Source organism: Notechis scutatus, chromosome 5 (genome assembly GCF_049901735.1).
Source record: "Notechis scutatus isolate UNSWTSFEM ecotype Mainland chromosome 5, rNotScu1.2, whole genome shotgun sequence".
NCBI classification, from domain to species: domain Eukaryota; kingdom Metazoa; phylum Chordata; class Lepidosauria; order Squamata; family Elapidae; genus Notechis; species Notechis scutatus.
In genome coordinates, this window is record NC_142013.1 from 115,973,830 (window position 1) to 116,044,683 (window position 70,854).

The 70,854-nt window shown below is 48.6% G+C and overlaps 1 protein-coding gene across 1 annotated transcript; it reads left to right on the top strand.

Annotated features, from left to right (window-relative positions):
• Positions 1-24,133: 24,133 nt before the first annotated feature.
• ERCC6 (ERCC excision repair 6, chromatin remodeling factor) lies at positions 24,134-57,118 on the top strand. The gene is given in 22 exon segments (XM_026687211.2): positions 24,134-24,352; positions 25,850-26,289; positions 26,870-26,993; positions 29,781-29,925; positions 30,835-31,462; positions 37,745-37,873; positions 39,719-39,877; positions 42,295-42,430; positions 46,169-46,339; positions 47,198-47,374; positions 47,732-47,848; positions 48,940-49,035; positions 50,449-50,667; positions 50,903-51,013; positions 51,444-51,563; positions 51,857-51,951; positions 52,363-52,508; positions 52,597-53,157; positions 53,160-53,201; positions 54,641-54,818; positions 55,818-55,923; positions 56,488-57,118. Coding segments are annotated over 21 exon segments (4,314 nt in total). The 5' UTR covers positions 24,134-24,352; positions 25,850-25,852; the 3' UTR covers positions 56,905-57,118.
• The last annotated feature ends 13,736 nt before the right edge of the window (positions 57,119-70,854 follow it).

Here is a 70,854-nt window from a genome sequence, read left to right on the forward strand (position 1 = left end):
CTTTTCAATCTCAGATCCAAGTTCATGAAGAAGGGAGTCGTCTCTTGAGGCCAGCTGGAGGCCCGGTGTTTTCATGGAGACGTTCAAGATGTTTGCTTCGTGGGAAAGGCAGGAGAATCTGGCCACCAGCCTCTCGGAAAACATTTGCTGGATTTCCCAGTTCCGTCTGTTTCTCTGGGGTTTCCTGGGTGTCTCTTATCCAAGGATTCACCGGTCTGGCCTCCTTGTCTTTCTAGATCAGCTTCTCAACTGTGGCAGCTTGATATCCATTCTTTGGTTCTAGATCATTCAAAGGTGGCTAGATGCTGCCACCTGCAGGGCCGATTTGAAATTACGCTACCTTATTTCAGAACTTTCTCTTTTGATCTGATCTACATTATCTGTATCCCCTTCTCCATTCATCCATCACCCCTCCATCCTCCCCAATCTACAAATGGAAAAATATTTGTTTGCTTGCTTTTTAATCTTTTCTGTCCCAACCAACCAGCTGTTTAACTTTCCCCTAGAGTGGTTCTGCACAGATGGGCTTATCTGGCTCTGCAAAATCTCTGGCCGTCCTCTGAGGAGGCTGGATTCTGTCAGGACCTGCAGGGCCCCTCCCCCACTCCTGACCCTCCGTGCCACAGACGTGGCCATGAAAAGGGCAGGGGAGGATTCCTGCCAGCTCCGTGGCTCCCTCCGCCCCCAGGGGACCACTGGGCTACCCAGATGCCTCCCTTGGCAAGCGTGCCCATGTGAGGTCCCACTGAGGTGGCAGTGTTTGTAAAGCAGGGGTGGGTGGCCGAAAGAGGCTGCTCTGCCCAGACAAAATGTCTCTGCCAGAGCTTGCAGTCAGGAAGCCCTTGCGAGTCTGTAAATAGCCAGGGGTCAGTCCAGAGGTCTCACAAACAGCCCACATATAAACAGAAGCCAGGAGTAAGTCAGAGAGCCCGGCCCCATATGGGATAATCCCAGATTCCCAGAACTAATCTGGGAATCCCAGATTCCCAGAACAGAGATAGCAGAATGACAGGAATGAAAACCAGGATGATGGATCTCAGCATCCTCTGAAATCTTGCCCTCCCCCCCCTTTCTGGGGTTCTGATTGGAGCAGAGAAGGGCGAGGAAGCCAGATCCCTCCCCGGGTCTGGGAAGAGGGAGGCAGAGCCCACCGGCCATCTCAACCACGCTCTGCTTCTCCTCCCCTGCCAGGAACCCTTGGAGGGACGGCATTCCCAAGAGAGCGGCTGCTGCGCCCCTCCTCCTCTTCCTCACTCCCACTTCCTCAAGGGTGGCTGGGGGGCCTGGTTTCTCAGGACCCGGGCAGCCCCCCCCTTCCCCAGTCTTCCCCTCTGGAAGGGCCGGCAGCAGAACCAAGGGGGGGGGGGCAGCCAAGATGGAAGTGGCTGTCACGGGGGGGCATCTTTGCCTGGCCCAGGGTCCCCCCTTCACCTTGGCTGGGGAGGGAGAGTTGGGGGCTGGGAGAGCCCGCCTTTGGGGTGGGCCTTTGCTGGGCCCTCAAAGTGTTCGTTTCCTCTCTCCTCCTGAACCGGGTCCCTCTCTTCCCCGGTTTTTATTCTTTGTGGGGATTGGAGGAGACTTCATGGGCTGGAAGGAGAAAAGGGGCTCAGAGGTCTGACGCAGCCCAGCTGACGGAGGCCGCTCACCTGGGGGAAGGTGGGGGCCGTTGCAGGGAGGCCAGCAGAGGCAGGAAGGAAACCCCAGGAGAAGCAAAATTGGCAGCGGTGCAGGTGCACACCCCCACGCAGAGACCGAGGCTGCCAGTTACGAAGGCCGCCGCGTCCCTCTCAGGAAAGGGGAGTTTCCCAGGAGATAAAAATAATGTGGCTGGATTCTATCCCTCATTTTCTTCTCCTTGTAAGTGGCGGTAGGATCCCTTTGCTTCGGCAGAGCCAGGAAGGCGTAGCTAAGACAGGTGGCAGGAATGCCCGGAGGAGGCCCAGCTGACAACAGGCTCCCTCTCCTCTTGTACCTGACTGGCGGGAGAAGGTGGTCAGCTGGCCACAAGGATGGGCAACTGCGGCCCCTTTACGGCCTCTGGACTTCCACTCTCCGCATTCTGTGCTGGCTCAGGAATTCTGGGAGTGGAAGGGCCCACAGTTGCTCACCTCTGTGGCTCTCAGCTGGTTCTCCTGAACGTGCCCTGCTACGGCTTGCCATAGTGGTGGCCCCCGGGTGGTCCAGCCCTTCCTCAGGGAAGGGCGCTGTGTGTAACATGCTTCCTAACTGGGAAAAGGAAATATATCCAGAGTTTCAGCCGAGGAGGAGCCACGATCACATTTCCACAGCCTGAGAGGAGGCGAAAGCCTTGGACCTCCTTGCTTCAGCACCATTGGCCACATGCTCACCAGTCAATGCCCGTCTTCCGTCAGGATTTATAAGACCTTGGAGGAACAGTGGCAGAAGGTCCCTGGCTAAGCACAAGGCCGTCTTTCCTTAAAAAGTGGGCTTTAAAAGGAACCGGTTTTCAGGATGCGCTTCGTGAGGGCCTGGGAATTTAGAGGCATTAAAAGGAGGAGGGTTGCCTTCCCCTTCCCTGTTGCAAACAGCCACTGAGACGGCCTTGGAGAAAGGATAGGATTGCAGTCAGCAAAACATGACTTCAGTCCAGGGCAGGAAGAAAACATTAGAAAGAAACTCAATCTAGCTCTGCCTTAACTCCCAGGGATGGAAGAGGGAGGGAGGGAGGGAGGGAAAAGGCCGCCGGGCTCTCAAGGTTACACCAAGCAGAGTTCCAGGATTGCCTGTGGATTCCCTGTTCCCTGACCTGAGCTACTTTGAATGGCTGACCCCTTGTCAGCTTTGACTTCTTCAGACACCTTCTGGTCTTCCTCCCAAGCGTGAACCTCTGACTCACCACCCGGCTCCTTATCTCCTAAGCATGTGGGGGGAGGGGGGGGGGCATGGAGTATCATAAGTATCCCTACCAGGAAGACCAAGAGGTGGAGAGACTTAACTCCCAGACTCCCAGCCAGCTTTGCTGGCTGAGGAATTCTGGGAGTTGAAGTCCACAAGTCTTAAAGTTGCCAAGGTTGGACACCCCTGACCTACTAGGTGCAAAGGACCGTTCTGAATCTAGACTAAGGGCCAAGGACAAGCAGGGCCCTTCTAGGAATGGAGTCCTCCAGTTGGGCAGAGATAGACTTGAATGATAGACTTGATGGGCCAGACAGCCCCCACCGGGGATGGACAGTGTCCGTGTCCTCCTTCTCCACAAGGGCACAATGTGATGCGGAGAGTCCTTCTGCCAAGGACAAGGGCTGCCATTGTGGGAGGGTGTTGAAGGAAGAAACAGGCTGGCCTTTCTTGTCTGTTAGTAAGAACTTTTCTCTCTCCTTCCTAACTTTACGATCTGCCACATGAATGGAATTCTTTCTTTCAAAAGGAGTAGTTCTTATTTGTTTCAACAGAGAATAAATGCATTGATATCTAGGACTATTTTAATGAAATCTCAATGATCTGAATTCCTGCTGCAATCACACATTTTTTATAATGTTCACGACTATCACCAGAGCACATAATTCTTTGTAAAAGTTCTCAAGTTGGCCTTCTCTCTGGCCAAGAAGAGACTCATTGTTTGCCCATCTGTGAAAACTTCAGCATTGATGTCAAAAACTTCGAGACTCTTTAGTTCCATAGCTGTATCCCACAGACAAGGGACCGAAAGTGTCACACACATGCAGCATGGAAACACTTGTGTAAATAGAATCCTATTTGATAAAACTGGAAGCACATCCAGAGTCACTTTTAGAAAAACAAAGAAAAAGAAGTAAATTAATCCAAAAATTCTTATATTCCCCTTTGGCAACCTTTAATTAACCTTTGAAGTTAATTGCTTTGCCTCTTCCAGCAAACATTTCAGAGGACCTGCTCGCACATAATATGCTGCGTAGGTGACTATTTTCTCCATCCTTGGGGCTGTTTCTGGGGTCATGGACAGAAATAAAACACAATTTTGAGGAGAAAGGAGTTGCGGTTATTCTCAGCAGCGAAAGCAATTCCATAGATAACGACTGTGGTCTTTATCTAGGTGTGAGTTGAACTTCGGTTGCTTAATTCCCACAGGGATGAGAGAGAGTTCCACAAGGCGTGGTAGAGAAACCTCAAGATGGTACCAGTAACGGTCTAATCAGAGACCCACCTATTTGTAAGGTGTGTTGCGCGTGCCTGACCAAAATTCCAAGCAGAACTTTGCTTGCTGCATCACAACCAATTCTTGAGGGGTTTTTAAATCACCCTCTGTGGACCTCAAATGTTTCTCCAAAATGGCCCAGATTCCCCGGAAGAACATGGTCTCCTCTGCTTGTTTTGTCCACCATGTCACCATCCTTGAGCAGGTTGGACTAGAAGGCCTCCAGGATCCCTTCCAACTCCTGTTCTTCCCTCATGCAGAATGCGTTTTACTAGAAAGATTCTTTCTCCCTGGAGAAATTAGAGGAACAAACCGGAAGAAGGCTCCTCCGTGAAAGTCAAAGACCTCCACCTGCATCCTGGAGACGTGCACTGAATTCTGTTGGGCAACAGAAAGCGACTGCATCCTCCTGGTGTGTGGGGGGGGTGACCCCTCTTTTGGAAGGACCCCCCCCCGCATAGGATTAGCCCCGTCTCTGCTGGCTTCGGAAAGGCTGCCCAGGCCAGGCTCTTCCTCCCGGCTGTGATGGATTGGGTTGACCTTTTATTATTTGATTGATTGTTTTATTATCATTTACTGGTTTATGTTCCATGGGTTTTGTAATCTTTTTGTCAGGTCTTGTTTAATTTTCTGAAGCCTCCCACAATTCTCTTGTTCCCTGGTTGAACTGGGTGGCCAATTTGTTTTAAATAAATAGACAGATAGATGATGCCAGGAAAGTCTGTCTGTCGGTGTGTCTGTCTCTCTGTTTTACTCTCTCTCTCTCTCTCTCTTAATGCCATCGTCATCAGAGGGTTGTCTGAGTTCAGATAGATAACTGGCTACCCATCTGAACTGAACTTGGAATAAACGGGCACCCAGGGGCTCCTTTAGGATCCATCCACTCACAGGGAGGCGGAGTTAGCGGCTTCGCTTCCTTTGTAGGATCTCCTATGTGGCCTTGAGCTGCTGGTCCCCCGTTAGAATGGTCTGGAGATGAACCCAGATGAAAATCCACCCTAACCCAGAAAGTGGCATCCAGATTTCAATCCTGGTTCAACTTTCGTGGCCCTGCTGACCGGCCATGGCTCCAAGTTGGCCGATTTCCATTTCTTCCTCCCTCCTCGTGTTCCGGGAAAGGAGTCCCGGTTCTTTCCCTCGCCATGCCTGGGTCTCTCTGAGGACAGGTGGCTCCCACTGAAGGTTGGACGTGGTTTCCTCCTGCACGGACTCTGCCCTAGTGACATCCCTTGTCCAGCACGCCCAAAATCGGACTTGGTGGGGTGGGGGAAAAAGATACAGAGGGAAGCGCATAATTTTCATCTGCTGGAGGAAGAGCCAGTCAACTTCTTGTAGGGTTTCAAGGAAGAACTTGGCAAAGAAAACTCCAACTTTTCAGTGCTCCACCAAAACATCTGCAGAAAAAAAAGCCCAAAAGAGGCCCAGAGTTGTATGGGTCCATTCACAGAGGGACAGGCAGTCCAGCGGCAGCCCAGGATGATGTGGCTGCGGGGACAGTGACTGGTGGCATTCCTGCCACTACACACCTGGAGCAGGGCATTTGCCTACAACAATACGGAACATTGCACTGCAGGCATACTCCATGGCACTATTTGCACTGGTAGAAATGGGAAATTGTTGCTTTTTACAGGGAGCAAGAAAATACGGAGGAAGTAAGTTGCTCCCCCCCTCCCCGAGTCTTCCTTACTAGCCCACCTACCCAGGCAGTGGGTGGATGGTGACTTTCGGGACCAGTGGTGTCAGGTTCTCAAGGCAAGAGGCCATTGTTACTCAACTTTGGCCACTTTAAGATGTGTGGACTTCAGCTCCCAGATTTCCCTCAGCCAGCATGTGGTTGAGAAACCCAGGGGATAATGGAGTACCTCCACTACCGCAATAGCCAAACCAGCTGGAAGTAGGAAGTCCAGCAGAAGTCTAATGCCCTTGCTGACAATGATTTTTCAGAAAGCGGAAGAAGAACCAAGTTGACCCGAATTATCCTTCAGAGGGAGAGTCAAGCACCTTGGATGGAAGTGCCTGTGATTTATTAGAACTAAAAGAACTGGAGGAGAGCGGACAGCGTACCTTAGATCAGATGCTGGCCAGAGAATTCTGGGGAGTTGATGGCTGCCCATCTAAATGTTGCCAAGATTGGGAACGCAGATACCAGGGAGGTGGGAAGGAGCCTTTCTCTGTAACTCTCCGGCTAGGCAGACTAAAGGGTGCTTGGAGATTCCTCCTGACTGGGGGCAGCTGAGGGCAGCCTTCCCCCAAGGATGCTCGGTAGACAAGAGCGGTGCCAGGGAGGTTTCCATGGCCAGCCTCTCATCTGGCAATGCTCAGCCTCTTCCTTCCACTTTGAAGGGGAAAGTTGTCAGTAGGAGAAGTGGAGAACTTTCTGGAATGGCTGCGCTTGGCAGTTTGTCTCCCAACAGATGTCGGCATAATTGAAGTCCCCAATCTCTTCAGGCCTCTTTGAGAGATCTCGTATTTGCTTTTGGAAAGGTTCGTCCACTTCTCCTTGGGTGGGCGGGCGAAAGCAAAAATCAACACCATTTGTTTTTCTGCTTATTTTAACCCAGATGTTCTCCACACCACTGCCAAGTTCATTCTGTTGGGTTTCCAAGCAGGTGTGGAGACTTTGAACGCAGGCTGCCAGCCCTCCTCCCTTCGTCTCCCGTCTGTTCCTTTTGAACAAGCTGTGTACATGGATTGTCATGTTCCATTCATGGAAACCATCCCAGGGGGCCTCGGCCACACCGGTTCGGTCCTATTTCCATTCCTGCTCTGAGAGTCCAGGCCCACCTAGGTTTATTTCCCAGGCTCGGAGCGGTGCTGTACAGGTAACAGCGGCAGTGAACTTTACGAGCCGATGTTTTCCCCGATTTTTCTATGGAGTGGTTCAGTCGGACTCATTACAGCAACACCCCCAACAGTGTGAAGTCCTTTCCTCTCCAACCTGCACACCGGATTCAGTTTGAAGTCCCCTCGTTCAAATTGACCATGTTTTAACCAAGCACCTCTCACTGTCCTTATGAGCCCTTCTCTCCATTCTCACATGCCGATATTCCCTCATCCAGGCAACTCAATGGTAGAACTGAAGCCTCTTTCAAAGACCCCATTTCGGGAGTCAACTATTTATTTTCAGTTTCCTTCTTTTCCTTTCTGGAACGCTGACAGTCGCCTCTATGGGCTAGAAGGATGGATGAAAACAACCCTAACACTGCTTATTCTCAAAAGGCATGGGAACTATTTCAACCTTTCCAAGGATATAGAATAACCTCTTCCTCCAAAACGGGGTTCAACTGTTCCCTACCCAAAACTCATTGTGCATATATAGAAGTTTGATATAAGTTGGCAAAAAGTTATATCGCCATAAATTTCTCTCCTTCCACTGCTGATCTCTGTCCACGTTGCCTCTTTTTCCATTTACTGAATCACCTGACTGGCTTCCAAAGTAATAAATCCTGTTTTTATGAATCTTGAAGTTGCCCTTGAAATACGGTGGGAAAATGCTACTTCCGTGCTGGTACAGCTCAGGATGAAGGGCATCTGACTGAGCTGAGGACAAAGTGAAGCCATGATGGGCATATGTCTGGGAGGGCGGGGGGGAATGTCACTTCTTTGTGCTGTATTTAGCAGCTATGTTCCTACGCAATAAGGAATTAACAACAACTACCACAAACCACAATAAAGAGGAGCCCACCCGCTGTCTCTGGCTCCTCTTTCCCACCGTCATGCTCCCTCCGATGCTCCTCTTGAGGGAGAATTCTGCCGGTTCCCATCCAAAGGTCTCCTTTGGATGATCTGATGCCCTTTCAGGCCCATTTCATGAGCTGGAGAATGGAGGTTCCGTCCTCTGGTCACTTCTTTGGTTTAGGTGCCAATGCGAGCTTAGAGCTTAGAGCTCACCGCCCTTTCGGGGCTATTGCCCATTATTCAAACTGCTTCAAGTGATTTTCTTTTTCTTTTCCCACTAATTCAGAAAACAAACCCCCTTTTCCAAATCCTGATGATATTAGATTTGTATAAGTGGGATCACTAAAGGGCATTCAAGGCAGCCATTTGTCCAGAATGGCATAAGGGCTCCTGCTTGAGCAAGGGGTTGGACTAGAAGACCTCCAGGATCCCTTCCAATTCTGTGATTCTGTAAGAGACGGTTGTTGTAGCAGGTAGCTAGATATGAGCACTATTATATAGATTGATATAATTCATTAAGTAGATAGCAATAGCAAAAGAGGCAGGTGGAGCTTTCTGTTTATATTCTTGAGTCTTCCATGTTAGCTAGCTCTGAAATTCAAAGGTTTTGCTTTCTCAGGATACAATTTCTCACATAATGGCAGGCATTTCATGCCAAATCCAAAACTGTATCAGAGCCAGAGGCAAAAAGAACAAGCAAGTAAGCAATAACCCAATCAAGAAACAGCCAAACAGCCCTACCAATGAATCCCCAAGACACCCAGACAGACAGACAGGCAGGCAAGACACCGGAATATAAACTGACAGTAAACCTCACTCCCTTCTAGCACTGATGCTGTTACCTAGTTGGGTAATGAAATGTCTGCAAGGAAACAAGCAGGCTCAGAGAACACCGAGGGCCCCTCATTTCAACCCTGAGCTACAAATATTCTCCTGTATTGGTAGCCAATATTTTCTACATATCCACCTATAACACTAAGATGTCTTATCAAATACACCTTCTGCTCAGTGGTCATTGGTCCACAGGATAAATACTTAACTTTCAACAGTAGCTTTATCAGGGTAGCTGATAAAATAGCAATTACATATTTGCTGTTTGCAAGTGTCAAAACTCCATTAGCTCACAGATGCTTTTCATGCTTAGATCAATGAAGAATCTTATCGCTTTCCCATATTCTCCCTTAACTTTAAATCTTCCTTGGTTACCATGCAGTCTGGCTGCTGGTTACCGTGTGAATCAAGGCTGCTCCTCATATTTCAGCTTTTCTCTCCTCTAAAGTTGTATTGTGAAGAAAACATTTTAAAGACTTAAATTAGGGAAGGATGAATATTCAGATAAAGTAAGGGAAAGGTCAGCGGTTGCCTTAGTGAAACACATGCTATTCATTTCACGTTATGAATTTCAGATGTTTCTTTTGTGATCCACCAAAGAGCTGTTAGGAAGGCTGGAAGCCCCACACAGGGAGACTCCAGGCATCTACACTCTGGGCAACCCAGAATGGAAAGGCAGGAGCAGCCAGCTAACAATCTCTCTTCTCTTAAAACAAAACAAAACAAAGGCTGAATAATTACAATCACATAAAATAACAGCCAAAAGTGAGAGTCAGCCCAAACAAAGCGAGCATTAAGAAGCCCAGAGATGCACAAATGGGCTAGAACTCCACCGCGAAGGAATTCTTCTGTGGCCCTTTAACACTTTTGTACAATTCAGCGTCTTCCTCTCACAAATTAGACTTCTGTGGCTGCGGCTCCCTTGTTAACGCTGCCCTTGTGCTGAGCATGGCAGGATGGAGTTTGAAGAGCTGTTACGGTTGCAGGATTTAAAGATGTTGGGATCTATTCTCCCCCCACCCCCAAATGGAACAAATGAAAAGGTGAAATTCCTTGTACGTTAGAAGGATTTCGGAGCGTTCCTGCGTTTTTCTGAGGATCAGGTAGAATTAAAAGGCTTTGTTCCAGAAATCCAGGATGGGAAACACACACACACACACACACACCCTTATAAAGGCAACCCTTGGACCTCAGGGTGAGCCTAAGAGGATGTCGTATAGATCGGTGCTTCTCCATCCCAGCAACTTTAACGTGTGTGGACTTCAACTCCCAGAATCCCCCAACCAGCCTGGGGAGGGGAGGCTGGCAGACCTTAGAGTGCCAGGGGTCCCCGGCATCGGCGGCAATGAGCCCTGGCGAAGAGGGTCCGGTGGTTCTGGTTCGGGTCTGAGGAGGGCTGCTGTTTAAACCCGTGGTCAGATTTTAGTATTTCCATGTATTTTTACTTAATTGCTTATTTACTTTTTACTTATTACCTTGTTTAAAAGGCAGATTGGTGCAATGCAAGAGAAGCCTGCTGACATTGCAATAATTGATTCAGCTCTCAGGTAAAAGGTGACAACACTCTAGGATGGCCACAGCTGGGCCGAGACACCTGCCGGCTTCACTGGGCTTTAGCCGAGGGGGGGCATGTAAAAGGGCCAACAACGGAGGGCTTTAATCCTTGGGATACCCGAGTTAATCCTTATTCCGTGGTCTGAGAACATTTTAACTCATTCCACCCAAGCTGGCTGCAAGGGTAGTGCAAGCTTTGACACACTCCAGAGCTCTTTATTGGGTGAGACAGAAAAAGAAAGGGGGGAGGGGGAGAATGAGAAAGCAGCCAAAAATTGGAAGAATGAAGACCTCAAAATGAAAATCCCAGACTGAAGGCATTAGTCACCCTCGGCCTATATTTAGCTTCCCAAGACAACCTCCTGCGATAGGAGGCCGCCTCTCATCCAAACAGGCTGAGCTGCGGTTGGAAGCCTTAATTCAGCCTAAGTCTCCCCTGAAGAGGCTTCGATACGTTTCGCCCCTCAATCCCCCCCCCTTGGCTCCTCACAATTGGCGGGTGCCACACAAGCCTCTTTGCTGCCCTTCGGAGCTCTGGGGTTTCCAGCACCACCGGTTCCTACCTGCCGTTCTGGGCTCCCCAGGTAAATGATGCCAAATAACCTTACAACAGAGATCAAAAGAGACGAGTTACCTGCTCCTTTGTGGATTTTTAAAGTTCTAGTATTCGGTCACCAATTAATATATTCTCTCCGCTACAATTATAACCCCAAGGCTGCCACTGCTGCTTTGTTGGTCCGGGAGAGCTATGAAGCAATAAAACTGTCTAGAACTAAAACATGACATTTACACGACCTTGTGTTCCGTTTACATCCCGTGTTCCAAGTGCGCAGGCTTTTGTTTGTGTGGAAAGAGAAATGTTAAGAGTCTCCTCCAGTTTTGCAATCCTTCTTTCTAAGGGGAGCTTGCCTTCCCTCACAATGACACAACCTATCTGTCCTCGTCCCCATCACCCATGAACCGAAGAAGCAGCTTCTTGGAGCAGAGGGGAAACACTTCCAAAGGAAAAACCCAAGGAAGTCCAGCTGCCTTGTGGAAAAACACCTGTGGGACAATAAACTCCGTCCTGCTTCTGCAGGGGGTTGATCTAGAAGACCTCTGAGGTCCACATGTTCTGATTGGCTTGGACAGGTTGAGAACCCGTTGAATCCACTCCTTGTAAAACTCCTTTCAATGAAGACTTGGACTTAGTGGGTTGCAGAAAAGAAGAATGTTAGTTAAAATGGATTACTCTGTAACTACTGTTAGAAAATGGGGGGGGGGACCTTTGTATTTCCTATTTGAAATACTTAGAGCAAATATACTGTAATTTCCGTCATTTTTTAAAAAAATGTCCATCTGGAGCAGCTCATCCTCGTAGGAGAGAAAAGGGAATTCTTTGGTACTTAGGTTCTGGGAAGTGCCAAATGATAACCAGCTCAATTTTGTCTTCAATAAAACATTTGCTAAAAATAATGGGCCGGTCATCCTTGGCAGAAGAATTCCTGTCTGATGCCTCACTCCGATTCTACCTCCTGAGACAGTTTGGGACAAGCTGCTGCCTCCCAGCTTCTGGAACCCCAGAAAGAGGTCCAGAGCGGAAGGGCAGCTGGTCGCTTTCAGGAAAATGGGTTTAAGGACGCTCGCAGGGGGCCACCAGCTCCTCCGTTCAGAAGACCCAAAGTCTCCTTCAGAAAAGGTAGGGAAAGTGGACTTCCGGTTTGAAGGGCTTCGGCGACAGACAGAAATCCGCGATCGTGCGCGGTTTCTGTCTGGGCTCGCCGCTGGAGTGCCCCGAGCTGGCTGGTTTCGGGGCTAAGCCACCCTGTAGAGGTGGTGAAGAGGGGGGAGACCACCAGCAGGGTTGAGGAGAGCCACATCTCTCCTCCTCAGCTGGACATTACTCCCTTTCCCGAAGGCGGTTGCAGCGGTGGTCAGAAATGGCCACCACAAAGGAGAACTCGACCGGAAAAGAATGTGCAGGAGGAAGATAAGAAGTGAAAGTTTTGGCTGACCGGGTTAAATTGTAAAAGCAACAACTAAGGTACCCTGGAATTTAAACTTACAAAAAATAACATCGCTCCCAAAGAAGAGTCGGAAGCAGCGAAGGAGAGTGAAAAGGGAAAGGTTTGGCTTTTTTCTTCTTCTCTGTCCTTCCCTATACTGACAACTAAGAGACTTAAATAAGAAATCGGAAAAATCCGCTTTGACATCAATAGGCAGTTAAGCTGAAAATAAAACAAAATGCCAAAGGGATAATAAAGATTTCTGGACATTAAAAATTTTCTTTTTCATAAGCAGGAAGGGAGAGAAAAAGAATAAGGGCAGGATCTGGAAGAGGGAGGAGACTGCCTGGAATTAAAAAGAATCTACAGTAAAACTTCAACAAGACTTCTAAAAGATACATTTTAACTGAAACTTTACAACTAAATAGTAACCCCAGGAAGAGAAAGTGGGAGGGGGGAGCAAAAAAGAAACAGCTTGCGTGTATTTGGATTATTTGGTGATCTTTGGATTCTTGGTTATTATATTTGAATGACTAAAATCAATCGGGTGGTTGTTTAAAAATTTATACAATGGCACCACTTCTGGATGAATTGAAAATGGAACTTAAAAAGTACAAGGAAGATGCACAAGAAGGGAAGGGGTTTTTTGGCTTCATTTTTCAATTCTTAGAAATGGAGATTTGGAACTATGAGAAACAACAAGAAACGACTGCAAAACAAGAAGACTGGGACAAAGAAGAAGCCATCTTTAATGAACAAGCAATTTTATGTGGGGAAGAAAAAGGAAAGGGGGGAAAGAGAATGGAGAATTTAAGATTTAAAAAAACAACCAAAGAAAAGAAAAATAATTCAAAAAATAAGTATAATACTGGAAAGCAACAGAAAAGGGGAACACAGAAGAGAAAAATAGAGGTAGAGAGACAAGGGGGTAAAAAGGGGAGAGAGAAGAAGAGAGGGAAGAAGGAAAGGAAAAGAAGTTACAAAGGACTGGAGCAAGATATAGAGAAACAGGACCTATTTAGAGATAATGGGTGAAAATCTAACTGGAAAAGGGATTCTGTAAAGGTACATAAGATTGTATTGTTATATTAGTAATAGAAATAACTTTAGAAAATTGGAAACAACGTATGATTAAAATGAGGGATAAAATAGTTAGTGTAATTTAGTGAAATGTTTGTGAATAAAATAAGTGAAATAAAATAAATGAGAAAATTGAATTAGGAAGGAACAGGAACATTTTAATTAGTTAATGTTTTATAAAATATAAGTGAAGAGGGGGGGGGAATTAACTATGGAAAGCTTATAATTGTTCCCATAGAAGTATGATATTTAATTGAAAAGTAATGTTAAAGATGTTAAGACTTTAATGAATATTAATATTAATGATAGAATTGAATTGGAATGGAATGTTGTTTTAATTATATACATTTATAATTTTTTCTTTTTTTAAGAACACAGTGTGTATTTTAAGAATGTACCAAGCAGAATCTGAATGGAAGTTATGTATTGTATTGAATGTTATAACTTTAGGGAAAAGATATAAAGGCGTCATACTCCAATCAGTAACCACAGGAGAAATTTTGTTTAATGAGAAAAGATAAGAGATAATTGAAACAGGACAGACAAAAAATATAAATACAATGATTTGAATTGAGATGAGATAATTAAAATAAAATTGAGAAAATTAAAAGAGGGGAGAAGCTATGCAGAAAATGTAAAATAGTAATAAGATATGGAATAGAATATAAAAACGAGCATGAACCTGAATTTGTGTCTGTACGAAGAAATGTAACCCGGGATTACGCTACTTTCAAAAAAGATGTTTTATTTGTATTTTTTTTCTCTTTGTGTAAACTCAAATAAAATTTACAAAAAGAAAAAAGAAAGAAAAGGTAGGGAAAGTAACTCCAACACTCAGGTGTAAGACTTTCTCCTTGAACAAGGCCTTGACTGTGTTTAGAACTAATATGGCACAGAGAAAATCCTGGACGGACCTTCAAGATTCTGTTACTCTGGGGACTTCCGGTTTGTCGGCTTCGGGCGGCAGGGATTTGCGAAGCTGCGCGATCCTGCCACGCTAGCCGTTTTGGGGCTCCGACCCAGCCGGGTGCGGAGCTAGGCTGCCTGCAGGGGCAGCTGAAGGTAGGGGATCCGGAGAAGGGTTTGGGGGTGCTGCAGACTCCCTCCCTGGCCGGCAGAACTCCCTTTTCCCAGGACGGTGCAGCGGCGGTCTGTAATGGCCGCCACAAAGAAGCTGGCAGCCGGGTAAGAATGCGCAGGAGGAAGTGGAGAAAGTGCTTGAAAGGAGAAAGTTTTTCTTGGCTCCTAGGACTCTAAGACATATCTAATAAAATTCCTGAAAAGTATGACTTTCTGAATAATACCTGCCAGAAGAGGAAAAAGCGGCTGTGAAGGTGCTGAAAGGATAGCTTTCCCTCTTTTCCTACGGAATAAATAACTGGATATTAAGAAACCTATTTCTTTTAGGTGAAAATTGGTTTTAAGCGATGAGTGGGAAGAGAGAGGATTAAAAAGAAAACATTTGTATGCTAAGATTTGTTGGAGCAGATGCCTTAAGGATTTGAAGACTAGAATATATTGCAATAAGATTTTAAACAGATTTGGACTTTCTTTCTCTTGGATTGATATTGCCCCAGAAGGAGAAAGTGAGAATTCTGCCTTGGTTTGGACTGACTGATAACTTTGGGACTGTTTTTTTTATTTTATTTTCTTTGAATATTCTGGTTGTTGTAAGAAGAAAGAAGGGGAAAAGAAAAGAAAAGATTTATAATGGCTCTTTCTGTTGAGGAACTAAGAAAAGAATATGAACAAGCAAAAAAAAATGGTAAAGATGGTGTGGAAGAAGCTTTCCTTTTCTTAGAAATGGCGCTTATTAATTATCAACAAACATTACAACAGATGAAGACAGCAGAGGAACAAGAAAGAAAGAAAGGAGCCATCTTTAATGAATCTCAGAACTTGATCCAGAAAGAAGGAAGAGAGAAAGAAAAGAAAAGAAGAGAAAAGAAGAAAATTAAAGGACTTAAGGACTTAAGATCTAAAAAACATTTAAGAAAGGGAAAAATAAGGTGCAAAACCAATATGATGATAGTAAACAAAAGGGAAAAGGAATACGACAGAGAAGGGAAGCTGGCAAGGCAGAGGCTAGAAGAAGGGGGGTAGAAAGGTTTGTTGGGAGAAGAAAGAAAGGGAAAAGGTGGAGAAAAGCTACAATGTCTTGAAATTAAATGAAAAAAAGAAACTTTTTTTGGATAATGGATAAAGTATAATTTAAAAAAAAAAAAAAGATTTTGCAAGGTACATAAGATGAGATGGTAGTATTGTAATGATTTAAGAGTTGATAAGAGATTAAAATGTTAAAATGTTTAAAAATGATTGGCTTTAAAACTTAATAATAGGGGAGGTTTAGAATATTGTTTTAATTAAAGAGTTTAATAAGACTATGGTATTGATGTTATTATAAAATTTTTATTATAGTATCTTTTTTTTAATATTTGGATTTATTGTCTAATTATGTACTTAATTATGTTGGATGTATTAGTTAGATAGAATGTACCAAGCAAAATCGGATTGGGTATTAGATATTATTTTAAAGATTAATTTGATTAACTTAGGGGGAGATAGAAAGGCATCATACTCTGATTAATGATTTCAGGAGAAACTTATTTTCTTTTTTTTTTATAAGGAATGAGACAAAGGGATGATAAAAATGGACAAAAGATATAAATATAATGATTCAAATTAAGATGATTAATTAAGATAGAAGTAAGAAGTGTGAAACATGTGGGGAAGTTAATATAGAAGGCTTAGAATGGTAAATAAAATAAGTAATGATATGTAAGATGAGCATGAATATAATTGAAGTCCATGAAGAGAGAGACACCTGGGTCCAAGTTACTTTCCAAAAGATTTTTTTATGTTTTGTGTGTTGTGTGTATATGTCTTTTGGGGGAGAATTAGTTAAAAATTGTAGAAATATAGATTGAGAATAATGGTAACTAAGTCAGAAAGAAACAGATGAAATAATAATAATGATATTGAATAAGAGTAAAGAGAAGTAAAGAGAAATTGAATAAGAGGTTTTGGTATGTTGTATGGAAATGGTTTAAAACAGAATTATAATTTATCTGACTTGTTAAATTGACAATGAAAAAAGGTTTAAACATGTAATGAATAATGACAATTTGTGTGTTTTAAAAATTAATAAAACTTGTTTAAAAAAAAAAAGATTCTGTTACTCTGTTCGTTCATTCATTCCTATCTAGGTAGCTGCCCATCTCTTACCTGTGGCTCTGGGCAACGTACAGTAGAAGCAGACCACAAAAACAGTTGTAATTACAATAGTGAACTATTGCAAAAATAATAAAAGCATTAATGTTAGTTTAAAAGGCTAGGAGCTATTAACCCGGCGCTTCCTTTGACTTTGCCACTTTCTCCAAGTTCCTACATTTGCCTTACATCTGAATTCTTTAGGCAGCTCCCCATCCTCGGTCAATTCCCTCTGCTTTTCTTCCAGGTTGTATTTTGTGAAATTCTCCCTTGTTTTTAGAAAAGCTCCCCAGCTTCCTGCACTTTGCCCCGCTTCTATTTCTGCTAATGGAACATGATCCAGTAACCTTCTTCCTGGGAGGCTCTGAACCAGAACCTGGGCAGGAGCAGGGGGTGTGTGTGTGTGAGAACAATAACAACCAGGAGCCTGCTGGCCCAGTCAGCTCACCCAGCAGATTGAATTTTAACTCCCAAAACGTCCCCTTGAATTCATTAGTCAACTCCACCCAGTCAGCTGTGCAACAGGAAACGCTAATAATGGGCTAATTAATATTCACTCTCCCAGCTAGTCCAGTATAATCCCAAATATCCAGCGCCAAACTTTCAAGGCTCCGTATCTCTGGAGGTCTGCCGTGGGGTGCCATGTCCTGCAATGCAAGAGGTGACAAAAATAAACACATCAATGAATTCAAGAGAAAAGAAGCACACACACACACACACACACAAAACACTCACGGGACAGATTCGATGGGCCTCCGGGTCTTTTTCTGCTATGAAAACTGCACAGATAGGGTGGGGGAGGGGCCACCCCCTTCTCTTTCTCTGAGGGTGCTGATTCACATCTAAGCAAAGTGGATTCCACCCCCACCCCCCACCCCCCAAATTGTGGTTCAAAAAGGAGAAGAGGAAGGGAGAGTCTCAATCCCTTTGCAACAGGGAGACCTGCCCTTAGCAAAATTAGAATCCCAGAATCCCAGGGCTGGAAGGGCCACCACAGAGGTCTTCTAATCCAACCCCTTGCTCAAGACAGGAGAGGCCTTATAATAACATCCTGGGCAAATGGATGTCCAATCTTTTCTTGATAAGCTTTTATTTTTTAAAAAAATTACCTTTTATGAATCTAGGCTGTGCCTAACTGTATTTCTCACACATCTTTTTCTATATATCCACAAATGCTCTATTTCCTAGGATCCTCAAGGCAGTACAGTCCTTCCACCCTTTTTCTCCTTCCCTACCCATAAGAATCGGGTCTAGATTCTCTTTTCCACCCTTCCCCCTTCTGGAGGATGAAATTAGCAGGCAGAGCAGCAGCTATTCAGAAATCTGCTTGGATTAGAAAGGTTTTCATAAATCACTTACTTCAAAGTTACAATAATAACCTGTGCTTGATCAGAGATGCAGCTTACAACTGAGAGGAGGCCACCATCTAGTGGTAAACATACATGGTGCACTTATACATATTAGGTGGGACTTAAGGTTAGCGCTCAGGTTCACATTCTATAGAAAAGGGCACTTGTGAATGTTACCTGAGACATTGAATGTTAATCTGAAACTACCTTGGAAACTACCCGCACATGGAGTTTAACCCTGATGCTGCTGACCCCTTTCTTCCCACATCTGTCTGGACAGCCATTGTCTGGAATGGCATAGGGTCTTCTGCCTGATCAGGGGTTGGACTAGAAAACCCCTGGGGTCCCTTCCAACTCTGTTATTCTATGTTCTATGCTCTACTTGCTCTTCCCGTGTCCCCAGAAGGGAGACGGGTGTTCTCGTAGGCTGTTTTCCAAGTACTGAGAAGATGCTACATCTTCATAGCATAGCCCAGCCTTCCCCGGAACTGTATAACGCTTGTTCATGTTATTGATATTTTGGCACAACTCTGGTTGAATGTTGGTGCTCGAAGACGGTGCGTGGGGAAATGACCATGTCGCATCCCTTGAGGCTAAATGCAACGTAGAAGAGAAATTCCTGGTACAGTACGAACTATCACAGTGAAAGCAAAGCAAACATCTGGACGTATTCATCTGATAAACACTCACAGCAGATTCTGACCGAAATTGGACATCTTCAGGTGTGCCACTTCAGGCTGCAGATGATGAGAATCATATGTAATAAATAGGTTTTTACAAAGTATATAAACAATCGTATTCCTGTAGCATAAAATATTGAAATTTTATTGATGTGGTGCTTCTAATTTCACATATATCTCCACTGATTTGCTAGGTTATTTGAAATTTCTATTCTCTTGCATCTCTGCCAAACAGATTTATAGTTGAGGAATATTATAGCCATTCGCATTTCTCTCCCTCTCCCTTCCTTATTAGTACCATCCTCTGCATTTACTAATCAGAATGGGGACTTTCGTAAACGGGCTCAGGATTACCTTGTGAATCTCAGAAAGAGCTTAGAAAGTGAAGGGACTAATTAGAGGGGGTTATAAGAGAAGTTAGGAAGATAAAATATCTCCAGTTTATTTGAACCTGCCAATTGCCAGGTCACTTGTTGAGACCAGGGCAGTAGACAGGGGTCCCCCAAAACCATAAGGCCGGAGGCTCCACCACCCATCCACTCAGCAGTCCCGGACTGAAGGAAGGGGGTGATAAATTGGCTTTTTGGATACACACAATGGATTGAAACCCTTTTGTGTCAGTTTTGTTTTAATCATTTGGGTTTGCTCCAACAAATTTAATAATTTTACTTTCTTTCTTTGTTTCCTAGGAAACCACATTGAGTTATGGCTGAAGGAGAAAAGAAATGGAAAGAATTCCCCCTGAAGAATTTTGTCTTCATCTGCAAATATTATTAAAGAAGAGATGCATGTGCAAAGAAATATATCACCCCCGAGATACCAGCGTTACATCTGCATAAACCATCTGAAGAACTTGGTGTTGCCAGGCAGAATGAAACTTTTTACTCCTGGAGCTTCAGTCCATATTTGCACCTCACCAGAACATAAGCGGACCCCCTTTTCCAGCCGTGTCATTACGTTGCCTTCATCTCATCCCCGATTCCCCTAAAGCGGTGAACTCTAGCAGTTCCTGTGCTAAAATAGTTCCCCCTTAGGCAAGGAACAAGAAGGGGCAACCGTTAGGTTGCGTTTCGTGTCATCTTAGGATCTCTGGGGCTATTTTAGGCTGACGTGGGCAGGCTCCGCTCCTTCCACCCTCAGACCCTTCAATCTGTCTGGAAAGTGCCTCAAAGAGCAGGCCAAGAGCAGGGCAGGGTCGGAGGAGAAACGGGGCACTCCCATGATCTTGGATCCATGGTGGCTATTGGGAAGCGGATCATTGTCCTTTGTACAAAATGGGGTTTTTGTACGTATATCCCTGCATTCCCATCCAATATGTTGATTAGGAGAGAGAGGTAAAGGATAGTCTTAATCTGGATGGAAATGCTACTCCCCCCCCCCCCACCCAGGTGAGTTGATTGATGTCTATCCTGGAGGAACATCTGCTGTTGCTGTGTTCCCAACAGTTTACTCCTTTGGCTAGTGGGTGGATCAAAAATGATCCAAATTAATTAATATTAGGTATGGTGGGCTTATTTGTAAGCAGTAGGATGTATGTGAACGTTTGGTGAAGGAATCGTGAGGAAATGCCATTCGATTTCACTGCCGGTTGGGACCTTCAGTGAGCCAAACAGGTTCTGAGAAACTTGTTCTGTTACTGCTGGATGTTGACAGCCAGGCGCTTCACATTACATCTTGCATTTTTAGCTGCCTTGCACCTCCTTCTCCATTACTTGATGCAGATCTGCCTTCAGAGTTGATCAGGGCTGTAATTAAGAGGTTTATAGTAAGCCTCTAAAACCTGGAATTCATATTAGTGAACTACTGCTTTTTCCTGTTATGTTTACCTCATGATTATAGCAGAACTGTAGCCTATGTCCTTTGGGATCATCTGAAAGGGATGGTGAATTTGTGCCGGTTTAATGAAATACTAAGCAGTGGTGTGACGTCGTCCTTCAGGCCTTTACAGAATTCCATCATGTAAAGATAATCAAGGAAACTTACCTCCCTTATTATTTCCTCATTTAGTTGTGGTCAAAGGCCAAAATGATGCTTCCTTCATTTGGATTTACTTTGCACTTCTTAAATATTTAGATGTTCGCCACGACTGAAGCCGGGAACCGGTATGCTGGCTAGGCAATTGGACAACTCCCACCTGCTGCTACATACCGTAAAAGCTGACTCGTGACAGACGTCAGCGTTACAGATTAATCTTACTTACATATAAGTCTCATTTCCCCCTGAAGGTTTTGCAAGAGCATTTATTTCTGCTGTACCAGAGCAAAAGCACAGCAACTCTCCTGAGCATCGCATAGTGCAGACGCCATCTCTTCGGCCTCCCACATTAATTTCCTTCAAGTGATACCAAGGGGCCTATATGTTACCTTTACACAATCTCTTTGACAAAATTTTGGCTTTTATTTATAACCATTTGTGTAGAAAGTATCAGTTTGTGTTTGCTTGTACCTGTCGTGCAGGGAATTTCTTCACCACAGAGCACTTAAATGGCTCCTGCATCTGCAGTTGCTGAGGTTTCGGTTTCTGCCACAAATAAAATAGGCTGCTGCTATAAATAAAAGCTTTGCGTCCGAGGGGGAGGTTATGGAGGACCAGGGCCGGCTGGCAGGCAGGCAGGAGGCTGATCTCCTTGACTTAGAACAGCTTGCTTAGTGACCGTTTGAAACTGGAACATTGAAAACAGAGGCTTACGACCATTTCCCCCACTTATGACTGCTTATCCAACTGCGGATGCTGGGCAATGGCTTCCTACTTGTGACGGAGGCCAAGTCCTGGGGTCACGTGATCCCCCTTGGCGACCTCCTGGCCAGCAGAGTCAGTGGGGGAACCAGGTCCAGCTCACAGCTGTGTTGCGGATTGAACAACCGCAGCAGTTCCCTTAACAACGGTGGCAAGGAAAGTTGTAAAATGGGGCGAAACTCACTTAGCAAATGCCTCTCTTCGCAACCTAGACTTTGGGCCCAATGGTGGTCGTAAGTCGAGGACCACCTGTGTGTGACTAGAAGCCCCTTGCCTTGCTTCCCTTGTGGCCCCAGGCACCTCTTGCGCTTGTTGATCCCTCTGCCCTTCGAAGATGCTAGCCTGTTGCAGACGTTGGTGGGAGGACGCCGGGAGCCCAGTCGCCTTCGGCGGCAGCAGCAGAGCCTTAGCCAGGACCCCCCTCAGCCTTGCTCTGTGCCCGTCCACGGGCTGCCTCCTTTCCCCCAGTCATGCTGGGGGGGCGTCCATGACACTGTCCGAAAGGATCCCGGGGGTGACACCAGGTCCCCAGGCCCGGAGCTCTGTCAGATGCAACAGTCATGCATTAGGGTGACCCAAAAGAAACAACTCCAGGTGGAAATTAAGAAAACTGACAAAGAAGAGCAGAACTCCACTAGATGAGGCTGGAAGGAAGGCGGCTTGTCTGGAGATCCTCCGTGGGGTTTTATATTGGCTGGGCTTACATAAACTCTCCAGCTGTTCTGAAATGGCAGGCCTGTTTTTAAAAACTTTTCTTTCTTCTATATTTCTGACATTTTCAAGCCATCTCCTATTCTGTGACACTTTAATTATTGAGAACATCAGGATTCTGACAGTGAAACATGCTATCTATTCTCTGTTCGCTCGTTCATTAGTTTTAATTAAACTCTTTAATTTTATTTATGCTGCCACAGACTGATTAACAACTTGCCAGCACAAATCAGGAAGTCTTAAAAAGCACCTTGAGAAATCTTCCTTTCTCTAAGCAAAAAATCCACGGTAATAATGCCGAGATCTGCAGGGTTCCATAAGCCCCGGCTCAGAAATCCTGCCAGCAGCCCCCACAACAAGTTTAACTGTTTCAGGAAAACGACCTAGGCTCGGTTTCCCCTACAGAAGCATTTCCCACCACCCTGAGTGCAACAGTCCGGATGGCAAAGGCCAAAGCCCGCTTCAGTTTTGCCCTGCCCTGCCCCCTTGGGGAAAACAAGGCTCTGCTGGCCCAGCTCTCCTGTCCAGGAGGCAGATTGCATGACCTCTAAGTCCTCCCTCTAAGTCATGTAAGGGGAACATACCCTGCTAACCCTTCTTGAAGGGCAGATCTTCAGGGCGTTGCCTTTATCTTTCCCCAGCCCAACAAAGAAGCAGCCCTTAGCTACTCCAGCCCAACGAGGAATGTCCTCTCTCTTCTCCCAACATAGTCCTGGCCACGAATATGATCTAAGATGCTTCACCAAGAAGGTAGCTGATGACACTTTCTAGGACTGGGATCCATCCAGCTCTCCCTGGCCATTTCAGGTGCAGCTGCAAGCATTCTCCACTCCAAGCAAAGTTTTCTAGGGCTGCTGTGCTAATTGGCAGTAAAAGAATGGCTTAAAAAAACAACAACTTGGCCTTGTCTTGTACCTGCCAGATCCCTGCCCTCATGAAGACCATCCATGGCCTTTAGCTTCTCCCTTACGCTCCAGCCAATCCCAATCTGGCAGCAGACACCCAGGCGCTTGTGGCTTGAGGAGGTAACAAGAATAATCTAATAATCCAATTCTTTATCTGTTGAGTCCCATGGACTCAGGAAGGGCAGAGCACCTGCTGGCCAGCCACTAGAGCCAAGAGAGGATGTGGCAGGAGGGTACATTATGCTGCAGGAATCTCAGTTCACCACACTGGCCATCCAATACTTTCTTCAGGCTACCTTAAATGTGGTTTTGTGGCTTTTCTGGAACAGTTCTAGACATGTGGCAAAAATAGCTTAGAAACAGTGTGGGGTGACTCCCTACTCCATATTGGCCACACTACAGGTAACGTATTGCATGCAGTTCAAGTTAATTATCCTCTTCATTAAAATTATGATACAGTTGAAACGTGTGTCTATGTCTAATCCATTAAAATCTTTATAAAATATGAAGGTTGGGCTACTTCTGTATTTTGCATGGCTTTTTCCAAAATCATAGCTGATACGACTTGATGTTTGTCACGTAAATCCAGAGGTCTTGGAGAATGAACAAGTGGCGTCACGCCTGCCTTTCGCTGGATGGATGGATGGGCACCCATCATTTGCTGACCCAATTGCAATTTTAGGACATTGCAGCTACTGAGAAAAAACGTCAAGGGGCCCATAAGACAAACGCTTGGAGACCCTCGTGAGCAGAAACAGCCATTCCGTTGCTGGGTGCGGAGGGGGCTCAAAGCTGCCCGAGAAGGCCCTGCAGGCAGAAAGGCGGGCGGGAGGCTCCGGTCCTCGTGCGGCAGCAGATTCCCCTCCACCCAAGGACAGGAGGCCCCGCGGCTTCCCTCGCCCCTCCCCGCCCCCCACCGCAGACGGGGGTGGGGGGGCTCCTCCGCCGCCGCCACGGGCGCCCTTTCCAGCCCCCCGCGAAGGCCCGGCCTTCCTCCGGGATGAAAACCGGCGCGCTTATTCCGGGATGGCGCCGTTCGGGCTCTTTCGTGTCGCTCTGTCCGCTCGTATCCACGAGGAGGGTGGGTCACGTGACCCACTGGGATAAAAATCTAATCAACTAATAAACTCTAATGTTCCTCCACCTTGACAACTTTAAGACGGGCGGACTTCAACTCCCAGCATCCCCGGGCCTTCAAGGACCGCCCCGTCCCAGCCAATGGCCCACCCGCAGACCGGAAGACGGCGGCCTTCGCGCAGGCGCCCTGGCCGTTCCCTGGCCTGAGCGCCGGTCCCGCCGGAAGTAGAGGAGCCGAGGAGCGCATGCGCAGAGGCCTGCCGGGGGCTGCGGCAGGTTGAAAGCAGCCCCGGAGTAGCGGAGGGGGGCTGCCGGCGGCCTCGCCTCCTCCTCCTCCTCCTCCTCCTCCTCCTCCTCCCGAGCGGAGCGTCGTGGCCTCGGGGTGCACCGGGCCCGTGGAATCCCGGGGCTCCTCCGCCTCTCAGTAGGTGCCGCCTTCTCGGCCGCCTCGATCTTCGGCTCGCCTGCCGCTTCGGGGCCCGAGTGGCGGCCGCCCCAGCAGAGCTGCCCTCGCCCGGCAGCCGCTGCCTGGCCCTGCGGCCGAGAGAGGGAGGAGGAGGAGGAGGAGGAGGGCAGGTGGCTCTAGGAAGCGAGCCCGGCTGCACCTGGGGCCCTGGAGTTGGACAGAGGGCTGGAAAGTGGCCGGTGGGCGCCTCCCCCGTTCAGGCCAGCCCACCTGGCAGGGCTGTTGTGCGGGGGGGGGAGCGGCGGCCTCTCCTTGAGCCCCCCAGAATCTCTCCATGGTCCCAGTCCGTTTACCTGTCAGGTGGGCAGCCTGCCCTCCGGACTGCCTGGGAAGGACGCTTCTCCCACAGGGGGACCCTTTTCTTAAGGGCTGATTTTTAATAACGACTTTTCATATAGAGATACATATAAATAAACCAATGTGCAAGGACGGCCACAGACTCTGGGCAACCTAGAGTTGAACTAAGTCAAGGTGGGATAAAAGCCTCCTCCTCCTCCTCCTCGAGGGAGGGAGGGAGGGAGCAGGAGGGAAGAAACCCAGGAGGCTCCCGGTGCCATCCGGCCGCCAAGGGACCTGGGTGGACTCGCCCAGGCGGAGGCTCTCCTGCAGGGGGGGGGGCTGGTTTTGCAGCCCAGGTGTTGGGAAGGAGGGTTGCCGGAGGACCAAGGGCCTCTTCCGTCTAACTGTTGGGGTGGCAAAGGGGGGGGGGGGCAAGGGTGCCTCTCATTGTATCCTGGAGAGGTTCCTAAATAAACACTCACTTTGAAGGGTGACAGAAGAGGGAACAGCCTTTCCTAAGAGGAACCTTGTGGCTGATGATCCTTTCTGTGCATCTCTTCTTTGCAGGCGAAATGCAGAAATCACAGATACGGAGAGCTTGTTTCCCACATCAAAACTTCAGTCATTTGTGTACATTACGCTTATAATTCAGTTGGTAACAACATAAGCAGATTCTCATGCCAGGCCGAGCGCCTGAGGTTCATCTATTTCTTGAGCCAACTAGAGCATGAATAGGCAGCCTCATTTGCTCCCTAGAAAGTAATGTTTCTGGAGTTAATTGTGTATCGTGATATATTCTTAATTATTTAAAAATTAAACTAAATTGATGAGTTTTGTCCTTTACGTAAAATTTCCCATAATCCTTAGATGTGCAAATAATTTCACGCATCTTAATAAGCAAAATATTTAGTTATCGTAGCAGTTCTGAGAGCGGATGGTAGTGTGTTGGTCTTTAAGGTTGCAGAACAATCGAATATACCAAGACTGTAAACCTTCCCAATATGATGCTGTAGAGGCTGTTGAATATAATTGGAGACTAGATGAGATTTTGAAGTGTATTATCTTTACTGATTTTTGGCTTCATGGTTCCATGAAAATTCAAAATTAGAGCTGCTTGAAATGCAAAATCTTGAAATTCAGTGTCTGAAACGGCCTTTTCCTTTTGTGTTTGAACAGAAGATGCCTGCCCAGAAACTCCAGCCGGAAGGAAGGCTTCAAGCCCAGGAAATGGACGGCAGCGGCAGTAGCAATGCAAGTAGTAGAGGAGCAGATGAAACGAATAAGCCAGGGGACGACGGGATGCCCCGTGAATGTCGTATGGGGGACCACAGGGAGAGGCGGGCCTTGGGGAACAAAGCACCACCGGCGGAGGCTTCTTTGGGGACCCTCCGAAAGGGACCCACGGTGCTAATTGACCGGCAGCAGATTCGGTCCGTGGCCCCCCAGGACCAAGCGCTTGAGCTCAGAGGCCTGCTGGGAGTCGAGGTCTACGACCAGGAGGTCTTGGAGCACGGAGTCCTTCAGCAGATAGACAAGGCGATCGGTGAAGCCGCTGAAGGGCGTCCAGTCCATGATGCTGCTGAAACGGGCAGCCAAGCTGAATGGGAAGACGTGGGGTAAGTGAAAGGAGGTTTTTACGGTCTGCCTGGGGGGACACTTTTGGACCTTTTCTGGACCCTTTTGAAAGGTCAGAATGGGACAGTGGGCTTGAAATAAAGCGGTTACGTCGGAGAGCAAAGTCTCTGCATCATCACTTGATAATTTCCTTTGAAGCTTTGCAAAAGGGGCCCGTGGTGCTTTTTGGCCTGTGGTGATTCCTGGCGTCATTTCAGCCATGGAGTGAAAAGCCTTTTCCACCCCACAGAAAATAATGGCTTCAAGCCATCAAATGTCCCCTCCCTGACAAGCGAATACTAAGAACACAAGAAGTCCGGTTAGTTCACTTAACATTGTGAAAATATTAAGGTGAAACTGCTGATTTGGATAAGTTGCGTTGAATTCAGGATGATAATAAATACTTTGTGAACTGAAGTTTACAGTTCACCCTCCGGTCTTGCAGCTAGAGCTCTTATTATCAACATTGTAAAGCAGACTGCGGCTCCTCAGAAATAAAGGGGTGTTTGTAGTTCCTATTAATATAGTTATGATCCCCTTTTTTAATCCAATTATTTTAATGTAATTGAATTTTATTTTCAGACCATGTACATCCTCTCCAAAACCACTTGCTGCAAACCATCTGGAGCAAATTAGGCCTCAGACTGATGCTAACGAGTATATCGATAGAAAACTGGATTCTGCAAAAGAACAAAACTGCAACAAAGTAAGGGACGGTTACTACTTGTGTGTGACATTTGTTTTAATTGTTTCTGCTGTTTGGAATCATCCGTGTTTAATACTTGTTAAAATTCATTTGAAATTTTGATTTTGTATACATAGTGTTGCTTACTGGTAAATAATAGTTGGTTGCAGATTGTTACTACCTCTGAAATCCTCACAAAACCAGCTATTACTAAATCCTTACAACATGCCCTAATGAAAAGAAATGATAAAACCTTGTTCAGCTCATTCTTATTTTTCTCCATGGGGAAGTGATTTTTCCAAATGTTTCTTGTCCTAATTCTTCAGCCATTGTTCATGAAGTCCTTCACAAGTCATAGCACTGTAAAGTCAACCGTTGTGTCTTCATGAGATATGTAGGAATACTTAGCCAGCCTGTAGGTTAAAAAAATGGAACCCTCAGTCAAATATATCAAGCCAGATGCCGGTTCATGCTCAGAAGCTCCTAAAAGGGGTGAAAAAATTCAACATAGACAGAAATTTTAAAAAAGCAGCAATAGACAGCCTGGTGAGAAATTCTAAAGAACGGGTTTTATGTCTGTTAACTAAGGGGAGGTGAAGAGATAGTGAAACTGCTTATACTTTTCACAGTGAAGGTGGCAGTCACCTCCTTAGGTTTTCTTTCTTTCTTTCTTGACATTTTAATATATTTATTTTTCTTTTTAGCTTGTGTTACCGTGTTTCCCCGAAAATAAGACTTAACTGGAAAATAAGCCCTAATACGTCTTTTGGAGCAAAGATTAATATAAGACCAGGTCTTATTTTTGGAGAAACACAAGTAAGTTTTTTATTATTATAGTTAAAGCTTTTAATAAAAATATTATTTTAAAAAAAATCCTAAAGAGAGGGTGGCCGAGGAAGGATTTCTTGTGGCCTTAAAGTAAAAGTAGGAGTGACTTTCAGCTTCTAACATAGAATCCTTCTGATATCAAAATGTAAATATTCAGGTTTTATCTAATATGGTTTTGCATTGAACATTATATATATACATATGCATATATATGCGTATATATATGTGTGTGTGTGTGTGTGTATAAAGTTTTCACGGGTATTTATATGTATGGTATTCAGCTTTGTTCGGGTATTTTCCCACGTCATTATAGTTGTGCTTTTAAAGTTGTAGCAACGTTTCAGCAGAATCTCATCTGCCATCATCAGGCTTCTGTATAGTGTTCATGGCCAAAGCACTAATTGCCAGAACCAAACTCCTGGCAGACAAGACACACATAAAGACTGAACTATGCACCCTGACTAAAGTACTGACAGCCAACGGCTTCCACAAAAGCAAAATCATGGCTTGATCCACAAAAACACACTGAGACATAATGGAGACCTAGAAGATGAACAGACCTATGGAACAGCTGTCCTGCCCTACATAAGAGATACTACAGACAAAATCAGTAAGATACTACACGGGCATCACATCAAGACTGCCTTCAAAACAGACAGAAAAAATAGCAGCCATCCTAAGAAACACCAAAGATAAAATTGACCTGGAAAACCAAGGCATATATGAAGTCCCCTGTGCATCATGCCCTGCCACATACATTGGACAGACCAATAGAAGAATAAGTACCCGCCTAGATGAACACAAAAATGCAGTCAAAAAGCTGGAACACACTTCCTCACTAGTCCAACACATGAAAGCCACAGGTCATAGCATCGACTTCAATGGCACCAAAACCCTAGCCACTATAGAAAACCCCAGCCACAGAATTATCAAAGAAGCCATAGAGATTGAAAAAAGACCTGAAAGCATGAATAGAAGAGATGATTCCACCAGACTGTCAATTATTTGGAAGCCTGCACTCTCAAGCAAAAAAATCTCCACACCACAAGCCAGGCAAACACCTGGGCACAAACAGACTCCCCCTGATACCTCCAGCTCAAACACACCCCAACCAGGCACCCAGATAAAACCTAGCTTCCTAATAAATGATAGCCATCCATTTACTCGGAGCCAAGCCGCACTAAAAGCCTCCAATGCAGGAAACACAATGTTGCCAGCCAATCAAGACAAAAAAAGCCACAAAACAGACAGAAGATATTAGAAACACCAATCAAGCAGAACACAGCAAATTCCAAGACCAATAAACACAGACCAAGACTCCCAACCAATCAGGATGAAGAAAAAAAAACATTCTGGCACAGCAATAGGCTAGCCCCAAATTTAAAACTGAAACGGCTGTGAAAATCTGACTCACAGACGAACACAATACAGAAGCCTGATGATGGCAGATGAGATTCTGCCGAAATGTTGCTACAACTTTAAAAGCACAACTATAATGTCGTGGGAAAATACCCGAACAAAGCTGAATACCATACATGTAAGTACCCGCGAAAACTTAAGAAAACACACACACACACACACATGCATGCATGCATACATACATACATACATACATACATATATACATATGTGTTTTCTGAGGTTCTCGCGGGTATTTGTATGTGGATCTTTGGTTATTCGGGTTTGGTTATACTTCCAATCTTACGCGGGAGAAAACCCGAATAACCAAAGATCCATTTCACAGCCATTTGAAAACGTTGCCTGTAGCAGTGAATGAGGAACTCAATGTATTGAGTGAAGAACCTTGGAGAGTCTTGCCTTAGACCTGCATGTTGGGTCAGGAAGACAGAAAGGGTAGCTTTTCCCGTAATGTGACTGGATGTTTTCCATCGCTCAGGTACAAAACCTCGGCAGACTCGCCGTGCATAGAAAGAGACTTTCCCCCACTCAGCTCTTACTAACTTGTTTTTATCATTTCAGGAGCAAGAGTTTAAAAAAATGAAAACGAAACAAAAGCACCTTCAAAATGCAGGTAAAGACGAAGATCCTGATGACGGGACGGTCCCTGCTGCCGTTGGAGGAGACAAAGCGAAGGAGTCCAGGGATGAGTTTGGAGGCCATTTTGGTATATGTTTGCTTCAAATGAAATTTTGGTACTTGAGTGCAAATGAAGCATGCTAATGTATTTCAGCGGATGGTTCTTTAGAGAGATTTGGCACTGTTTTAATTTTGCACACCTGCAAAATGGGATCTGTGAGTACCCGTGTGGGAATTTTTTCACAAATGAAAGTAAATCTTGGGATGGCTCCGAAGGGACGCCCTTCCCCTCGAGATCAGAACATTGGTCTTAATAAATTGCAAGTGTTAATCAAATGAACGGAGCTACAGAAAATGTTTAAGTTGACAAAGAGCATGATTGAAATATATTTTTCATTGCAATATTATCTGTCAGCAGTTAAAATTATGCGGAGTAGAATAACGTCGTTTTAATGGAGGGAGCTATCTTTTGAGTATTGGTGGTTGTATATGTATATTGAAACACTAAACACCCACTGGAGACTTCCAGAGAAAATATGACTTTGCCTTTTAACAGTTAAAATAAAGCGGAAGGCTTGAACAGCAGGAGGTTCGTTGGGGTGAACCATTTGTCTGAAAAACTTGGAATCCTTCAGTCGCAGGGGTCCAGTTTGGAGTCCCCTTGAGAAGGGATTCGGGAGAGGAGGAAGGGGAAGTTTCTCTGGGGGGCTCCTTGCTCTTTTGAAACTTGTCTTCTCGGTGGAGCCTTTTTTAGTCATTTCGCTGGAGTTTGCCTTTCTGTAGCTCACACCCATCATTTCACAACCTGTTTCCTGGGACGGTAGAGAATAGTGCTTGGTCTGCTTCTAACAGCTTTCCCAACATGGACATATTACACGCATGGCTCTTACGCGCACTTGTTGTTGTTGTTGTTAGGAAAAGGACATTCTGCGTAGGCCTTTCCAATGTGCTGAAGAGCATGGGTGTCTCTCTCTCTCTCTCTCTCTCTCTCTCTCAGCTCCTGGTCCTTCATCCCTCGGAAGAATGTTCATGTCAGTGCAGGAAGAGACCGAATGGGAGAAGCTCCTGCGAACTGGCCAGATGACTCCCTTTGGGACGAAAATGCTTCTGAAAGAAGAGAGGAAGCCCCGTCGGATCATGCTGAACGAAACGTCGGGTTTTGAAAAGCTTTTGGCAGATCAGGCGATGCTCCTGTTCGAGAGGAAGAGAACGCCGTTTCGTAGGGGGGGCCGGCAGAAAGCGCCCTCCCAGGGCAGCCGGGCCCAATCCCCGGCCTCCCTCACCAAAGGGGGCAAGAGGGGCAAAGGCCTCCGCCTGCAGGCCAAAGCCAAGCTCCCCCAGGATGGGGAGTCAGAGAAGGGGGGGCAGCAGGAGGACAGGGAGGCCCCTGGATGCGAGGAGGAGGAGGAGTTTTTTCAAGAGGGTCGGGAGGGGAATCGTCCTGTGTCCTGGGAAGCCCCACTGAAGCCAGAAGATCAAGAGGACTCGGATGAGGATTTCTTCCCAAGCCCTTCTGAAGAAGAAGAAGATGACGAAGAAGAAGAAGAAGTGGACGTTACCAGGAAGCGGAGCACAAAGAGATACAAGGATGACGGCAATGAAGATTACTATAAGCAAAGGTTAAGGTCAGTGTGAAGCACATACCTGTACATTGGAAGGTCCAGATTATGGGGTTAAACCAGGTGAAATTGCAGGTAGCCCTTGTCTAGCAACCACAGTTGGGTCCGGCAATATAGTGGCTAAGTGGAAAATCATGAGAATGCAACTGTGCTTTTATTTTTGGTTCAGCTTTCCTTTTTCCCCATTCCCCTGTCCTGCGGAATCCTCTTCCCAGCCCTGGGATAATTGGCATAATAAGGGAATTAATGGTTTGCATTTACATTCACCGGAAAGGAAGGAACTACGGTGGGGAATACGGATTGAAGGAATGCCCTAGGACCTGGCGGCCCCCTGCGCGGAATGAGCTGGGTAAACAGCCGCGGCTGGCCCCTTCCTTTCGATAGGTATTCTCCATTCCTTCAGTGGGGGGTGGAAACCAGTGCGCGGGGGGGGGGGGGCCAAAGAGGTTGTGTGCCTGTTTACTCTCTTGTAATCCTTTCCTCTCCAATCTCTGATCTGAAATAGATTAGACCAGATATTTTTAGTGGCTGCTTCTGTCTCAAAAGTGTCATTAGTTCAACATTTGTAGTAAATGAAAAGGCAGAATTGTTACCTTGCAGATACAGATTTGATATTATTAAAGAACTGCTTGTCTTGGGTAGACAAAGCCTGCCATTTTTATGTGCCTTTCCCTTCTTGCCTTTACTTGCTCAGAAACTCCAAATTTCTTTGAATACTTGGATTATTTCAGTTGTGTAACTCCAGTTATTAGAAGGTTATTGGGGAATTTAAGTCCAGCTTGATAGATAATTGAGAAAGTATGCTCTAGAACAGGGGCGTCAAGCTCAAGGCCCTCAGGCCGGATCCAGCACATGGGGCCGGCCTGGAAATATCGAGGGACCGACCTGCGGTGCCTCTGGCGGCCCAAACGGTCTGCGGGCAGCCCCTCCTCCCCCGTCTCCTTTTTCCCACCCTCCGTGGCCTCCTGCATCGCTCTGCTGGCCCGAAAAACAGCTTAAGAAAACAGAAGTCTTTGAGAGATATTGCAAAGAATTAATGCATATGTTAAATGTAAAATATTTGTTATTTTCTTAAAAGTTAGCTTTTTTCATTAAGCTAGCTCAATATTAAATCATTTTAATTCAGTGTTTTCATCAAGAGTAATTTATTTTGATTGAAAGTTTTAATGTGATCCACATTTTAAATCCATTCCAGCAAGTTTTTTTTAAAAATCACCTTAAGACTGTGGCAATTCATCCTTTGTAAAGTTATATGTTTCCTGCAGTTGCCGAAGTTACCATAAAAGCCTAAATGAAGGTTAGAGACATGGCTAACTCTGATTGGCGGGGAAACGTTCCACCTGAAGTTGCCCAGGCACGTCTGTCGGCTGTTGAGGCTGTCAGGCGGCATCTGTGCACGCTGACGTTGCCGTACTCCCCCTCCCTCCCCAGGTGAGCTCCGTTAAGGGAAGCGCTCCTGGGAGATCAAAACCGGAGTGAAATTGCCAGCCAGACCTCATTTGCATTTCATTCCTTGAGGTTGATAGTTGATGGAAACAGGGTGGGCCTGCTTCCCGCGCCTGATACTCCAGGCTGCTCCTCCTGGGCTGCTGCCGGGTTGAGTGCTTGGCTGTGTGGGGAATCCCACTTCCTTCAAAAAAAGGAAAGGGAGGGAGGAAGAAAATGAATTTTCCTTCCCACAGAGAAGCCTTCAGGATTGTACTGGGGAGACGGTTCTTCATCATGATTAAAATATTACGATGTTGAAGCCTGACAGCCAGCTGGGGGTCTCCTCTGAACATCTGAAGCACCAGGCCAATTAAAAAAGGGGGATTCCAGGGAGAGACGGGTGGGAGGCGAGCCAGGAGGAGGAGGAGGAGGAGGAGGACTCCCCACAGGGGCCATTTGTCTGCAGCCGTGGCCAGGAGGTGAGGGGGCACGCGAGAGGACCAGATAGAGGGGGTCAGGGGCCCTTGGTTCTGTGGCTATTACGCATAAGGGCAGCTTCTGGCGTTGGCGGTAGGTCTGTTGTGGGCACTGCCTGCTTTATGATTTGCAAAATATCGAGTATAGAACCCTAGGACTGGAAGGGACCTCGGAGGTCCTCTAGCCCAACCTCCTGCCCAAGGCAGGGGACCTTACTCCGTCCTGGACAAAGAAACTCCCTTTGCCGTGTTGCCATGGTCAAGAGAGCCACGGAGGGGTTGGATGGACATAAGTTGGCTGTTTGGCTAAGCAGCCTTCCATTTTTGGAAGACGGTAGATGATGCCCAAAGCCTGTCCTGGTGGGAAGTAAAGCATCTTTTTTTAGTAGTAGGAAATTTGTATATTTAATAGGTACCCCAGTATCCCAGCCTCTACCCATAAAATACTATCATCTTTTTCAAATGCATCTCCTTTTGAAAGTTCTTTTGAACCTCTTTTAAAACAAACTCAGTGTTTCAAGAGGCATTTAAATGTTGCGTTTTAAGGACTGGGTAATCCAAAATACCAACAACTTCGTAAAACTCAGGACCGTACACTCTGAGTAGGAATCCAGATACAGCTTTCATTCCTAATTTTCAGTCAGTTTTTCTTTATTTGTTAAGGCGTGTAATTTTGATAGCATCATCCCAGCTGCCAAGGAAGCAGCAATTAGACCGACTTAGCACAAGTCGTAAACAGATCTGAAGAATAAATCGTTCTCTCGGTTTCCAAAATGATAACGATCATTAAGGGATTCTTGTCTTTTTGAAATAAAGAAGTATTGTCTTCTAGAAACATAAACTATATAAACCCAGCTTGATTCCTGGGTATATTTTGAAACATCAGCTGGTTCATCTTTCTCTTGTTCTCACAGTACATCAAAATATCATTTTGCTTAATGCTATCCTTTTATAGCAATTTGACTAAATAATATGCTTTTTCTTGTTTGTTACAAGGTGTCTAATCACATGAAAATAGACAGCTGTGGAAGTTAGACACTGGAGGTGATTATTGAAAGAATTACAAAGGAAGGAAGGAATCAGCTTCAGTAATGATTAATTACTTTTAATTGTGGTTTTGGAATTTTAAATTCCTGGCATATACATGATTGATTTATCGTGTATGGTTTTGGAACTTAATGTAGTTTAACTTAAATTGTGTACTTACACAATTGTATAGTGCTCAGTCAGTTGATTGCAGTGGCCGATGAGGCCAATAAATAAGTTTAAAACAGCCATTTTGAGTCCAAAGAAATCATCCATTATACTGATTGTGCTGTTCCATCTAGGAGCGTCCCAAGCTTAAACATGGAGCTGTTTCAACTTCTGGTTAGGTTTGGGAGAATTATTGAAACTAAAATGACATTTTGAGTTTAAAACCTTTTGTACACAATTATGAAGTATTTTACCGTTAAAAAAACCTATTGATTGAGGAGTATTCAACTTTGCCTGAATTAAATGCAGCAATTGTCGTATTATTTTCCACAAGAAAGGGTTGATTATTATTGAACAAAGCACTGTTTTTATAAGGTAAAAATTAGAAATAATAATAGAAATGTTAAATCCTATAAACAAGAACATGAAGTCAAAAATGATGCTTCTTTAACCAGAATTGAGACCCTGGTATGATACCCGGGGCGCGACACAAAAATAACCAAGACACAAAAATAGAAGAAAGTCCCTTTAATGCCTCCAACTTGGCCCCAATGTCCAATTATCCTCGGCAGGATATCAAACTCTTAAAGAAAACAGTTTACGGAGGGAGTAAATGCTGTCCACACCCAAAGCAAAGTTAATTCGAAATAAAAAACCCAACACACCACACTGAAGGAATTACCGGCAGGCAAGGATGATCAATTGCAGACTTCTACCAGATAACAGCAGCAACCACAGTTGGGAGGAAGCCAAACCCCAGATAAGCTCAGACAAGAATGCATGCTTTGCTTCCAGCACCTTTGCCATGCACAGTTTGTCCTTTTGACCAGTCCTCCCAGCTGCAGCCCATGAAGGGGATCAGGGCCCCTTCCTCCCCCGTAGACCACGCCACTCACGTCTCTGCCTTATCCGCTCCTCCCTGCGTGCCCTAGGATGAAGAGGGGATGGGCCTGGGTCTTCCTCTGAATGCCCAGCCGGCCTGTGCCCTTCCCCAGTTTCCTCCACGACCACCAGAGCCAAACTCCCACTCCCTGTCAGCCGTTCCATCTCTCCCTGGAGGGGGATGGCACTGGGGCTTCAAACTTCTAAGATGTTACAAAGTGTGGAGTCCATAGTAAAAATAAAGGAATATATTAATTACCACCTAACTGACCTAACCATTTTATTTATTTATTTACACAGAGAAACAGTTTTTAAGCCAGTGGCTCAGGGGAGTCCTCCCCCCCCCCCAAAAAAAATGCCCCTCCCCCCTGTTTTTGCTCTTGTTTTGACCATCGAGAACATGCCAGGATCTGAAATAAGTTCTGATGCTGCTTCTTAAACCCCTTGGAAAGCCCCCAGCCCCGCCAGGGAGCCGAAAGGATCCGGTTTCAGCCTCTGCGGTGGGGACAAAGACGTGTGCAGAGAGCAAAACGGCACCCGGGGCGGGGCGGGCGGGGGGGCTGATGGCCGCAGTTGCGTCCCCGGTTAGTGTTGTGCTCATGGAGAAGGGGTTCAGCTCTTCTAAGTTAGGGAGGCTCAGGGAACACAGGGGTGCAAAACACCCAAATGTCATAACGTGAATTACTTTGTTTATGTGTTCATGCGCTACAACTCTGGGTGGCTCACAAAACCATGATAAAACCAAGCATCCCACAGCAAATCCCAGCCGTGTCCCCTGAAGCCCCAGCCGTAATGGCAAGCGGGGTCCCTGCGCTCCCAGGCCCCCTTCTCCCGGGGCTTGAGGGAGGGGCCCTGTTTTGAGAGGGGGGGGCATTGGCTTCCTTTCCTGCCATTTCCTTCCTTCGGGCCTTGGCCTCCCTGGGCGGTTCCTGGCTGGCTCCTCGGGGCTTCTTCCCTCAGAAAGACGGTCGCCTTCTCTGCAAGTACAGAGCTACGCTCGGGGCACGCGCAGGGAGGGGTGGGCATTGCCATCATGGCCTTTAAAAGGCGACAAACTTGTATTTTTTTTAAAAAAAACCCGTAGGTTACATTTTCAGTCATTAAAAAAAAGGACTGAGGATTTCAAAGCAGAAGGCAGCCCCCCTGTTGCTCTTTGTCTTCCTTCTCACTTTTCTGCTTCTGTCTGGGGAGAGATTGCTGGGCGGTTTCTCTCTCCTGCTGAAGAGCCAGTTCAGATGTAGAGCAGTGGGGGCTGAGTCCCTTACGCACCGGAGGGCACCACCCTCTATCCTCATCCTCTGGAGAGTGCAAAACTTGGTGTTTTTTTTTTAATTAGAATGAATCAAGCCATAAAATTAATCTGCTCTTTCACGAACTATCTAGTTTCCACATAGCAAAATAATTTGAATTTTTGTGAGAAACCATTTCTTGTTCCTCATATAAGTTCAAAACCCTCATACGCAGAGTACTTTTGTATTAGGAAACCATTCCGTTAATTCCGTTAATTCTCCCGGACGGCTCGCTTGGGGTATAATAGTGAAGGTGCTGGACCAGGAGGGGGGCAGCAGGAGTTTTAGTCCTGCTTTTGGGCACGGAAGCCAGCTAGGGCCAGTCACTTCCCTCGGCCCTAGGGAGAAGGCAATGGCCTGCCGCCATTCAACTGCATGGATTTGTCGCGTAGCTGCAAGGCTGAGTCAAGGCTGAGTCAAGGCGCACAGAGGGCGTGGACCCCCCCCAGGACCCCCTTCTCTGGCTCCCCTGCCTAGGAGCTCCGGCCAGAATTTCCACAAGGATCCCTGCACGGTTCCCTTGAATGACCAGCCTGTGAGGTCGGGTCGAAGGAGTCACAGGATGCCTCGGGTATTGAGTTGGGATGAATTGGGGGGAGGGATGGAAGCGTTGTGGCCCCGATCTTAGGGTCTGGATGAGGATGGGGCAGGCTGCACCTGTGCATACAAACCCCCCTGCCCTTCGCCTCGCCTGGCTGAACGTGGAGGGAGGCAGAATCGTTAGCTCCAGTTCCCTTTCCTTCAAGGAAGAGAAGTCCTGGGAGGGAATGGATTCCCCTTTACTGGGCCTTGGGGTTAACCTCTAGGATGCTTAGGGTGGGCCTGGATATCGTAAACGTCGATTTGTTTGGCCTAAATTTTTGTCCCATTTCCAGAATGACCTGGCTGTGCTCTGAGGAGGACGAGATGAGGCACGTAAAATATGCTTTTCACGTTTACTCTTTGTTCCCCGTGAGCTGCCTGAAGTATCGGGTTTTCTAACTTCAGTGATGTTGTGCTGATTCTTACCTTAATTTCAGGAGGTGGCACAGGCAGCAACTAACAGGCCAAAGGGGGTGTCGGAGCACGGCTGAAGAGTCTGACGAAAGCGATGCGGAATTTTTCGAGGGTTTTAAAGTTCCAGGTTCCCTCTTCAAGAAACTGTACAAGTAGGTATATGAAAAGATATACTAGCTCTCCTTCTTAAAAAGTTTTATTTTAAAAACCCCTCCCTCCCTCCCTCCCTTCCTTCCTTCCTTCCTCCCTTCCTCCCTTCCTTCCTTCCTTCCTTCCTTCCTTCCTTCCTTCCTTCCTTTGTGCAAGAATAGTTTTGGGAAAATGTTGAAAAGTGTATTGGGGAGTGAGAAAAAGTTACAGGAAGTCACAAGCAGACCACGTTAGCCATACATTTTGGAGTCCCTGGCCGGAGGGAGCGGCTGCAAATCCCTCCGCCTCTCCCTCCTCCGCCTCTTCCGAGGACGGTGTCCTTCCGACCTCTCTTGACCGCCCCAGTCAGCCCTGAGGTGCAGTCATAGCAGTTGCCCTCTAGGGTGGTCAGATGAGGCTTTCGAAGGCCTCCTCCTTGTTCCCACCAATTGTTCCTGACCGGGGGGGGGCAGGGTGGGTGAACCTCCCTCTTTCTCCTAGCTGCCTGCCTCATCACTGCTTCTGTATGGTGTCCCCCCGGTCCTCGCTTGGAGGTGGCTGCTTCCCCTGGCCCGCGAAGGCCTCCCTTTCCAGGTGGTCATTGTGAGAAACGTTACCTGACACACTGTGCTTGGCTCCCATCTTTCTCCCCTCCCCCCAGGGGGGGGCATGTGCTCTCGGTGTAGAGCCCGAGGGCCGAGACTGGCAGCACCACAGCCCCTTTTAACAGGAGAGCCACAAGGGGAGACCGTCTCTTGGATAAACACAAAAGTAGTGCTCCGTTTTCAAGCTGCAGTTGATTAATTGATAGCTTCGGTCATGGATTTGGAATTATTTATTTGCTTTAATCTGGAGAAGTGCCTCTAGTTGGTGAATTTTCCCTCATAATTTATTTACCAGGTAGGGGCCTCCTGCTTCTGCCTATTTTAATTCAGCTTAGTTGGCTTGGAACTTGTGTCAACACTCGTTTCAGTGCTCTTCTCACCCCCCAAGGAGACCCTCCAAGGAGAGGTTTCTGTGGTTTCATATAGTTTGGTAAACCCTGATTTCCTAACCATGATTGCTGAATAATCTACACTTGTCTGGAATTACACAGCATGTTACTCCCTAAACCATGGTTTCTGTGCTGCAGGGCCTGGATGAAACCTTAGCTAAGGCCAAATAAACCACAGGATGACTTCGCAAAATGTGTGGATTCGATTTTATTCATAAACCATGGTTATTTGATGAGGTTATTGCACATGGTTGGACACTCTCAACTGTTTGTCAGTTTCCTGCCATTTTGAGGGAAGAACTGGGTAAAAGGGCTCTTATACAGTAAATTACTGCACCTAAAATAAGAAGATAATATTAATCCCCCCCCCCCAAAAAAAAAAAACCACCGGAGGAAAAACAGAAATACTCAGCCTGATCTATGTAACCCCTTGCCATCCCTGCCACCTGTTTGCAATCCCCTTTCTTTCGATCCATCAAAAGTACGCTGTCTGTCTGGAACCCGGCCATCATCCTGCCACGGAAGTGCAATTAATAAAACATCACCTTAATTTGAAGAAAGCCTTTGGCTCTTTAAGGTCCCTGGGAACAGGCCCTTTGGTTACTAGGAAGCCGCTGTTGCGTTTCAACCTCTCCCCGCAACTTGCTAGGCTGCTAAGAGCCCCCCGGTCCCTGCGGATCCACCCGATGAAAGATGGGGACGGTCAACGGAGCAGCCCTCGTGTTGCGCATCGTGAGGGGCCCTTCGTGGAACTCAGAGCCCTTCTGACTGCAAAGTCCACGCGGGTGGGATGGTCGGAGGAGGAGGAGGAGGCCGGGCGCGAGGCTCATGTGCTCCCTCCGCTCTCTTCAGCGGCTTCCCTCCCTCTTTGCAGGTACCAGCAGACAGGTGTCAGGTGGCTGTGGGAGCTGCACTGCCAGCAGGTAGGAGGCATCCTGGGAGACGAGATGGGCCTGGGGAAGACCATCCAGATAATTGTCTTCTTGGCAGGCCTGAGTTACAGCAAGATCAGGACTCGCGGCACAAATTACAGGCAAGTGCTCTTCCGCAGACCCTCCGTCTGTGAAACGCGATGAATATTTCATGGGGTGTATTGCCATAGAGAAGAAACGCATTCATTATTAATGACATTTCAATTACAATATTTCTTTAATTCTTACTGGGGAACATCAAAGCATTTTTTTTATGAGACAGTGGAGCTGGAGGGCAGGAAAAATTAAACATGTCACACTCTTAATGAATTCCAGGCATCGGTGCTTCGTTTTGTAGCTGAGCCTCACCAGATACGGTGGGTCAGATCTGTTTGTCAGTCTGGGCAGCGCCACAAGGTTACTTGCAGTACTGATAGTTTACCTGCTACTCTAGTTTACAGTGTTGGTGATACTGGTGCACGTAGGTAGGCGTGCTCTGGGTGAGAAGGTAGGATATATTTGATCAGGGCCAGTTTGAATGATCACACCGTAAAGTATACTGTGAAACTTCCTGGAGGACTGACAGGGTCCCCTCTGTGGAGGTGCCCGAGTGAAATTCCTGGGCAGGGAAGGAAAACCAGGGCTCCTGTTTAGCCAGAGCCTTTCAGCTTGGATGAGAGATTTTAACTTTTTATCAGCTTAACGATTTGGGTTTTCCAGTAACCGGGCCTGGAGGCAGAGATGCGAATGCAAAATCAAGGGAGTAGTAATGAAATGCCCTCCAGAGCAATTCGCTGCTGGTCAGTCCCCTCCTGCTGGTGTCGTCGTCCCCCCCCCGCCTCCCCCCACTTCCATCCCCTTGAAGGGCAGGCACACCTGGAGACGCCCACATTAATCATTCAAGGAAGGGGATTTCCCAAAGGGGGTGGGGGGGGGAGAGACTATACAGCGTGCGTTGGGCACTGCAGACCAATGCAGTGTAGATAGTTAACCCACCTAAGTTTTCTGTGGTATCCTAGTCCGGTTTCTGGCCTTGTGACAAGAGCTGAGGAATTCTGGGAGTTGAAGTCCACAGGTCCTAAGAGACGCCGTAGTTGCCCATCCCCGTGCAAAAGGCGTTCCAGTTGCCTTTGGGAAAGGCCGGGGGACGTGAGACACTGTGGACGACCGAGAAAACCCAAGAACACCAAAGCAAAGTCTGTGCGCTTCATTGATGATATTGACAATAAACGGTAAAAACCCTGAAGATCAGTCCGGAGAAGGCTGGCTGTAACTTTTTGGTCTTCACCGTTTCCAATAAAAAGTAAAAAGATAAGAGACATTGAATTTCAGCTTTGCAGGGAGGCTCTTCCACGGTATTGATGCTGCTGCAGAAAAGTCCTGCAAAGAAATTAAATTTGGAAGTCTTGCGGGAGGATAGATAATGGCTTGATAAGCAAGTTGCAGTTGTGGGCCACAAACAGGACCTGATGTGACATGGATAAGAAGGAAAAAAGAGAGAGATTATAATTACAATTTGCATAAATAGAAGCCTTGTTCCCACCCAGGAGAAGAAATAGTGACTGTTGTGTCATAGTCTTAATTACGCATTTAGTACTTTGCCAAATTGCAAGCATCCTATCTTAGCGTGGAGTTTTAAAAAATTGCAGCAAGTTTTGAGAAGAGAAATTTGGCTTCGATGTCCTTCAGCTTTCATTCATGAAAAGGATCCCGAATCCCTGGCGGCCGAGAGATCCGCCCTCCGCATGAGGCGTGACCCCCGAGGCCCCCCCCCCCGGCTGCCAGTCCCAGGCGGGCCTTGTGACGAGGATGCTGGGCCGGAGCATTGCAGCCAGTGGCGGAGCAGCACAACGCGTCAAGGGTTGAGGCCTTTTCCCTTGGCCCAGGGGGAGGAGGATCCGGGCGGGCAGGCCGGGCTCTGGGGTTTTCCCCCTGGGTGCCCTGGACCCCTGGCCTGCCCTCCCTCTGTCCGTGAGCTTGATTGGTTCTGGGCATTGAGCCGCTTGGTCCCTGGGTGCCTGTGGAGGCCCTCGGCCGTGCCGGTGACGGTTTCTCTCGGGGGGCTTTTCATTCCCCCAAGGCAGCTGGGCTGTTTCGTTCCTTGAGGACGAAGAACGAGACGTGGCGTTTTTCCTCCGATGAAGCTTCTTGGGTGGGAAGCCAAAGGTTCGCCTCTTCCTCCTCGTGGGGAAAAACGGTCCAGCTGCCTTTGGGGGAATGAAAAGCCCCTTTGAGCGGATCGACCGTTGGGTGCGTCTGGGAGAGGCCTGGTGGGAAGAGCCTGCCGGACTTCCGTCTCTCTCCCAAGACCCAACTGGGCAGCCGCGCACTACAAGAGCAAGCTGCCATTTTGCTGAGCTCAGCCGCCGCTTTGCCTGCTGGACTGCCTGGTGCCCTTCGGTGGACGGTCCTTCCCCTAAAAGATTTCGTGGACAAAAAGGACGATGAGGACGCGCCTTGCCTCTGGTAAATTGGGCGCGGGGATGGCTTCCTCCTAGTAGGCAAGTGGTGATTCCGCCCTTCCTCCTGTCTGCCCCAGGCACAGCGGGCTGGGTCCCACGGTGATCGTGTGTCCAACCACCGTCATGCACCAGTGGGTGAAGGAGTTCCACGCCTGGTGGCCCCCGTTTAGAGTGGCCGTTTTACACGAGACGGGCTCTTACGCTGACCAAAAGGTACCTGCCCTTTTTCTCTCTTTTTCCTTCTTTCTTTCTCACGACTCCGTCAACGTCAGCCTTCCAAGCTCTCCGTGCATTTAGGAAATATCCCCATACAGGAGCAGTCCTGGTTATTTCAAATGATGTGTACTGCAGGCTGCTTGTGCACATTAACCCAAAGCAGTAATTTCACAGCCTTCAGAGCTCCACAGAAAGTTTGGGCCATTGTGCAGTGCCTTCCCAGAGTTTGGAAATTTGAAATCCCCTTTGCTCGGGCCATTCCTCTTTCAGGGTCCGTGAGGGCCCCTCCCCCTCCTCCCTTGGCCTCCCCCTCCCTGCCGTCCCTGGGTGGCTAAGTCCCTCTTGGCTGCCTTTCAGGTGTCCCGTGTGAAGAGGCACCTGTGTCGGAAGTGCAAGAACAGGATATTCAACAAAACGTCTCAAGTGCCCTGTTAGAACTAAATCGGGCCAAGAGAATAATATAGGGCCCAATTGTCAAGCAGGTGGACAGAGTATTTTAATTGGGATTATCTTGTAATGTTAGATTTTTGTAGGTTCAGAGGTCCAAATTATTCTTCCATTTCTTACGCATTTTATAGCTTTAGGCAGCCCTGTTGACAATGGTCCCTGAACATCCAATGTATTAATAATAGCCAGAATTTTAACGGTAGTCCTCGCTTAACAACCGGTCACTTAGTGGCTGTTCGAAGTTATGACAGATGTTGAAGGTTTGAGGGTCCTTCCCTTTTCCTTGGGACGGCCCTGCCCCCCTTCCCTCCGGTGGGCTGAGCGGGGGGGGCGCTTATTACGGCACCAGTCGTGGAGCAGTCTGGAAGGGAGGAGTGAGCCCGGCAGGAGAGGGGAGGGCAGAGGCCGGGGTCGCCTGGGGGAGCCCCTCCGGGGAGCCCCAAGGGCCCCCTTCCCTTCCAGGACTGAGAAGGGGCGTGGTGGGTTTCACCTCAGCTGAAGGGGAGAAGTGGCCGTGATGAATGGCCTGCCCGCCTTTTCCTTCCTTGTCAGCACAACCTCTGCTTTAATAAAGTTTTGGCTTGAAGGAAATTTTAATTAATTACAGCCTGGGTAAACCCCGGAGCCAGAGTGGGCCTGGGCTGTGCTGCGCCTGCCTGCCTGCCTGCCTGCCTGCCTGCCTGCCTTGTGAGTGGCTTTGCTGGGCCATCCTGGCTGCTCCTCCCTCCCTCCCTCCCTCCTCCTCCTCCTCCGCTGACAGTGTGATTTATGGATGCTGTTTCCTGCCTCTGCTTTGATTGCCCTCTAGGAGGGTTTGGTCTCCTGAGCCTCTGCCAGAGCAGCAGCCCTCCTCCCTCCCTCCCCTCCCTCCCTCCCCTCCCTTCCGCAGAGCATCTTTTAATGACAGTGGGGCAGCCCCTCCTCCTCCTCCTCCTCCTCCTCCTCCTTCTCCTTGGAGTCAGGATAATTGCAGACATACCCTATTAATTGCAAAATCTAGGAGAGGTTACGCGCTCTACAAGCTTTTAATTTGAAAGCGCCTCAGACAGTCTCTCCTCCTTGGGTCTGAGCAGAGACGTCAGCAGCTCCTGCCGGTGGGGGGAGGAAGCCCTTCCCTGGGCCAGGGGCCGCCTCGGAGGAGGCTGGCTGGAGGAGTCCGGGGGCCCCAGAGGCTCCCCACTGCCAGTGACCTGCCTGGGAGGGCACGCTCTGCAAATCCCACCCCCACCCACCCCGGTTGCCTTCAGGGGTGATAAGAGCAGGAGGTGCAGGCAGGGCATCTAAATGGCTGGACGGCCTTTTCTTAAGGATGACGTAGTAGTGGGTGCCGTCTCTGAGAGGGTCAGGCTAGATGGTCTCCAGACCAGCCCCTGCACGTAGTGGCACCTACGTTTTCAGCCATCTTTATGTTTAGTCCAGATAGTCCTTGACTTACAGATTGAGCCCAAGCTTTCTGCTGTTAAGGGCGTTTTGTCCCAATGGACGACCGTTCTTGCCACAGTTGTTAAGTGAAGCACACGTCATAATTATGAAGCAGAACTGCCAAGCGCCTGAATTTTGATCCTGTGACCCGGCGGGGCTGTGGGGGCTGCGAAATGGGAAAACAGCCACCGGTGCCTTTTGTCAGTGCCATGGCAACCTCCAACAGTCACTAAAGGAACCAAAAGTCGAGGACTACCTGTCGGGGCAGGGCGTGTCTAGTGCCTGAAGTCCTATTTCGTCTTGTCTCTTGCAACCTCACCTGCTAAGAGAGGAACCAACGGTGGGAAAGGAGGAATTTGGCGACGCAGAAGGAGCAACAAGGCAGCTTGGATTGACCTACGGAGGTGCTGGTTGTCTTTGGACCTCCCTGCTAACACGGCCAGAAAGTTTACAAGAGACCCAGAAGGCTTAAACCGTGGGGGCTGCACTTTTCTTGAAATGGGCTCCTCCTTGTAACCTGGGTGTTTCCAGAGTTGTAGAGGCGTTTGGAAGCCCGGCGGTTTCCCCGCAGCCCTGAATCCAAACGGTCGCCTAGGGACCCATTTTCCAGTTTTGCTTTCGGTGCTCTGCAGTGGAAGCTCCCATTGAGTTCTGTGGGGCGCAGCAAGCAAGAGCGATGAGAAGAGCTCTGCGAGGACACAAAACCCGCCCCAGCCTGTGACCAAAGCAATCCTTGGGCAAAGCTAATTCCCTTCTCCCAACATTTCTGGCCCCGTTCACATAAGGGCAGCAGACACACAACATACGACAAAGGCAGCAGTCATTCGTGAAAAGCACTGTCCGTGTGTGCGTTGTGTACGTTTGTGTGTCCATAGAGGCAGAGATTTGTCTTTAACTGGCAAATAAGTGAATGCACATTTACGGCCGTCTTAAATTGGGCCTCACAAATGGATCATTTTCTGCTCCATTGGCAGCTCTGGTTTTCTTCTGTGCCTGAGAATGACTTGTAAATGGAGATTTCTGCTCTCCCAGAAGTCTTCCCTTGGTTGGCCACTCACAGGTCGCTTCTTCACCAGCCTCTGCCCCCCCCCCCACTCGATGGAGGAGTCGCACCCAGCTCAACAGCTGCAAAACGCCCCAGGCCTCACCTTGTGTGGCGTCCTCTTTCCTTCTCTTGCCGGCTTTTCCTTCTGCTTCTTTCAGGGGTGGCTTGAAAAGCAGCACGTAATTCATCACCCAGCCATAGTTGAATGTAACACGGGGGGGGAGGCTACATGGGGGGCTGCTGGGTGTCCCTCTTGAGCATCTCCCCTCCCCCAGGAAATTTCCTCATCAGATTTGCAGATGACACTGGAGGGGGGGGGAGGTGGGGGGATTGCCAACACTTTGGAAGGTAGGCCCCAGATTCAGGAGGGCCTTGAAAGGCTGGAGCATGGGCCCCCCACCCAGCCAGTGGTAGCCCAGTGGCGAGACGAGCGAGGCCCTGCACCTGGGCAGGAAAACCCCCTGTGCAGAGATAGCATAGGTGGCCCCTGGGCTCAGCAGCAGCCGCCATGAAGGGGGGTCTGGGAGTCCTGATGCCTGAGCCTTTGGCAAAGGGCCACCTTGTTAAAGAATCCCCTCTGGCGTGCCTGCATTCTACCTTTCATTTAAGAAGTCGGTTTGTGTGACCTGATTCCTTGTGTGGCCGATTCCCTGTGGTTTACGGTCCACGTAATCACGCGGTGTCATCGCCACACTGTCATCCTTATTATTCTTTAAGATCTCACTTTGTTTCTAATTTAATACAGGGCAACTGTTCAGTTTGTTTAGCTATGCAAGAAAATCATGGAGCCATTTAATAATCTTAAAATAATCTTTTTGCAGGTAAAACTGATTCGTGAAATTGTGGCCTGCAATGGAATCTTGATAACCTCCTATTCTTACATTCGCTTGTTGCAAGACAATCTTCAGAGGTACAACTGGCATTACGTGATTCTGGACGAGGGGCATAAAATTCGGAATCCCAAGGCTGCAGTTACCCTGGCTTGCAAACAGGTGGGATTCCTTAAAGAAAAAAGAAAAAAAGATGGGAAGCCTTGGATTGTTACTTGCCATCTGACAGCCGTCTTCCATTAAATACTATCCAAGCCAGGTCTGATATAATACCTGGATGTCTGTGTACATAATTCGGAGCCAAAGAACATGTAGAGTATAGATTATACGTAGCCCATATCCTTGGAGTTTTACGTGAAGTGGATGTGTTTATTTCCCTAGTGAGGTTAATGAGGGTAATGAATGAGTTCTATAATCTCTGCAACTAAAGTTTTGCAAAGGGCACTCAGCAACAACAGGATTTCCATCCTTATCTCTTCGCTACTTCTACAAAATCCTTTATGACGCTATTTCTTTGCGTTGAACAAATTTATTCCCCTGTTTAAAAAGAGGACGGTTGAGGGAGAAAAAGACTTTCCAAGCTTTTCCAAGAAATACTTTGCTTTATTCAGAGAGAATTCAGTGATAAACTCACTTTGTATCTTTTCACATATTATATTTGAATTTTAGGAAATGGTTTCATTAAATAACATAAAAAATAATGCTTTGAATTTGGAAGGTCTAAATCTCAACCCTACTAATGCATAAAGAGTTTTATTTTTTTAAATCAGCTATAAATTAAGAGAAAATTATTCTCCATGTATGAAATTGCATAGGAGGCAGTGGAATTGAGAGTATTTGAAAAATAGAATCTCAGAAAGAATAATCACGTGGAGCAATTCTGCAAAGCTGTTGTGATGATTTTAGTTCATTTTAATCCCACACAGGTCGCCCTTTTGAAGAGACCGGGTCGCATGATTCCGGCAGAGTGGTGTCTTTGGTTTCAGTGGGAGCTGACCGTTCCTTTTCTTCCCCTTGCAGTTCTCCACTCCCCACCGGATCATCTTGTCTGGGTCCCCTCTGCAAAACCACCTCAAGGAGCTGTGGTCCCTCTTTGATTTTGTGTTCCCGGGGAAGTTGGGGACCCTCCCGGTCTTCCTGGAGCAGTTCTCGGTCCCCATAACCATGGGGGGATATTCCAACGCCTCTCCGGTCCAGGTAACGACCAGGAGGGTCCCCAAGCCCTCCAACCCCCGGAAACCCCCCCCTCCCTCGGCCCTTTGCTGGCAAGAGGCACAAGAAGGCCCTGCTGATTTCGGGGTTTGTTGGTTGAAGTGTTTTGTTTACGGGAAGAAGGGAGCTCTGCTAGGCCAGGCGGAGGGAGGGGTTGGAGATGGCGGTTATGGCGTTCGTAGAAGACGGGAAGTCTCTCCCCTGGGTACCTTCCTCGCTTTTTGTGTGTGTGTTGTCCTCCCCTGTTTCTTTTATCCATATCCCCCCATCATCCCCATGCTGGAATCCAAAAGGAAAACACTTTTAGTAAAGTCACTGGCATTTCCCCCCCCCCCCTCAAAGGTGAAAACCGCGTATAAGTGTGCCTGTATTTTACGGGATACGATTAACCCCTACCTGCTGCGCAGAATGAAGGCAGATGTTCAGATGAGCCTCTCCTTGCCGGATAAAAATGAGCAGGTACCTTTAATTTTGTACAATTTCCCTGTTTACTTGTCCACATGAAAAAATGCTTTGAGCTTCCCAAGGAGAAAAGTGCCTGTGGACACACACAACCTCTCCCTTCCACTGGGTCAGGGGTCACCTTCGAAGCCACTTACGGCCTTCAGGAAATTCTGGCCTAGCAGAATAAAACATTAATAGCCCTTAAAGTTGGGAATAAAGTAAAATCAGGGCTCTTGCAGACCGGTTGACCCTTGTTCAAGTGGATAGAAATCCTGGAAATGAGTCTTTAATTGGAGGAGATCCCAGCGATAGCCACGGGGGGCCCCTCAGAGGCCTCCTCAGCTGTGCTCACAGGTGACGCCGAATTACAACCTGCAGCACCGTTTGTTGATTATATGGCATGAATTATTTTGCAAACACCTCCCAAGAAATCTGAAAATAGAGGCTTTCTTTGTTTGTTTGATTTCTATAATTGCTCACCTCAGCAGGCCCTCTGGGTATGCTTACTTCATAAAACACAAAAAACAATTTTCTGATATATTGTTTTCACTCATTTACAACCTGCTGCCAAATATCAGAGAAAATTTCGAGTGCATAATGAATGCCTATCAACGGTTACGTTACAAGAGAAGAAATCTGTTCATTTTATAACCTACTTCCAGCGAATACTTAAACTTACGGTAGTTAACTTTAAAAACGTAAGTTAAAATTGAAATCCCGGTGCCCCGAAGGCCGAGGCGTGTGGGGTGGTATTGGAGAGTGGCACCTCTTGGTAGGGGATTGCCATATTGCTTGGGGTAGAGCCCTCCGAGATCCACAGGCAGGAGGACCCGTCTCACAAACTGGAATTAATTAAAAGCCAGGCTGGCAGATAAAGTGGGATTCCCTGCTGCCTGAGAGGGGCCTGACACACACCGCGAGTTCTCCTAGGCAAGCAGAGGGGTTCGGAGATTGGCACCGCGGAGATGCCAGTCCCAGTCACGAAAGCCACGCGTGGTAAACTCTTCGGGAGGAGAAGAAGATGTGAATGTGTGGTCTCATTGCTTTATAGTATGGGCTTACGGTACGAGGTGAGTATAGTAATTTCTTCAATGTCTCTTGTTTAGGTCTTATTTTGTCGCTTGACGGCTGAACAGCTGCAACTTTACAAAAAATTTATTGATTCCAAAGAAGTCTATCAGATTCTCAATAGAGAAATGCAGGTACATGCGGTAAATTAATGCATTGGAGAGGCTACCCAAAGAAAAGGGCTAATATTTTTGCCATTTGCAGTAGAATAAATGGAAGGCAGGCGATTGAAGAAAGAAAATTGAACCAATTTAAACTAACCCCCCTCACTGTACCTCTGCGTACCTTTCTGTCCATTCTGGGGCATGAATGGGTTGCTCTCCCCGATAACCTCCAGCGGGATTTGTGGATACGTGGCCTCGGTCCTCCTCCGTCTCTTGGAAGGGTTGTGGAAGGAAGGAAGGAAGGAAGGAAGGAAGGAAGGAAGGAAGATGTCCCTCCTTCCCGAGTGAAAATGCCGCTCAGGATGCAGGGGAGGAAAGCTTGAGCTCCGATATCAGGGATCAAAGGGCTCCAATCCCCCCCTCCCCCGCTTTAAACCTCTATGAAGTAACTGGGGACTCAGGCCACGTGGGGGTCACTTCCCGTCACATGACAACGATGCCCAACTGCCCATCTCCTTCCAAACTGAATCGGTTATGGGACAGACGACTTAATGTGCTTCCCGGAGGCGGTGAATACCTGGAAGGGGAGAAGGAGAAAGTTAACACGGGTAAACAGCAAGGCAGGAGGTGGGGGGCTGTTCATTCGGAGGCCAAGACTGGCTCTGAGGGGGCGCCATCCCCGCCACACGAGGCTCCTGTCCTCCCCAAGGCAGCCGCTCCACGCTGGGGATTCAGAGAAGGTGGCAGCCGTTTGCCAGCTGCAGCTAACGGTCCCCGTGTTGTAGCGCCAGGTTGTTCCGGGGCTTAAGGCCCCTGGACTAGTTCTGCCCTTCCGGCTCCAGTTCGAGTCTGGCCTCAGGCGCGAAAGCTGACGGGAGGGTGTTGGAGGAGCCACCCAACTCTTTTTCATTTACTTCATTTACGTTTCCACCAAGGATTATTTGCATTTTCACTACCTCTTTTTAACTTTTAACGGTTTCCCGGTCTCTTTCATTTATGTTGTCTCCAGTGGTCTGTTTCTCTCTGTAAAATTGATAAGTTTCTACCTGCGTTTTTCTGGGACGCTCATTTTCTTAGGTACATTCAGGTGGGACTTTAAAGGACGTTTGTGATTTTCTCTTAACAAACCTGCAAGGCACGTTTCCCAACCTCTAGGGGGAGGGGGAGGGAGGGGCTGCGTTTTTGTGTGTCCAGAACTTCCTCAGAGCCTCTGCGCAGGAGACGGGATTCTCCCCCTGCTGACTTCGCCCTCCAGGTATGACTGCCCTTCGGTGGGCAACGTCCTGATACTGACGTGGAACTCCACAGGTAACCCCCACCTGTCTCTTGGGGCTCTTGAGGGGAACTTGTGTTGGGAATCATTACCTATCAGTCGGTCCGTAACCCCCTCTGTCCGTCAGAGGCTTCGGAACGGGACTTTGTCCGCCTGTGTTTTCCGTGCAGATTTTCCCAGGGCTCATAGCCCTAAGAAAATTGTGCAACCATCCAGACATCTTCTCCGGTGGCCCTAAGATTCTGAAGGGGACCCCCGAGGGAGACCTACAAGAAGAAGACCGCTTTGGATTCTGGAAGCGCTCTGGGAAACTGATCGTTGTGGAGTCCCTGCTGAAAATCTGGCACAAGCAGGGCCACCGGGTGCTGCTCTTCACCCAGTCCAGGCAGGTCAGCCTCTGAGACGGGCCCCCCCTCGCCACGGGGCCAGGGCATTGGGGGGAATATGGGGCGTGGCCCCCAGGAGGCACCTTCTATGCCAGGGGCTCTTTGGCTCACCCGTGGCTGCCTTTTGCTAAACGAAGGCCAGACCCGCTTCCTGCCCTCCGTGCTGCTGCTAGAGGCCATAATCAGAGGCCCCTGTGGGGTTTCTCCCCCCACCCCCCCACCCCCTTCAATGCTGCAGATGCTGCACATCCTTGAAGTGTTTTTAAAGCAAAGAAGCTACTCCTACCTCAAAATGGACGGCACCACCACAGTGGCCTCGAGGCAGCCTCTGATTGCCAGGTTCAATGAGGTGAGGGGCGCAGGGTGGTAAGGCCTGAGAGGCCCGGCCCTCAGCCGGAGTTGCGCAGGGGTTTGGTCAGGGTTAGCCACAAGCGAGCCCAGCCAGCTGGATGCTCAGAGCTGCGAGGTTTGCTGGCTCCGTTTTCACTCCAAATGCCCCCAACGCGGGTCCCTCTTCCAGGGAACGCTCTGGGTTTCCTCTTCTGGGTCATCCTCTCTAGCGAGAGCCCTCGGCCTCGGGTGCCGCTTCACAGGCCCCTCTAAGTGGGTTACAGGACTGGAACAGTGGGCAATAAATTGACAGGGCCCGGGACCGTCGTTGGCCCCGTCTCCCAATTGAAGAAGGAAGGAAGGCCGGCCCTCCATCCCTCGAAAGGCAGCGGGGAGGTGGGTCTTTGAAAACGTTTCCTAAGGATGCTTTGTCTTGCAAATCACCACAGGATGTCTCCATATTTGTCTTTCTCCTTACTACTCGAGTTGGTGGGCTTGGGATCAACCTGACAGGCGCAGACCGGGTGATCATCTACGACCCTGACTGGAACCCCAGCACAGACACTCAGGTGGGTCCCTGTTTCCATTGAGTCCAGGGGGGCCTGCAGGGAGCCACCCCCACCCCCCACCCCAGCCTCACTCCCAGGGGGAAAGCGGCCCTTCGCCTGCTCTGCGCCCTGGGAAAGAGGTGGCGCTTCGGAGGGGGTTAGCAAGGAGAGCAAGCTTTCCAAGGGCTGGGGGGCCCCCAGAGGAAGTGGGGAGGAGCCTCCAGAGCAGCCTGGGAGGCAGCGTTGGACCCCAGCAGCTGCCCGCCTCGTCCTCCTGGGCCGCCTGGAAAGCAAAGCCGGCCTTGGTGTTTTAGGCCCGGGAACGTGCCTGGAGGATCGGCCAGACCAGAGACGTGACCGTGTATCGGCTTCTCACTGCAGGGACCATTGAGGAAAAGATCTACCACAGGTGAGCGGGAGGTGGCTGGCAGCCTCCTCGGCCTCCCGTCTGCCAGGGGGGTCGCTCTGGGGATCTGGACCCGGATGCTTTTCTTCCTTTGGGCCCCCTCTGCCTTCCTTGGCAGGGAGGATCGAGGGCTCGGTAACGGATCCCATCGGTTGCCATCGCATTGCCTTTCTGGGTTACGTTGCGGTCGACGAAAACCGGTGATTGAAAACTGAGGGTAACTCTGAATTGAAGCACAACTAGCAGGTGGTCACTTTTACCGAAATTATTTATCCTGTTCCGTTCCATTCCTTAAACATTTTCTAAGCCTTGAGGTCTTTATGCATAGTGGAATTGCCCGTGTGTGTGTGAGAGAGAGATTAGGTAGAGCAGGAAACGTGGGCCGTTCCTGATCACAAAGCATCGTTTCCCCAGGCAAATATTCAAGCAGTTCCTGACCAACCGAATCCTGAAGGATCCGAAGCAGAGGCGCTTCTTCAAGTCCAACGACCTCTACGAGCTCTTCACCCTCAGCACTCCAGATGGAGCCCAGGGGACCGAGACCAGCGCCATCTTTGCAGGTGCGCCGGGGGAAGGGCGGCGAGTTCAACGGGCGGAGAGGGGCGGGTGCAGAAAGGCGGTGACGGTTTGTGGGACGATGTGTTTCAGGAACCGGTTCTGATGTCCCAGCCCCAAAGCGGCCGTTGAAGCGTCGCAGTGCCAACATGGCTGGATCTTCCCAAAGGCGCCATGCGAAGCTGACTGATTCCTCCGGAGCAAGACAAGATGAAAAGAAGGCGGCCCTTGCGGCAGGGGAGCCGGCCGAGGGAAGCGCAGAGCCACCCCCTCGTCCCCTTCCCAAAGGCCCTGCTGCCCAAAGCCCCCCCATTCCCGCTCGGAGTCTGTTCCTGAGGGCGGCCGGGGAGGAGCCTTCCGGGTCGGCCGGGGAGCCCCGGCCACAGCCGGCTGAGGCAGCCGCAGCAGCCCCAAAGGGGAAAGGCCGGGCGATGCCAGCCGGCCCAGGCGGGATCAGCCAGGAGAGGCCGGCTGCCAGGGGACACGGGCTGCTCACTCCCCCCAGGGAGCCCGCTTCTGCCCCGGAGGCTGGCGAGGGCCGAGGGAAGAGGCCCAGGCACTCCCGAGGTGCCAGGTTCGAGGGGGTGCCAGTTCCTCACCTGGTGAAGCAGAGAAAGTACCCAAGGGAGACCGCCAGGAGCCGCAAGAGCCCACGAAGAGCGACGATTACGTTTTGGAGAAGCTTTTCAAAAAATCAGGTAACTTTCTTCCTGTTGTTTAAAAATATTTCCCGATGTGACAAATCCATTTATATTTCTATAAAAATAGTTGCTGATAGATACAGGCAGAGCAGGGACCTTATTCTAGTCTGGGTGCCTTCGTGCCTGTTTGTTCGTTATGTTTTGCCTTCCTCCTATTTTTCCCCCCCTCAACAACAACCCTGTGAGGTTTTTCCTACAGAATTGTTTCCTATGCTGCTGTCACCACTCCAGTCACAGCTGAAAGAAACTCTCCCATGTCGGCCTGGAGTTTTGCCAGCTTAGAAAACTCACATTCATCCGCTCTCTTTTGATAGGAAGAAGGCCCTTTTGCTTCAGGGCCAACTTGCACAATGAAATATTAGCTCCTAATTCCAATTTATATTCCAGTGACAAGTGAGAAACCTCCAGATATGAGTGTGTCCAGTAGCAAGGATGGAGGGTTCTAAAATATGTTAAAAATCAAAGGGAGAAAGTAGATGTCCTTGTTTAATGTATATCAGTAAGAGGGAAAAGAAATGAAACCATATTCCCCCCTTTGCTTTAGATTTCGGGACCAGGTGCAAGATCTGGTCTCCTTTTGATAAAATCCTTTAGGAAATCCAAATTGAGCTAATGTAGCACATGTAAACTGCTTTTTTGATAGAGTTTATATCGGAATGTTTTTTCTGCCTCAGGCAACTGGGCCTTTTGTGCAAACTTTATTCATTCCGGCTATCAAATCCCCTGCCCTCTGAATATCACCCGATCCATGCCTGGCTTGGGTCACAGAAGAAGCCCTGCTCCTCAGTCTTTTGGAGGGCCTTCTGCAGCAATGGGCTTCAAGCAGGCAGCCCCTATCCTTTCCCAGCAGCTCCCGCCTCTCCCCCCCTTGGAAGATGGAAAGGGCCCTGGCTCCCCTCCCCGCTCCTGGGACTGCCCCAGCCGCCCCCCTCTCAAAAATGGCGCAACTACGGACAGCAGCAGCGGCAGTGGAACCGCCTCTGCCAGTTTCTCCAGGAGCCTCCTGGCCCCGGACAGTGGGATTTATTGAAATGAGCCAGCCATGAATGCCAATGTTGAAATCTCTCTGTAACGGTGAATTAGTTGAGACAAGGAAGTCCCGTTATGCACCCAGTCACCCGAGTTCCTTGTGTAACCAGGGTTTCTCAACCGTGGCCCCTGAAGAAGTGTGGACTTCCAACTCCCAGAATCCCCAGCCGAGGAGATATCGGCTGGGACAGGTTGTGGCATCCTCCGCATTTGTTTGTCAGGGACAATGAGCCGTTTTATTTTTAGGAGGCCGTGTGCAATGCCCGCTTTTCCAGAATGGAAGCAAGGCAGCCAGTTGAGGCAGGTCCACTCTGGCTCAGCACTTCCCGGCCAGTGGTTGGAGTTTCACATGCAGGACCTCAGACAAAAGGGATGGAGAGGTTGTGGCTAATCCCTTTCTCTCCCAGGGATACACAGCATCATGAAGCACGACGCCATCATGGAAGCGTCTAGCCCAGATTACGTGCTGGTGGAAGCAGAGGCTAATCGCGTGGCTCAAGATGCCCTCCGAGCCCTGAAGGCTTCTCGACAGCGATACCGGGGAGCTGCTTCTCCTTGGGCAGATGGCGCCCCCACCCGGTTAAAGTAAGGGCCCCCCCTCTTGGACCGCTTGCAGGGCCGTCCACTGGGTGGTCTCGGCTGCCTCTCCAGGCCCAGCCTTTGCCGAGAGAAGGGGAACGGGCAACCCAGCTGCAAATCCAGGCTTCTTCCGGGTGCATCTGACGCTGTAGTTTAGTGTCTAAAAAGTAGAGCTTGGAAACCTAAAAGGCTGGGAGGACAAGCTACCCTGAGGCTCCTTGGCTGTTAGGCGAGAGAAATTTCCTTCCCCTCATTTATCTTTACATTATTTTATGAGATAAATTCTGGCCAGTGACCGCAATAAAAATAACCATCCATTCATTTTTGAGGTGGGTAATGTCTTCTTATTTCCTGACGAGAACCCCGGCTTGCCAAAAGCTGAAATATTCCCAGTTCCAAGTCAGTGTTACGTATAAGTTACAGAATATCCGACTTGGAAGGGGCCTTGGAGGTCTTCTAGCCCACCCCAATGCTCAGGCAGGAGATCCTCTGTCTCTTCTTCAAAGTCTCCCGTGTTGAAGCCCCCACAACTCCTGGAGGGGAGCCGTCCTCCCTGCCAGAAAGTTCCTCCTTAGTTCCAGGTTGCTTCTCCCCTGGGTGAGTGTGTCCCCCCGTTGCTGCTGCCTGTCCTGCCTCCGGGGGCCCTTTGGAGAAGAGCTTGGCCCCTTCCTCCTCTCTGGGGAGGCCCCTCGGATGTTGGAAGGTGGCTTCAGGCCACCCCTAGCTCTTCCCCTTGTTAGGTTAGGCAGACCCAATTCCCAGCCCCAGGGACAAAAGGTCCATTTCTGCCTGGGAATAAGGAAGAAAAACGGCCCTCGGGAGGTGGGCAGGAAAGAAGGTGGTGGTGGCCTCTGTGGGTGGAGCACCTGGGCTCAGCCTCCCTCGGCTTGGCCACTTGGCCACTTGGCCCTAGAAGGTGGTCAGTCCATGCGTAAACGTATCTGCCTTGTGATGCCAGGCGATCTGTTTGTGAAGAACACTTCTCTGGTTTCTGGTTCATTTCAGAAGCCGATTTGGCCAGAAGAGGAACCCAAATTTTCTGATATCATCTTCCTCCTATCAAGCTTCAGGAAAAAAGTGCAAGTTGAAACAGGAGCAACTCATCGTGAACGTAAGAAGCCCCTTAAAGAGAGTCTCATCGCCCGTGCAAAAGCCCCTCAGCCCTCCCAGTTTGCATGCCACGTTCTCCTTAATTCCTTTTTGACTTCCTCAGTGGAAGCCGCCTCCTAGGTGGGCCTTTTGATAAATGTGGCTACGTCTCCTTGATCACAGCTTCTTCGGTCATGGATGTCTACGGGGGTGTGTGTGTGCTTTTCCCCCCCCTTTCACATGACACCTGTGCCTTGGTTAGAGCCATGCAGGTTTAAAAGGTCCCCCCAAAAGGAGAAGCAGCAGGTCCTAAGTGGTTCACCACACCTGGACCACCTTTTGGAAGCCAGTTTCAAAAGCCAGAGTCCCACACAATATTCTCCTTAATAAATTGGTAAATGCGCTAAGTGCTTTGAGAAGAATTCATAATGATCCCGTCCCCAAAAAATACTTTCCCGGATTATAGCGGGAATTGCTCTTTGGATACTGGCATCACACAAATCAGGGGGGGGGAAAAAACTTTAAAAACTGTTTTAAGTTCTCTTGAGGCGAGAATTCCTCCCACCATTTTGGTTTCTTTTTGCAGGAGGGGGAGAAAGAGCGAGGCGAGCCTGCCAGTGGCAGAGGGTCTCACTTCGACGGAGAGGCCTCTTCAAGCGCGCTGGACTCGTCTTCGTTGCTGGCCAGAATGAGGGAGAGGAACCACCTGACGGGATCCCAGCAGCAGAGGGAGGATCCGGCGGAGGGGAGCTTTGAGCACAGGATCCCTGGCCCCCCTGCGGTCACAGAGCACGACGAGCTGCTCTCGGATATCCGGCACTTCATGGCTTTCCAGGCGCAGCTGCCGGGCCAGGCCAGCACTCGGGAAATCCTGCAGGAATTTGGGTCCAAGCTGACCACGGAGCAGTGCTGCACCTTCCGGGAACTTCTGAGGAACCTCTGCACTTTCCACAGGCAGTCAGGCGGCAAAGGGCTTTGGGCGCTCAAGCCAGAATTTACCTGACTCTCTCCTGCTGGGGCTTTTCAGCAGCCGGTTGTGTCTTAGGGCCCCTGGGTGTGTCCTCTCCTACTACACAAAGGGCGCCACCAACCTTAGAAAGCAGGACCAGGGACCAGCCGAACGTTTTCCTTATTTAAGGGAGAATTAAAGTGGATCTTAAAGTGGATTTCTAGCAAGCTTTCTGGTAAATCATGCAATAAAATTTGGAAAGTGGGAACGGTGTGCCTAAATAGAAAATACCTTAAAGTAACATCCCAGGGATTAGCCGCGTACATCAACAGCCTTTGTAAGAACGAATTGCCTTCGGAGCGGAGAAACTCTGGCGTCCCATAAGGGTGTAACCTGGATGCCAGGAATTCCGACCCTAGAGAAGCAAAGTGGGAAGTCCCAAGTCCCGTCCCCTGGTTTGGCCCAGAAAGGGTGATAACCGTTATAACTTCTCAGTGTTTTGGGATTCCTGGCCTGCTAGATTCTTAGTTTCAGTAGGAGTTTGTCCTGATTGTAAGAAGAACGCAGTTTTGTACCAGGTGGTGAAAAGCAGGAGGAAACCTCTCCTGCTGCCTAGAATGGATCTCTTCTGCCGCTTGTAGTTTCTCTTTGGCCCTTTCCCCACCTGCTCAGCTGTGGCCCCTCGTGATCCAAGCCCCCGAATCTGCTCGGGCGTGGGAAGGGTTGCTGCCGGCTCCTGTATGGCGGAGGCCTCTCCTTGCCAAAGCTCATGCCTTGCTGGGCTCGGTCGTTCACTCTGTGTGGCCGCATGGCTCAAGCAGGCGGGCGGCCTGCAAGACCTCGGCAGCAGCGGAGGGAGGCTCAAGGCAGCAGAAACAGTGCCCTCCTGAGGGCTTCCCTCGCCCCAGCGGGGGCTCCCAGTCTCAGGCCAGGGCCGCAGCTTCAGGGCCCTCTGTGAACGGCCAGCAGGGCCCGGGGGGGACAGGTCTTCTCTGCCCCCAGGGCGAGGGGCTTCCGCGGGGTTGGCAGGCGACGCGAAGCACTGCAGGGGCTCCCGGGGGCCGCTGGGGGCGGTTTTTCCAACGGAACCCCTGAATTGCACCCCAGCTCTGTCAGGCCGCCTCCTGCAGGACAAGAGACGGAAAATCCTTGGGAACCGGGGGGGGGCTAGAAGCCAAAGGCCTCCCTCCTGCCTTGCTGGGGTTGAATGTCCCTGCTCTGCCCTGTCTGGAGTCCTGCAGCTGCCAGGCGGGACGGCCACAGCGATGCCCTGGGTGGCCCAGGGTGGAGGTGGAAGGCGGGGCCTCATGGGCACATGGAGTATCACCGTAAAGATCCAAGTCTTATTTACTGTAGAAGGATCTCCTTTTTTTTTTCCTACAAGAGGTGGCCTTTGCCAGAGGGAACCTCAAAAACCAGGTTGCTTTCTACCAGCAGCCTCTGTAGGCAGCCCACGAGGACGTTTCTGTGCCGGGCGGATAGATAGAAGATAGATAGAGTCCTTTCTTGGCCAAGGGTGATTGCACACACAAGGAATTTGTCTTGGTGCAAATACTCTCAGTGTCCATAAAGAAAAGGCACATTCATTAAGAATCAAGAATCATAAGGTACAACACTTAATGGTAGTCACAGGATACAATCAACAATCAAATCATACTAGGAAACAGTCAGTATAAATCGTAAGGATTCAAGCGACAAAGTTACAGTCCTACAGTCACAAGTGGGAGGGGATGGGCGATAAGGAGGGATGAGAAGATTAATAGTGATAGGAGTGCAGATTTCGTCAATAGTTGGACAGTGTTGAGGGAATCACTTGTTTAGCAGAGTGATGGTTTGGGGGGAAAAACTCCCCTTGTGTCTGGTTGTTCTGGTGTGCAGGGCTCTATAGCATCATTTTGAGGGAAGGAGTTGAAACAATTTAGGTCCGGGATGTGAGGATGAAGCGAAGGAGGCCCAGCCCAGGAGCCCTTTTATTATCCCTGCCATGAACGCTGCCGCTGCCGGTGAGATTCCTTGGGACGGAGGGGAGAGCGACTTTGAAGGGCAGGACAGACCATCCGTCTCCCGTGCAGCTGGGAGGGTTGGGAATAATAGCCGGGGTTTCCTGAAGAGAAGACTTGGCTAAGCCACCGAGAGCGTTGGCAAAAGGGGAACAGGAAGCCGGGAGCCTTCACGACCGGTGGGGCTTGCAGGCCTCCAGCTGAGGAAGGCCGAGGGAGACGCCTGGCTGTTCCCCGACTCACTTTCTCCTGGGGCTTCCTTTCCATTCGTATTTTCATAAGATTTCTATATTGACCATCTGGGTGGTTTACAGATAAAATAGTAAAGTTATACATAGCTACAGCTGAAAAGCCAAGTCAGAAAACAGATTAAAGTTAAAGAGAACAATTGCAAAGGCAAAAGGCAGAGGGAGTCCTTTCAGCCCGCAAATGGCACCCCCCCCCCAGGCCAGTTGGTGGGCCAGGTCTTCGCCTGGAGAATGGGCGCCTGCCTTCTGGACCTGACCCGGCCCTTCCGGGAAAAGCGTGACACACACACACACACACACACACACACACACCCCGTGCTTGGTGGCCCGGTCGCCCCAGGGCCTCGCCTCCTCAGCTGGCCCCCAGTCAGGCCTTGAAGCCTGAAAAGCATTCCCAGTCAAGTACTAGCCCCTTACTGGTGAGGTTCCCCGTCTCAGCACAGCCCCCCACTTAAACCCAATTAAGTTCCTTATTTACAAAAATAATAAAGAGGATATGAATAACTAACCCGCTCATCAAACGGTTCCTGCTGCATCCTAGGAGACCTGCCACAGGATTTGGCCTCCAGCCTGGTCCTCATCCGTATTTTTATTAATGGCTTGGATGATGGAGTAAAGAAATACCCGACAAATCTGTAGCTGACATAAAATTGGGTGTGATACAAGACAGAATTATTTAAAATTCCTTCCGTCGGTTAAAAATACCGGGTGAAAATAACGGGATTAAATTCAGAGCGGGGGAAAACGGGGCAATTCTCCCTGAAGGAATCGGAAGCAGAGACATCGGATAGGGACGCCTCGCTTAGTAGCCTCTGTGAAAAGGATGAGGAGCCGGGCGTGAGTCTACAGGGTGAAGACAGTGTGTAATCAAGGATAATGTGCAATTAACAATGGGGCTGTGTTTAATCAAGGATGATTTGTAATTGGCATCAATGGGACCGAATGTAATTAAGGACTCTGTGTGTGACGAGAGTGTATTTACACGGCCGAGTCAGGAGGAGGAAAGACCGGCTCGGCTGGAAGGCAAGAGGGGCCTGGAGACCCCAGGGCCAGAGGAGGAGGAGGAGGAGGAGGAGGAGGAGGCTCTTCCCACCTCCCCCCCCCCAGCCCACACTTGAACCCTGCCAGGAGGGCTCCCTCCCCCTGGCTTGGGCGGACCTTCCTTTCGCCCGAGCAGCCGCAGAGTTTGCCTTGGGAAGGGGCTTAGCGGTGTGCGAGGGGCGGCCCCTGGAGATGGGCTGAGGGCTGTGCAGGGGGCCCTTGGGACCGATGGCCCCAGTGGAGGCCAGGATGTCTGTGGTTAAGCAAGGCGGTTCTTAAGTGAGCCACACCCGGGTTTACCATCTCTTTTGCGCTGGTTGTCTTTAAGCGAGTCACGGCAGATGTTGAGGGGATTCCGTTTCCTCCTTGAAGGAAGGAAGGTTGCAAAGGGTCGCCCTTGAATACCCCCTCCCTGGGGGGCAGACACATGCATGCTGCAGTGGCCCTAGAGACCCCCCGTGGGTGGCCCAGCCCCCCCCCCCCAGTGACCGGGTTGCCGCGAGGGAGGCTCTGTCCGTGCCGTTGGACCTTGGAATGCTCACGGTCACTTTCCAACTGGTTGTAAGTTGAAGACTGTGCACACCCCTTGCTTTTAATCCTGCTGGATTCCAGTTCCGGGGGATGTATGGGAACAGGGGAAACCATCCACTGGACCCATGTGGGATGGAGTCCTCCCGGCCCTGCTGTCCTCCCCCTGCCCCCCGGTCTGTCCCCACGGGCGGCCTGTGAGAGGCCAGGTGGAAGATCACAGGCGATGAGAAGTCTTTCATTTTGTGGGGGGGGGCTCCCCGGTTCCTGGCTCTCTGGCTCACGAGACACCAGGCCCTCAGAAGCCCCATGGCAGCCTTTGGGGAAGGAAGGCTCGCCCTAAAGACGGTGAGGTGCCTGTGGACTGGGGGTCGTTGGCCTTTCGGGGAGCCTGGAGCCTGGTTAAGGAACAGTAGAAGGGTCCCTTCAACGGGAATCATGACTGGAACCTTTAGGAAGTGGCTTTAAAAACCCCTTTGGTGGTTTGAGGAATGGCGTTTGCAAGTGGTGGTATTTTATGATTAAGTAGACTTGCAGGTTCTGTTCCAGTAGGTGGCAATAACGGGGCTTATGGCGGTCTTGCTCCCACAAGTAAACCAGAAGGAAATTACAGGTGGATGAAACTCTCGGGGGGTCGGGGCTGAGAGGCACAGCGGCACTTCTGAGTTCTAACAGGAATTTGTTGCTGGGGTTCAAGAGAAGGAAAAGGGGAGAGAGTCAAGTCATCCATCCATCTATCTATCTATCTATCTATCTATCTATCTATCTATCTATCTATCTAGTTTGTCTGCCTATCTGATCCATCTGTCTAATCTATCTAATCTATCTACTATCTATATCTATCTCTATTATCTATCTATCTAATCTCTATCTCTATCTATCTATCTAATCTATCTATGTAATCTGTCTGTCTGTCTGTCTATCTAATCTGTCTAATCTATCTACTATCTATATCTATCTCTATTATCTATCTATCTATATCTATCTCTACCTAATCTATCTAATCTATCTATCCATCTATATCTATCTATTTATCTAATCTATCTATCATCTATCTACCTACCTACCTACTTACCTATCTATATCTAATCTATCTAATCTATCTATATATCTATTATCTATCCATCCATCCATCCATCCGTCTGTCTGTCTGTCTGTCTGTCTAATCTATCTACTATCTATATCTATCTCTATTATCTATCTATCTAATCTATATCTATCTATCTCTATCTATCTATCTATCATCTATCTATCTATCTATCTATCTATCTATCTATCTATCTATCTATCTATCTATCTATCTATCTATCTATGTATCTATCTATCTATCTATCTATCTAGTCTGTCTGTCGGTCTGTCTGTCTATCTAATCTATCTGTCTAATCTATCTAATCTATCTAATCTATCTATCTACTATCTATATCTATCTCTATTATCTATCTAATCTATATCTATCTCATCTCTATCTATCATCCATCTATCTCATATCTATCTATCTATCTATCTATCATCTATCTATCTATCTATCTATCTATCTATCTATCTATCTATCTATCTCTGGCCACAGTCCTGCCTGCCTCAATCCACTCCTTTCAGAAAAGTCCTAGAATTGCTGCAGCTGACATATTCTTGATACAATTTAAGGTTCTCTGAAAAGCTGAAACTCAGCACCAGACAGTTGTGGTGTGGAGTGGCATTTCCAGAGAGGTTAAAAAAAAAAAAAACCTTTCAAAATCTTGCAGCAAACACTGCTTATATTTACTAGGCCTGCAAGAAACTGTAATTTCGAGATTCAATTTAAAACCAATTTGGTTGAAGTTCCAAATTGAATCTGCTCTCCTAATTGAATTGAAAAGTCAAATTGAAGGCTGTATTAAAGGAGGCCCCCTCAATCTGAAGCAGTGGTTGGGAAGGGTTTGGTCAACGTTTGCCAGTTATTTGGATCAAAGAATCGAATTAAATGCCTCGATTTTCCTAATTGATTTGAATGCTTAAATTGGATTAGATTGATGATCAACAATTGGATTCAGATTGGAGGAAATTCATGCCTTCCAATATTTAATTACAGAGTAGGACTTCCTCCCGAGTCGTTTTTTCCTAAAAGCTTAAGTTTTAGGTGAATAATTCTGCTTTCTCAGTGCACCAGGAGCATCGTATGTACAATTATTGCATTTAATAATCCTTTTGTGGATTCCTGGGTCTCACCTGGGTCGTCTTTTCTTCTGGCCTCTTGCCAGTTAAATTATGGATCCCTGGGTTTAAAGGATAAAGGGAACTTTTCTCTCTCTCTCTCTCTCTTTCGGGTGATTTCTTCTCTTCGAGGTATAAATTAGACCAAAGCATGTTATTCTCTCTTCACGCAGTTCTTCTATTTCAAAAACTATCAATGTTGCCATTCTTGGATAGCCATGATAGCATTCATTGGCATCGTCCATACTTTGCTTCCAAGGCAAATGTATTCATTTTTCTGATCAGTATTTTAATGGGATGAAAATTCCTCGGCACTTTGCTCATGTTCAAGATCTCTAACAGCAGCATCTCCTCTTGAAAGGAGATCTTCAGAGCTTAACCTGAACTGCTTTAGGATGAGGAGGAGGAGGATTATTATCATCATCTCCGAACCGGATCCAAGGAGCAATGACTCCCCCCCAAAGTAACACAACTACTTGATACATGAGGATCTTTGGATGTTGGGTTCTGGTGTTTACGTCACAAAAATTGGAGTTTTTTCATCATTTGAGTGTGATGTCCTAGAATAGGGCAGGTCTGGCTTCATGAACTGTACCTTAGCTTTAATTCTGGCTTACTAAAGCCTAAATTCCCAAGGTGAGGAACGTCCCTCTTGGCAAAAACCTTCCCTCTGCAGTCCAGGCCTCTCCCGCCCACAACCCCTTTTTTTCCCTTTTAGGGTGGTTTTTTATTTTTATTTACAGAGACTGCATTGTCTACCGCAAAGTTAGGAGTAGAAGAATGGGGAAAATAGGTGCAATTAAGGCATAATACATGTTGATTATAAATATAAAAATATTATAGAAGCACTTGCTTGCCCACTCCAGGCAAAATATTCACGGCCAAGTTCCAACCTTCAACAGCACACTGTAAATTACCATTTTTCCATGCACCACACAGCATCATCTCATTATGCCCCATTAAACACTAATAATTAAAACAAAATATATTGGAATTGTTTATCCTGAACTGTGTAAGGAAATGAAGTCCATAATAATGGTGGAGTGGGGTGAAAAACATTCCACCTAAATTTCCACCAGTCCAGCTATTTATAAGTTTCGGCCGGCTGGCTCTGCGGCCCAAGGAACAAAGTGAACCAAGGTGATTAATTCGCAGCCAAGTTCTAAGGAACAAACTTCTGCAAACTAGAAGGAACCAGTTAAGAAGTTTTTTAGGAAAGTGCAGATAGATAAAATGAAAGAGGAAACTCACTTTTTAAAATTGGGATAGAACATGACCAAAAAAGAAAAGAGAGAACCAAAAACTTAGAGAATTGAAGGTATTGGGGGGAAATGGAAAGGGAAGGTGAGGGATGACCAATTCATTAGGGCTTTCTAAGAGGAGGACACGGGAACTTGGGGATTGGCCTTTGGTTGGCTCCGAGAGGTTCACTCCCTTTGAAGCTCCGTTTTGCTTTGGCTCATAAAAGGGAGGCAGCTCTTCCAGGAGAGCCCTTTCCCCTTCTTTATTGAGCCTGTGGGGCTGCAGAAAGGGGCGGGGGACTGAGCCGGCATCTTCCGTCCAAATAACAATCCAATGTCCTGACTTGGCATTCAGCTTGGTTCGCAGCTCGCTCTTCCGCCTTTCTCCGATTCTGGAACTATTTCTGTGGAAGAAATGGTCTAACTGTCAGCCCCAGCGACTAACTGATTTAGCACAGCTTTTAATCCGTTTTCCTTGGTAGGATTCTCATCATGGAATAAATCTCTCACGGAATCCCTTTCTCTTTCAATTCCTCCCCATTCCCATGTAAGTCAATTATTCCTATAAAAGCAAAATAAAGTCGGCTGGGGGAACAGAGCAGAGAACTCCCAAGAGGAACGGAGAGCACCGACTTCAACTGCCGGTCAGGATAATTATCACCAGATTCCTCAAATGAAAAATCTCTAGAAATTACTGTAAATTAGGAAGAACGCTTTTGCATTGCCGTTGTAACTTTGAACGGTCCTTAAGTGAACCGTGGTACCTCCTGTAGGACCTCCTTTTAGTGACTTAACTATTGGATTATAATTCCAAGGCAACAAATGGCACAGAATAAGGTCTTGATCTTAATTATCCCGGTTTAGTTATATTTTGGTTGCATTCGTTTAAAAAAACGAATAACCGGCGACTCGCAGCAGGATTGGCCTTCTGGGGCAGGCGAGGCTGGGGAGCCCCCCACGGACCCCTCTCTGCAGCTGGCAGCCCCACGGAGGGCTCTCTGGCAAGGCAGCCCAGCCCCACCTGCTCCCCCTCCTCCTGCAAGAGGGGGCTCTTCCCCTTGGCCCCCCCCCCAGGGGTTTCCCATCTGCAAGGCTGCACCTACCCTCCTCCCCATAAGATCATTGCAGCCCGTGGTGCCCTCTGGCCTCAGACTGAAAGGCTGCCCGGGGGGGGGGGCTCCTCCGTGGGTGGAAGGCGGCCAAGGCCTGGAGGCTTTGCTCGCTCAGTTTGGGCAATGTGGATTTTTCCAGTTATGCCGAAAACGTTAGCACGTCATCACATGAATGCAACCAGTTCTGGATTTGCCATCTATTCATCTGGAGAACGTGATGGACCAAGGCTTCAGTGCCGGCTGATTTGGGCCTCTGACAGCGAAGGATCAAAACTGGTGGCTGGGTCAACATCTGATACAAATAACCAACCTATGAATTGGTCATTACAAATATTTAGTAAAATTGTACCATTTTACCAGGAGCCTCGGTGGTGCAGTGGTCAGAGTGCGGTACTGCAGGCTCCTGTTGCCTGCCGGCTGCCTGCAATTTGGCAGTTTGAATCCCACCAGCTCAAGGTTGACTCAGCCTCCCGTCCTTCTGACGTGGGTAAAACAAGGACCCAGATTGTTGGGGGGCAAATAGGCTGACTCTGTAAAAGGCTCAGAGAGGGCTGTGAAGCACTGCAAAGCAGTATAGAAGTCTGTGTGCTATTGCTATTTGGAGTTCCCACTTTCCAGGCATCTGACAACCCCTATATTTGACTATATCTGCAGCTCATGGCATGGCCAGTAAGCATGGCCAAGGGCTAGCAGTGTGCAGTGTGTGGCGTTCAAAAAAGAGGTTAGTTATTTTAATCACAATCTGTCGTGGAACTGTTGGCAACCAACCTCCTGCGGAACGCGGAGCCCCGGGAAGCCCCAGCCAAGGAAGGCGGCCCTGGACAAAGCTCTCTAAGCTCAGCAACTTTAAGGCCGACTCTTGACATCCCCCCTGCTCAAAGCTGCTAAGATACAGAAATCACAGGTGGCTTCGGGGCCTTTCTTTCCCCAGAGGGGTTTTTCTCTCTCCCCGGAAGAGATCGCTCGTCCCCTGTGATTTCCTGGGGGGCATCACGGTCCTTTCAGAAAGATTCACAGGAAGTGAAACAGGGGGAAAGGAGGGGGAAAGGAAGGAGGACGTTTTGCCTTGAGCAGAGAAGAGGGAGGGATGGGGTGACAGGGATAAGGGAACCCCTATAGACAAAGGCCCACAAGGATCCCCATCGCCCCAGAGGAGCAGCGAAAACAAATGAATGTTGAGGAAAGCTCCTGAAGAACACGGAGGCCATCGGATGGTCGCGCCCACCGCCTAGGCCTAAGGAGCCTCCCTTCCATTCCAAGCGGGGACTGGAGACTCTTCGGCTGCAGGCGCTGAACTTTGGGTTCCCTCCTTCCTGGGGGGCTTCGGTTCCAGGGCCAGAATGCCAAGACCCTCCCGACTCCAGGAGGATTTGATCCCTCAGGATCTCCATCCAGAGTCCAAAGGGAGCTCAGCCCACTTCCTTTCTTTACCTTGACCAAGGCTGAAAACACCCTTCTTCACATTGGCTTCCCTTCTTCCCTTCCAATTTTCTTCTTCTTCTTCTTCTTCTTATATTTGCACATTTCCCACTGCTCCATTCTCCCGCCCACCCTTCAGAAATCATTACGGCAGCGCCCATTTGTCTCCTAATGGCTTATTTGATCAAGATTCCATTATTTCTATTTTCTCTTATATAAAGCCATATTTTTGTAGTCTACTTTACGGTCATTTTTCCCCCAAATTAGACTTTTATCTTTTTGATATAAAGTAATAGTCAAAAAATCTTTAACTACATCATCCTAATAAAAATAATCCAATAAACATTTACCAATAATACAAGAAATAAATTAAAGTCAATATCCAAAATGTGGATGGATCATTAATGTAGCAATAAATCAGGATCTTGAAGAACTGGACTGGCGGAGGAGGAAAGTCTTCGGATGCCAGGAGGGAGGAGGCTGTTCCTGACTTGGCAGCTGGTTTCTTCCTCCTGATGAGAAGGGAATTCATATTGTTTAGTTTGAACAGAACAGAGTTGGAATGGGACCTTAGAGGTCTTCTAGTCCAGCCCGCTGCTCAAGCAGGAGACCCTCTACCATCTCAGACAAGTGGCTCTCCAGTCTTTTCTTGAAAACCTCCAGTGATGGAGCAGCCACAACTTCTGGAGGGAAGCCGTCCCACTGGTGAATCGTCCTCCTTAATTCCAGGTTGAATCTCTCCTTGATCCGTTGCTTGTCCTGCCCTCCGATGCTCTGGAGAACAGGTGGATCCCCTGACCTTTGAACAGCGCTGTCACCCCTGGTCCTTCTTTTCACGAAACTAGACATGCCCAATTGCAGCAAATGCTCTTGGTATGTTTTAGCCTCCAGGCTCCTGATCCTCTTGGTGCTCTTCTCTGCACTTTTTCTCAAGTCTCAACATCTTTTTTATATTGTGGCAGCCATTTTCTTTTTGTGTGTGTATATCTGTAGCACTAATGTCTCCCAGTAATCGCTCTTAATGTTAGGAAGAGTGCAATTTCTAGGTCTTAACTGATTTGTCTTTGTGTCACTGAAATCCACAGCTAAATTTATTTGACAGTCATTACCGATGAGCCTTATAGCATTGTAAGTCAGTCTTGATCCTAAAAGTGCCCCTGGTTTAGGATTTGCAATTTTTCCCCAGGTCATATGGCCCAAAAGTAGTGAGTCAGGAAAACAGTTAAATGGCATTTTGTTTACATTTCATAAAAGTTAAATGTAGTCACTATGATTGCTCTTCAATTATGTTTTGAATCATTCCTCCTCCTGTCTTCAGAGGTCTTATCGTTGCATAGCTATATTTGGAGGAGGCCTAGTTGGGAAGTCCCTCCTCCTGGATCCTGAAGCCTCCCCCCCACCCATGGATTCTCTTGCCTGGGTGTTTGGGAGGACAGCAGCCCTGGCGGCCGAGAATGCTACCCATTTAGTAGGTTTTCCCCCCACAGTAAATGTGCAATAGCATGTTCACTCAGGAGAGATCTCTCTGTATGTGATAAGACTTACTCTCAAGTGAAGGTGAATAGGATTGCAGCCTTACGTTTTTCTTCTTTCTTGCCCAATTCACGGCTCCCCCACCAATAACGATCAGGCGAGGTGGGCTTGTTGAGAGGGAATAATTGGCCCAGAGGGGAATCTGTAGTTGAGGAGGGTCTTCCAGTCCAGCTACGATGATGCCGTCTCCTCCACGCCTTTTTCAATATATCTGTCTTGCTCTGGGTTGTTTGAAGAAAATAATGGGGTGTGTGGGTGTTTACAACAATAAATTAATCTTCCACTACTCGGGCTCCCTTGCTATCATTGTGGCTTAGATTTCTTCTGCTGAGTAAGGACTTATGTGCATCCCTATATCTTCCCAAAGTTTTATATCTAAAGAAACAGATGTAACGATATCCAAATAAATGCTACCTGGAGAGGTGAAAAGGTCTAACACATAAGGGAGCAAACATTTTGTCTGCCTGCTGCCTTTCTTCCTAAGAGATGGAGAGTGCCAGACAGTAATTGCCAGGGACGTTTTACACAAACAATTTTTACTGTTTTCCACCAGTACAAATCGTATTTACATTTTCAACAGCATTTTGCATTGACATACATACAATGTTATCATATATTTTCTGTCCTCTATTCATATGCCTCACCAATAATTATTGCCAGGGACATTTTAAATAAACATGTTTTTTTTTTTTTTTTTTGCAGCTGGGAAAATTGTTTGGTCACTCTCCTCCCAGGAGAGCCTACTCGGCAGGCCACAGTCAAGACTGCTCTTGCTCTGAAAGTTAGAAGGAGCCAAGATCTAATTAAGAGCAGGGACCATTTTTCTTCCTCTGGTTCCATTCTATGGCAATACCTTAGTGAAGTCAATGGCTCTTCTTCTTCTTCTTCTTCTTCTTCTTCTTCTTCTTCTTCTTCTTCTTCTTCTTCTTCTTCTTCTTCTTCTTCTTCTTCTTCTTCTTCTTCTTCTTCTTCTTCTTCTTCTTCTTCTTCTCCTCCTCCTCCTCCTCCTCCTCCTCCTCCTCCTCCTCCTCCTCCTCCTCCTCATTCTTCTCCCCCCCTTTCTGGGGCGGGGGAAGGGCCGTGCAACGGGAGGGAGGGAGGGAGGCAGATGGGAGGAAGTGCAGCACAGCCCCTCTGCCTGTCTCCAACTGCCATCTAGGGCACCCAGGACCGGCCGCCGCCGCCCTGGCCGGGCTGTGTTGGGAGCGGGCTGCTGTGGTCCCACTTCTTCCCCTTCCTTCCCGCTGCTGCCCTGGAGCCCTCCAAGGCCGCCGTTGGCACCTTTAATTTGGGGACTGGTTCCATTCGTCATTAAAGCCCGCGCCGTTCAGGCAGAGGGCCATAAAGAATAAAACCTCGGATTGATTCCTTCATTAAACTGGTGATCCGTACATGAAGCCAATTAACGTTATGAGCCTGGTGAACATCAAGTGTAAAAAAGGTTAGAGAAAATGAAGAACAGTCACCTTGGTCTTTAGAGAAAGAAACAGCAGCTTTCTCTTATAAATTATAAGCGAGTCCAAGCGGGGCAAATCTGCAAATTTGACTAATTGGAAAGTATATTTTACTGCGCGCGGATCAAGATAAAAGAGAAGCGCTTTGTTGCCAGTTCTGGCGGTCAACGACGCTGCTAAATAATAGGAAAAGAAAAGCCACAATAAAAGCTCGAAATAAGAGCCGCCGTAAACAATCCGCGCCGCCGCCGCCGCCGCTGCGCCGGACTCGACCGGCCTGAGCCCCGGTCAGCCAGCAGCAGAAGCGGCCGCTCTGGGACTGAGGGCTCGGGGCGGCGGGGGGGCTCAGCTGCCGACTCCTGGGGCCAGAGCGCCCGCCTCCCTCGGGAAGCCTCCTCAGCGGCCCCCGCACGGCGCTCCCGGAGCCCGAGGCTTCGGAGGGGCCCCTTGGAGCGGCCGAGGCAGGCAAGGGCTCCCCGCGCGCCCTCCCGCCCCCAAGGCCAGCTGCGCCCCAACCAAGCCCCGCAGCCCCGCCCGCCCCCCGAGCGCAGCGCCCAGAGGCCGCCCGGGAGCCCAGGCGGGGAAGGGCCCCCGCCCCCTTCCCCGCCCGCGACCCCCTGCGAGCTGCCCTGGGCCCGGCCGGGGCTGGCTGCAGGAGCCCCCGCTCTCCACGGCCCCCGCGCGGATCCTTACGGCTTAGCAGAGGCGGCGCGTTAGCCGGGCCGGGTCCGCGGAAGCTCCCAGCGGCCCCGGAGCGCCTCGGGAAGGGCCGCCACCGCCGGGGCTGCGCTCGGGCCGCCTGGCCTCTGTCCATGGTGCTGAATGAATGGATGAAATGAATGGATGGGGCCTGAACGGGCCGCCCGAGGGGATCAGCGCCGGCCGGAACGGGGCCCGCAGGAGCGAAGGGCAGGAGCGAGCCGGGGAAGCGGCCCGGAGGCTTTTCCTCGCCTCCTCTTGGCGGGAGCCCGCCCGAAGAGCGCCCCGAGGAAGCGGGACCTCTTTGATGAGGGTCCCCGGGGAAGCATCGGCTTCCCTCCGCCCTCCTCAGCCAGAGAAGGGAAGGGAGCAAGGGCGGCCGTCCCGGGAGGCGGGGGCGGAAAAGGAGCCCCGCGACCCGACTCGCCAGGGCGGCCTCGACCGCCCCGGGCTGTGCGGAGCCAAACGGGATCCATTCTGACCGCCCCGCAATTCTGGCGGCCTCGATTCCGAGGAGCCTGTTCAGCCCTCAACCACCG